Genomic DNA, 62,424 nt, shown 5'->3' on the forward strand with positions numbered 1-62,424 from the left:
AGTTGCAGTGAGCGGGGGGCTACTCTTCATTGCGGTGAGCAGTCTTCTCATTGTGGTGGCTTCTCTTGTTGCGGAGCACGGGCTCTAGGTGCGCAGGCCTCAGCAGTTGTGGCACGTGGGCTCAGTAGCTGTGGCTTGCGGGCTCTAGAGCACAGGCTCAGTAGTTGTGGCGCACAGGCTCAGCTGCTCCACAGCATGTGGGATCTTCCCGGGCCAGGGCTCAAACCCGTGTCCCCTGCATTGGCAGGCAGACTATCAACCACTGTGCCACCAGGGAAGCCCTCCTGCTCCCTTTCTAACTCAGGCATCCCATGGGAGGCAGAGATGGTCAGGCATAACTTTTGAACCCGTGTGTCTCACTGGAGAAGGGAAATCCCGAGTGCCAGCATACTGTTCTGCCCGCCGAGGGCTGACACCTCATTTCCAAAGGATGCCAAGGAGTCAGGTCACTTTCCACACCTGAAGCATAAAGCACATGACTTGGAATCAGTTCCCAGGAAAGGACAGTTCTTTGTGCCTGAGCGCAAAGCCAGTGGGGAACATATGGCAGAAAAAGGTCAGTTGTTAACATTCCCCTTCTCTCGCCAATCCCGATCAAGAACACAGTAAGGCAGTTTTCTAGTCACACAATCCGCACGTGAGAGTAGATAAATATACCTCATGTCTTCCTCCTCCTGCCAGTGCAGCAATGAGAAGTGGGGCTGCTGGGCTGGTTAGGAGGCTTCCATGTCAGGGTAGAGACAGTGGTTGGTCTGGTATCACCCAAAGGGCTTAAGTATGCTTAGGACAGGACTCCCTGCCTGTTATAAAGAAGTGATGGGGGCAGAGGACCTGTGATCTATCTTAGATCCATCTCCTTTTTATTTCTCCAGCTGATGTGAGGGTGGACTGGCTCTAAGGACAAGCTGTTTGCTTGCAAAAATGCAGGCGCTGGTGACAGAGGAAACGCAGTAAGGAGACGGATAGCTCTAAACGAGCCTTGCCACTCTTGCACAGAACTGCCACCCAGGCTGTGTCCTTTCAAGGCTGATTAAGAGGCATTGTTGTTACAAGAAAAGCACATACTGTTCTCTATATGCTTGAGAACAACTTGCCTCTTCCTTCAGCTCAGATGCTCTTCAGGCCCCTGCTAGGTTTAAACACAGGTACTGAGCTGGGTCCAATCGCAATCTGCCTACCATCCCAACCCCTGATCTCCTAATGAGCCCTGTCCCACCCCCTGCCCACCCCCAAAAATCTCCACCAAAATTTCAGATCTGCAGCGCTTGCTAAAACCAGAATCAACCTGCTGCCTTCCCTGTGGTGCTGGGGTGAGGGACAGCAGAAAATCAGAAACTGCGGCCAGTGTCCTCTCTTGGGTAGAGCTGGGTTCTGGCCTGGCCCTCCACCCTGGGAAGGGACCTTGGGGAACTGTGTTTTCTCCAGACTCTCTAGCCTTCTGGAAGTGACTGAGGCAAGGTCCCTTTGGATTTCTCTCCTAAGCTTCTTACTAATGGGCTCTGAGGCCAAAGCCCTGCTCCAGGGGTTAAGAGAGTTGAGTGGAGGAATTCACTTGCTGGTAAGGAAGGCACTGCTGTTCACTGGAGTCTATGGGCAGAGTATGCCTGCTTTGTTCTGGGCAAAACTGGCTTAGGGAAGAACACAGCAGGAACACCTGCACCAGGCACTGCCCTCTGGAGTCCCCCCCACCTCCAGGTGCTCTGGGGGCTTCTGCCAATGCCAGGAGGCCCTTGTGGCTGAAGCCCTTTTTGGGCTGTGGCCTAGATCTGCCAAGGTCAGGGGGACAAGGTCCTGCCCTGGTCCCAGTGCGGACAGCTCCGAGAGACCAGGGCTCCCTCCTGAGGATTCCCCTCTCGGAGCTCTCTGAGGGGAAAGACAAAGGAAGCTGCCGTGCCAAGTTGCAGATTTTGCCTCAGGCAACTAAATTTATTAGCAAGAAAAAATTTTTGTCAGCCCAGCGCTGACCAACAAAGTACATCGTTAATAAAGGATAACAAATCTGTCACTTAATTCATAAAACATACCTCAAGCAGTTACAACTAAAAATAAAGTTGAATTTTTGTTTAATTTAAAAGCCTCAAAAATAACAAGCAATATGTTTTTAAACATGTAGTAGACACAATTGTCTATTATACAATATACACTGTACACGAGTAGGGCTTGGGCTGGTTGGGGTGGGTGAGATGAGGGCGAGGGATGAGGTTCAGGATGGGAAGGTGTTTTACCTGAATCCAGATTCGAGTTGAAATGCTGTGTCGTTTAGAAAAGAGAATTACTAGAGTGCGAAAAAAATTCGTATGCTCATAATTGCCCCCCAAAAACCCTAAACTAAAAGCAGGCATGGGGGAGGTGAGTAACAAGAACAGGAAGAAGGGAGCAATTAAATAAAACTTCTTTAAAGCACACACAATACACAGTGTTCATCATCGGAAGTAGAGTATAAGGCAACGTTCTCCATAGAAAAAGAGGGAAATCAGGGAGTCCGTGGGTAGCTTTACTTTTTAAATAGAAAGTTGGAATGTGCTGGAGGAGAGCTGGGGCGGGGCAGGGGCATGTGGAGTGGAGGCGGCCTCTGGAGCCTCTCCGGAGGTGGAGCTGGATGCCAGTGGTGCCCTGGGTGCAGGGCCCCAGGGCACCCACAGTGGCTGAGGGGGCCAGGGAGGTGCAGGAGAGGGAGGGGCATGGCACGATGCGACTCCGGCAGTGTTTGGGGGAGGGGGGCTCACTTTGCTCCTCGATGGAGTGAAATTCATGTTTTTCCTTTGGAAATAAGGGTTCCCACGCGTCCTGGTTTAGAACGTCTCATTGGGCACGGCCACTGTCCACGGTCTGGGCAGGCCGGGAGCTTGTGGTGAGAGGGGAGGGCCAGGGCGGAGCCAAGGGGCTTCAGAAGGAGGTGAGTATGGGGCAGTAGAGTCCCTTCCTGTGGGGACAGTCGCAAAACAGGAGGGAGGGGCGAGGGCGGGCCCAGGGCAGCTGTGGGCCTTCTTTCCTCCAGGGGCCCAGGCAGGACACAGGCAGGGGTCTGCAGTCTGCGAGGCCTCCCGCCTCAGTTGGCCTTACAAGTTCTTCGTGACCAGGTGGGTCTTGTAATGCTTGGTGAGGTGGTCACTCCTCATGAAGCGTTTCTGACACTGGGCACACTCGAAGCGTTTGTCCCCTGGGAAGAGGAGATGCCCGTCACTCACAGTGCCATGCCCCGGAAAAGGAGGCACACACGTGAGGTGTGGGGGGCGCCTGTGAAGCCGTGTCACCGGCCTACCTGCTGCTTACACGGTGCTCCCCATGATCCACTGATGGGAACCTTTGTCAGTGCTCATCCCCCTCCCCCCCATCACTCTCCAGTCTGCTTTGTTTCCATTCCTTGTGCTGTGCCAAATGCTGTACTTGTGCGCCTGCACCCAGGACACTTCCCGTGTAGCCTGTCACCTACTTTCTTCTGATCTTTGTCCCTCTGACTAACCCCCGCTCAAAGTCCTCCCCCTCACAGGAAAACCCCACTCCCCTCTGACCTGCCAGACTGAGCCACACACCGGGGCTGGGTCTGCTGCTGTTCTGAGTATTTACTCTGCAGCCTGCAGAGGGTGGACGAGACCTGCCCCGCCACACTGGCCAGGGGCCAGAGCTTTGGGCCTCGTGTCCCCAGGCCCAGGACAGGCGTCTGCTCACTGGGGGCATCTGCCAGAACGGCGGTTCTCAAAGCATGTGCTGTGGACCACTGGAGACACCCAGGACAATCTTGGGTGGTAGATGCATGAACGATTTTCTACTTTATAGTTTTGTATTTGTTTGCCAGTACATTAAAACACTTAGCTATGATCCCGAGCCTGTGATGTGAAAAATAATACTGCACTGGACATAAAAGAGTAAAAATAGTGAAAAAAATAGTAAGTAAAAATAGCGAAGTGATTTAAGGAAAATCATTCAGTAAATAACAGTAGGAAAGGTGAGGCAATGTGGGATAGTGACTAAGAGCGTGAACTGGGGAGCCGGAGGGCCTGGGTTGAACCAGCTCCACCAGTCACCGGCTGTGTGACCCGGCCCCCCTCTCCATGCCTCAGTAAAATGGGCACAATCAAAGTACCGTCCCCACAGAGTCGTTATGAGGATTAAATTAGTTAATGGGTAGAATGTGTAGTATAGTGCCTGGCACAAGACGCCACTGATCGTTAAACAAATATGCAGCTTATGGCAGAAGTCATCAAGGCTGTGCAACGCAACTGACCTCACTTTGGGAAACGCTGCAATAAAGGAATGGTTTGCGAGACTTTCCGGGTAGTCCTGCACCCCGAGGAGACAGTCTGTAGCTCTCGCTCAGTGCCGCAGTTCCTTGGCCAGGCCAGGAGTCTCCATGTCGCTGAGGACAGTGGAGTGGGGATGGGGAGAGAGGCAGGGAGCGGAAGTGTGGAATGGGGGGGCGGGGAGGGGCGCAGACCTGTGTGGGTGCGGGCGTGCCTCTGGAGCTCGTCACTCCGTGTGAACCTCTTCCCACAGAAGAACCAGTTGCAGACAAAGGGCCGCTCGCCAGTGTGCAAGCGCACGTGAGCCCGCAGCAGGGACGTCTTACGGAAAGTCTTGCCGCAGTCAGGGATGTGGCACACGTGCTTCTTCTTGCCCTGCTCTCCAGACCTGGGAATTGGGTGGAGGGTGGGGCGGAGGGAATGCGAAGCAGAGAGAGCGGGGAAGTAGAGAGATGGGGGAGGGACAGGATGGAAAGAGGATGTGGGGTCAGGTCGGAGAGCACGGAGCCGCTACCTGGTCCCCTCTCTGTCTGTGTCCCAGGGAGGGCTTGGGGAACAGGACACACGCCAGGCTGGCCACCTGGCCCATCTCCTCAAATCACCTCTTGTCCCCGTCCTTGCAGTTGGGACACGTGCAGGCCATACGGCGCCGCTTCTCCCCGGGCTGGGCCTCTCCAGCCAGGGCCTGTTCCATCTGCAGCTGGATCTGGGTGGGGCTCAGCCCACTGATAGTCAGGTTATTCCCAGAAACATTCTGCACTGTCAGCTGCTGCTGCCCTGTGGGAAGGAGTGGAGCAAAGTTCAGGGTGAGGAAGCCCAAAGGGGCAGAAGAGGGAGCCTGACCCCCTTCTTCCTTCCTAAACATAGTAAGGTTGACAGTCAGAGCAGCTAATATGTTTGAGAGCCTGCTATGTGCCAGATACCATTTTAGAGATCTTAAATGTATTAATGCACTTAAGTTTCATAACCCCATGAAATAGGCACTATCATCCCCCTTTTACAGGTGAAGAAACTGAGGCTCGAGATCACACATGTCGAACTTGTAGAATCTGGATGGGAACCCAGTCAACTTCAGAGTCAATGCCCAGAACCAATATACTACACAGGCCAAATTCACTTTCAGACATTGCCCACATGGGTCTTGGAGTGTTTTTCCAGAATATCCTCCAGCCTTAGGCCCCTGTGAGACACCAACTCTGCTCCCAGGAAAGTCTCCAGGGATTTTTGTTAACAAAGGGAGAGATAGTTTTATGGGCTTTGGATCAAATCAAACCCTCTAGGACTTGCATAAAGCCATCAAAGCAGGGGGACTGCCTGTGGGTGGACTCCTCCCAGGCCACTAAACCAAATGCATAAAGTACTGAAAATTCACTTAAGGACGAAGGGAGGAAATTCAGAGAGCTCCCACTACCTTGAAAATTGCCCTTCACCCAGCTAAAGAATGCAATGAACCATTTGTGCTAGGTACCTACAATGTTCCTTTGATTATGTGCAAGGCTGCTTTCATACTGTAAATATCACCAAACATTACCACTGAACTGAGAAGTGCAGCACAAGCCAGTCCAAAGGCTCCCTCCTTTCCTTCCAACCTTAACTCAAGGCTGCCCATGCCTGGGGCCGGGGGCCTTCCCTCACCGCCAGTATTGGTGATGGTGACGGGCACACCCTGGACCTGGACACCATTGATGTTGATGGTCTGCATGGCCTGGGCTGCCGCTGCCAGCTGGGCTGCATTCAGGCTGATGATGCTCCCGGCAGGGGCAATCTTTGGCAGGGGACGCTCTTTCCGGAGAATTGCAGCCGAGTGCTTTTTGCTGGTCCCGCTCAGATGGGCAGCACGAGACGGAGGGCTGCTACAAGTGGTGGTGGAGGTGGTCGCAGCTGTTGCTGGGGGGCCATCTTGGACAAGGACCGTCTGTACCTCACCAGAAGGTGTACGGATGTAGACCTGGGAGGGGCCAGAGAGAAAAAGTCGATGCCCCCTGAGAGCCCTGGCTCCTGCCCCCCTCCCCTTTTTTTTGCATTAAAGAATGTTTATATCGGGCTTCCCTGGTGGTGCAGTGGTTGGGAGTCTGCCTGGCAATGCAGGGGACGCGGGTTCGCGCCCTGGTCTGGGAAGATCCCACATGCCGCGGAGAACTGGGCCCGTGAGCCACAATTACTGAGCCTGTGCGTCTGGAGCCTGTGCTCCGCAACAAGAGAGGCCGCGATAGTGAGAGGCCCGCGCACCACAATGAAGAGTGGCCCCAGCTTGCCACAACTAGAGAAAGCCCTCGCACAGAAACGAAGACCCAACACAGCCATAAATAAATTAGTTAATTAAAAAAAATTAAAGTACATTTTAAAAAAAAGAATGTTTATATCATCCATTCCCTGGTATAACACTCTTGTCATGTCCCCTGCATTGGCAGGTGGACTCCCAACTACTGCACCACCAGGGAAGCCCTCCTGCCCCCTTTCAATGCAGCATCATCTCCCTGCCCAAGGGAGAAGAGGGTGCCTTTTTGTCCACCCAAGTCCTCTCCAACTAGCCCAGGCCTACATTTGCCCACTGTTGATGTTCAACAAAAAGGGCTGATGGCATCCCTGTACTAAGCTGACAAGTGCTGACTGTTTATTTGAAACAAAACATTTAATTTACTTAGCATGGAAAAACATAATGCCAAATCTCAGAATTGAAGAATTAGAAGGCAGCTAAATGATGACCTCACAAAAGATGCGCTATGAATGCTCATCAAAGAAATGAAAACAGCCTTTAGGAGGCACAATTAGTGGAGAGACTACTGTCTTTCTCCAATTTATACCAACAAAGATGGTACAATAAAACATAATGCTCACTGTTGCTGAGACAGTAGGGAAATAGGCACGTGTTCTTATGTCAGGGGGTGTGAAGTGGTCTAGGCTTGCTGGAGGAAAATCTGGGAATATGTGTCCAAAGCCTTTAAAAATATACATGTTAGAGCCTGAGAATGAGAATGAACCGTGTGGTACTGGATGGGGATTAGAGGTATTGATGGAAACTCTTAGGTTTCAATATAACTAGAGAAATATAGATATAAGTGTATGTATGTATGTGTGTGCATGTCTGTATCTATCTTGGTATTACATATATATATATAGGTATATTTATATATACTTCTTAACTGTGTCCACTGAGAAAGGCTGAAAGCAGCAAAACTCCAGGAGCAGTGAGCTCACCTAGCACCCAGCTCTTAGCTTCTAAATCCCATGCTCCACTAAAAGAAACCAGGGCTCCTTGGAGAAATAGCTGATTCGAGGACTGCGGTCAGGGGAAGTACAAGACCTTGGAACACCTCTTATACCAGAAAGTAAGGAAATGCTCAAAGAATGGTGGTGACATGTGAAAAGAACACAAGAGCCAGCTTGGAGGGGTTCCCACTGGCTAAACATAGGATAATTTGAACATCAAAATAACAATACTAATGGATTATAACTCAGTGAATAAAACAGGAACCTATGAATCCATACTGACTTAAATAAACAAATGGGCAAGAAAATGATATAATTTAAAAAACTGTTATCACATCCTCCAATAAAAGGAACTAGGATTCCTAGGACAAATGGTTGATCCCAGGACTGGGGCTGGGAAAATAAAAGGAATTAAGTACTGACACTTGCTACAGCATGGATGAACTCAGAAAATGGTGTACTAAGTGAAAGAAGCTAGCTGCAAAAGATCACCTATGGTAAGATTCCATTTACATGAAATGTCCAGAATAGGCAAATCTATACAGATAGAAAATGGATTAGGGCTTCCCTGGTGGCGCAATGGTTAAGAATCCGCCTGCCAATGCAGGGGACACGGGTTCGAGCCCTGGTCCAGGAAGATCCCACATGCTGCGGAGCAACTAAGCCCGTGTGCCACCACTGCTGAGCCTGCGCTTTAGAACCTGTGAGCCACAACTACAGAGCCCATGTGCCTAGGGCCCATGCTCCGCAACAAGAGAAGCCATTGCAATGAGAAGCCTGTGCACCACAACAAAGAGTAGCCCCCTCTTGCTGCAACTAGAGAAAGCCCATGTGCAGCAATGAAGACCCAACGCAGCCAAAAATAAAAATAAATAAATAAATTTATTTTTTAAAAAAGGGGCTTCCCTGGTGGCGCAGTGGTTGGGAGTCCGCCTGCCAATGCAGGGGACGCGGGTTCGTGCCCCGGTCCGGGAGGATCCCACAACCTGTGGAGCAACTAAGCCCGTGCGCCACAACTACTGAGCCCACATGCCACAACAACTGAAGCCTGCACACCTAGAGCCTATGCTCCAAAACAAGAGAAGCCACCGCAATGAGAAGCACGTGCACTGCAACGAAGAATAGCCCCTGCTCTCATCAACTAGAGAAAGCCCGTGCGCGGCAACGAAGACCCAATGCAGCCAAAAATAAATAAATACAATTTAATTTTTTTTTTTTTTTTTTTTTTTTTTGTGGTACGCGGACCTCTCACTGTTGTGGCCTCTCCTGTTGCAGAGCACAGGCTCCGGACGCGCAGGCTCAGCGGCCATGGCTCACAGGCCCAGCCGCTCTGCGGCACGTGGGATCTTCCCGCACCGGGGCACGAACCCATGTCCCCTGCATTAGCAGGTGGACTCTCAACCACTGTGCCACCAGGGAAGCCTAAATAAATTTATTTTTTTTTAAGCTGATAAGAAAAAAAAAAGAGACTGGGAGTATGTCAACACAGATGCAAGAGCCAACCAGAAAGAGCTCCAAATGGCCAGACTTGAAACAATGTGAGCAACAAAATAAATAACGCAGTACTGGATTGTAACCCAAAGTATAAAATAAATATACATGAGTCTCTACTGACATAAATACATGATCGAATAAAAAAATAAATGGTGGGACCTCCCTGGTGGCGCAGTGGTTAAGAATCTGCCTGCCAAGGCAGGAGACACGGGTTCGAGCCCTGGTCCGGGAAGATCCCACGTGCCACGGAGCAATTAAGCCTGTGCGCCACAACTTCTGAGCCTGTGCTCTAGAGCCCATGAGCCACAACTACTGAGCCCACGTGCTGCAACTACTAAAGCCCACATGCCTAGAGCCCGTGCTCTGCAACGAGAAGCCACTGCAATGAGAAGCCCTCATACCGCAATAAAGAGTAGCCCTCGCTCGCCGCAACCAGAGAAAGCCTGCGCACAGCAATGAAGACCCAACACAGCCAAAAATAAATAAATAAATAAATAAATTTATATAAATATATGAATAAATGGAAAAGAGACAAATCTTCCTTATAGAAGAATTCCAAATAATATTATATAGATACTTTCCCTTCCGGGATGTATAGCTTAATTCTCACCCCCACTCCCACCCCTGACGATGGGAGACTTAGCAACTTACTTCCAAATAACTGAAAAAGGGAAAAGTAGCAGCTTTGATGAATGAAGAAACGTGGCAGACACCACCTTAACCAAGTGATAACGGTTAACATCAGGGATGCTACATCATCAGAGATGTTGTGTGGACATCATGTACCCCTCATATAATGTGATGAAAAGAGGCGTTTCGCCTCCGTGGTATTCTTTCCAAAAACCCACAATCCAGCCTGGGGGATATTCTATAGGATACATGACCAATGTGCTTCTAGTCTGTCAAGATCATGGAAAACAAAGACTAAGAAGCTATCCAACCGGAGGGGCCTGGGAAAACATGCCCACAAGTGCAATGTGGTATTTGGACGGGATCCTGGAGCAGAAAGAGGACATAACTGATTAACTGATTGGATGGTGACATCCAGTCAAGTCTGGAGTTTAGTGAACAGTAACATGCCTATGTCAGTTTCTTAGTTTTGACACGTGTACCCTGTTATGTAAGACGTTTAACAAGGTGGTGGTGGGGGACCAGGTGAGAGGTATAAGACACTCTGTACTACCTTTGCAACCTTCCTGTAAATGTAACATTTTTTGGCCACACAGCAAGGCATGTTGGATCTTAGTTTGCTAAGCAGGGATCGAAACCAGGCCCCCTATGGTGGAAGCGCAGCGTCTTAACCATTGGACCGCCAGGGAAGTCCCATGATAAGAGATTTTTTTTAATTAACTTTTTATTTTAGAATAAGTTACAGGAATTCCCTGGCGGTCCAGTGGTTAGGACTCTATGCTTCCACTGCAAGGGGCCGGGGTTAGATCCCTGGTCGGGGAACTAAGATCCAACATGCCTTGCAGTCTGGCCAAAAAAAAAAAATCTCTATCACAGTAAAAGCTACTAAAATAAGTAGACAAAAGTCTGATAAGGAATGAGATATTTACACAGAAAGGTATCTCCTTACAAAATACTAATCCATTACAAAGAGAAAAAAAGTAACTTTAAGGTGCAGAAACCTGCTAAATATCACTTTAATCATCACCAGTACTGAGACAAGTCGAAATCATGCACCTCCTTTTGGGATGCAGTGAGAACACAGCATCACTTCTTTGATATTTCTGCAAAAAAAAAGTGTACAACTTGCATTTATCCATGAGGGAACATCACACAAACCTAAATTGAGGAACGTTCTACAAAGTAACTGGCCTTTTAAAGTGTCACGGTCATGAACATCAAGTAAAGACTGAGGAACTATTCCAGGTCAAAACAGACTAAGGAGACATGACAATTAAATGGAATGTGTGATGAGATCCTTTTTGCCACAAAGGAATCACTGCAACAAGTGATGAGCAACCTGAATGGGGTCTCTGAATTAGACATCAGTGTGTTTCCTTGCTAATTGCCTATGTTTGAAGGTTATCTTGTTGTTCTCCTTGCGTGTAAGAATTACACACTTTCTATAAAACATTTGGAAGTAACAGAGGCATGGTGGCAACTTACACTCAAATGATACAGGGGGAAAAGTCACCTGTTTAAAAAAAATTCTGCTGTGATTTTGATTGGGGTTATTTTTGATCCTTGGATTATTGAGGACTGTGGTTCTCAGTTAAAAGCAAACAAACCTCATGTTATCTCTTAATAAATACACATCTCATCCTCAATTTTCTGGTATGTGCCCCTTTTGCAAATCATTGCTATTTTCTGCATATCTGAAGTTTCTGTTACTAGAACATTTTCTTTCTCACAATGTAGAGCAGAGGTCAACACACTTTATCTGTAAAGGGCAGAGAGTAAATATTTTAGGCTATGCAGGTCATGAGGTCCCTGCCTTGTGGTGCAAAAGCCACACAAATGGGCATGCCTGTGTTCCAATTACACTTTATTTACAAAAACAGATAGATGGGCCAGATTTGACCTCAGGGCTGAGGACTGCCAATTTCTCTGATACAGAGTATGATACATTTTTTAAAACGTGCATATCCTTTGACCCACTTTTAGGAATTTATTTAGCGGTAAGATTAGAAACAGCCTAAATCTACAGTTGGGTAACAGACAGCACCTCCTGGATACTGGAAAACTATGTCATCATTACAAAGTAATGCAGTAGCTAAATCTTTCTGCATACGTATGCTTATTTCCTTACGAAGACCTGGTTTTAAGCCCTGCCTCCATCAGTCTCAGAGACACGGGACCTCAGGGAAGGGAGGGGAGGCACTGCGGAGGGAGTGGGAGCAGGAGCGGGTATAGCCTCAGTTCTTCACCTTTAAGGTAGGTCTGATAAGGGAGCCTCACACGTGTTGTAACAAAGTACACGATTCATAGAAAACCACGATTCATAGAAAACCCTTGGCAGTATGCAATATGCCAGAAAGGAGGAGGCACTTGAGGGCAGGCCTCAGATTTCCTGTGCATCCATTATGTCCGCAGCTCAAACTCAAGCGTACTTCTCCACCTGGAAGACTACACAACTCCCTACTGCCGTCACTCACTCTGACGCCATGGTTCTCTCTACAGACAGCTAGATTATAAATTCCTCCATAGCAGGAGCTGGTTTTTATATTTTAAAAAATCCTTGGGCTTCCCTGGTGGCGCAGCGGTTGAGAGTCTGCCTGCCAATGCAGGGAACGTGGGTTCATGCCCTGGTCTGGGAGGATCCCGCATGCTGTGGAGCGGCTGGGCCCGTGAGCCATGGCCGCTGAGCCTGCGCGTCCGGAGCCTGTTCTCCGCAATGGGAGAGGCCACAGCAGTGAGAGGCCCGCATACCGCAAAAAAAAAAAAAAAAAAAAAAAAAAAAAAAGAAAAAAGAAAAATCCTTGTATAATTTTAAGTGTAGCCCCTGCCACACACAATAGCCAGGGTGGGCCAGGGTGGAATAAGGACAAAAATGTAAGTCAGAAATCTGAGTCAAATCCTGGCTCTTCTGTCATTTGTGCAACGTGAGAGCTGGATACTGGGTAACTTCTCTGAGTTCCAGGTTCTCCATCTTCAACATGGGCCTAATCTCTGGCATTTACTAGGTTTACACAAAGCATAAAACCTGCCCTGCAAAGCCAAATAAATTTTAGTATTACAGCACCTTAATGAATGCCAAAAATAAGTTCCTGCTGAAGTCAGCATCCCAGAGGAATCTATCCTAAATGTTCCTGCTATGAAGCTAGGGTGCTTCTTCCTAATTTTTTTTTTTTTTTTGTCATTCACAATGATCAGCATTTTTCTCATTGGTTTTCTTACTTTACATCAAATTCTATGATTCTGACTAGAATTTTTTCATTCTTGCTATCATTCGGAGTATGGAATTCTAGAATAAAAAAATAAACTTTATTATTAAAAAGTATGTATCTGCCTGCTACTCATCCCCTTGCCAAAAGACTCCCATAAAGAAAGTTTCCAAAATATAGGTTCATAGGCATGTCGCATCTGATTTCTAAAGATAAGCAGTGCGTGGCCCCATGAACTGGCAGAAATGGCCACTTATTACCCACCCCAAACAGTACTGACTCCCAATACTCAGGTCAGATCGGGAGATGCATCAGCATCATCTAGGAAAACAAGCCAATGGGGATGGAGCATCAGCCGTTTAGAGCTGAGGAGGAGAGGGAGGCGCGTGCAGAGGGTGTACGTGGTACCTGAGTAGGCGACGGCTCAGCAGCCTGGATCTGAAAGTTCTGGGAGGGCTTCTGGGGGACGGTGGGGAGTGTGGCGGATGCCGCCTGCACCACCCGCAGGGCCTGCTGGGGGATCTGCACTACCTGCTGCTGCTCGGCCTTGGGGGGCACCACCTGGACCTGCTGGACCACAGCTGGCTGGCCCCCACCAGGGCTCTGAACGATGAGCAGGTTGTTTCCTGCCTGGATGATGTTGTCCGCTGTGGTCTCGATCAGCACCGTCTCCACCTGTTCGGTCACGGCCACGGGGGGCTGGGAGGCAGGAAGACTCTTCTTCCTGGCTTTCTTGTTAGTCTTAGAAAGCGGGGCCGGGGGGCTCTCCGTGAGGAGCTGAGTGGGGGCCCCGGTGTCGCTGGTGTTCACAAGGTTGTTGACAGGCAGAGTAAGTGTCACATTGCCCCCTCCACCTGTCAGCTTCACCACATTGGCCGCGCTCTGCACCGGCGTGGTGGTCGTACTCGACTTCTGGACAGGGGCCGGCTTGATGGGGACAGGCTTGTGACTGGATGGTGAGGGGGTGATGATGGCTTGGCTGGTGCCAGGGATGATCTGGATCTGGTTGGTGAGATTGGGCTGTACCTGGATGGTCTGAGAATTGCTCGCCTGAATCTGAGGGACCGCCTGGTACTGGATACTGGCATTCGATCGGGTCCCTTTGTTGATCATGGTTGGGTTCTGGATAGCGAACACCAGCTGCCCACCAGGATAGGACGCGCTCAGCTGTGACCCCTGAATCTGCAGTATGTTTCCTTTGGAGGATAAGATTCCAAAGCTATTCTTGCCGGGACTGAGAGGGAGAGGGGCAGGTTTGATAGGGACGAGTTTCCGTGGTGTGGGCTGCGGGGGAGCAGGAGGCGTCACTGCAGCTTCAACAGCTGGAGGGCCAATTTTGCTACATGTTGCAGCAAGCAGGGCTAAGGGAGATGGCTGGGAGTCCTGCAAAACACCACGTGGAGAAAAGGAGTGAGACATGAGGCCTGCTGCCCAGCCGCCCCACCCTTTAAGATCCTCTCCTCTTCGCAGGCTCCTCCCCACCAGCGAGCAGGGAGCCAGCATCCTCTTCTGGCAGTGGCCCCTGTCTCCCCTTCCCCGCTGGTTTCTCCATTGAGAAATTAAGGGAGAAAGGGTGAGAAATGTCTTTCTCAGGAAGGAACTCCCCAGAAGCACCCCTTGACAGGGCGAACTAACAGCATGGGCTGACCACTTACTCCCCACTGGCCTAATGGTGTCTAATGGGGACACGGAATCACCCTCAGCTTATAGATGGAGCTCCGTTAGCCCACCTTACTGAGTCATCAAGTGAGGAAGGACTGAGGAAGGGAGGGAGGGAAAAAGAAAGGGAGGGGGACAGGAGGAATAAACCCTTTGGAAGAGTGTTTTCCAGTGCTTGGGACATGACTTTTTGCCTCGGAGTTATAGTTAGCGAGGGCAGAGCTCAGCTGCGGTCTCATGTCAGCTTCAGTGAGTCCTTCCAGGCTGATGCAGCCCCCAACCCTCAGAGCCCACTGCCCACTCGCCTGGGTGGTGGAGGCGGCAGGCTGCAGGTAGTCACTGGGACTGACAGCGGCAGTGGCAGCCATGCTGGTCTGTGGATCTGTTGGAAGAAAAGAGATGGAGTAATACCCGTGATGCCCGAAAAGAACCCAAGTCCCCTTGCCTCAGATTTTCTTTTTGCCTCTATTTGGGCTGCTTCCCCATGAGAGGTTAATGACCTTTCCCCATACTTCCCCACTCAAGGTTAGCAGCCCTACAACTCTTTCAGTAGATGACCTTCTCCCTTTCTCAGACTCAGCCACCTGAGGCTGTGAGGATAGCTGGTCCTGCCTCTATCGGACCGTCTCCTCCAACCATCATAAAGTCTAGGATAACGTGAAGATACCGAGATTATAATAACACTGACTTCAGTAACTACGCTGTGCCACCTAATGGAGCCCTCTCTGCCGGGTACTGCTGACTCTCCCCAGCTAGACTGGAACCCCTGTACGGTGGGCAGGGGAAGCCCCCAGCTAATCCTGTGGCTCTGACCCAGGCTTCCTGCTCACTCCTGCTGTAGCCAGATGCCAAGCCAGCCTGGGAAGGAAGCATCTTGGGGCCAGAATCCCTGTCAAGGAGGACATACCCACTCCATGCAAAAGTCTTGAGCGCTTTATGCTCAGCCTTCACCACATAAGCACAATGTCCCAGGTACAGATTATATATAGCACACAGGTAATTACTTTAAATGAATTTACAGTTTTACACGGGACAATAGGCATGGCCCCATAGGTATCACCGAGATTAGGAGAGCTAATAACTGAATATAATGAGAATGAAAATAATAAATCCTATTTTTCCTTAAATGTGTATATATTTCTACATATGAATATAGCAGGAAAAAGTCTAAAAAAGAGGGGGGCTAAAATATTAAAAGCCATTATCTCCTGGTGGTAGATTTTTTCTTCACTTAAAGAATTTTTCCCTCTGTTTTTCTGTATTTTCTCATTTTCCCCACAACGAATTCACTCTACTATACTTGTTTTAAATAAAGGAAAATAAAGAACGTTGAGGAAGTAATGAAAGGAATCTCTACTCTGAACTTAAGTCTGACCTAAGAGAAATACGAGTAATGGAAATCAGGAGAATTTGGGGGGAAAGGATCTAAGCCATCTTATATAGTTTATAAATCACTAAGGATGGGGGGAAAGGATCTAAGCCATCTTATAGTTTATAAATCACTAAGGAAAAGACCACCAGGCAGAGAGTCAGACTTGTACCTTAGACCAGTGGAAAGAAGGTTTCAGGAGGTACCGAAACAAGAAGGGTATTACTCAGAGACTGAAAGAGGCAGAATGACTCAGGCACGGAGCCCCCGCTGGGCATCTGGCAGGAAGAAGACAGGCAGAGGTCAGGAAGAAGGCGGAACCACTCACATTTCAGCTGCCTCTGGCTTCTCTCTTTGGGGGAATGATTCTTAAATGGGAAACGTAAAGAAAAGGTAAAGCAGGAACTGCAGCCCAGGACAGGTAAGTACAGTAGGCTCATCAAAGCCTTAAATGGTTTCCAGGCCCTAAGGCCACATGAACTGCACTCCAGAGTAGGGAGACACTTTGCAGGCACACTTGCAAACTGTGTGAGGAGCTAGAGGGGAGCTCTGGGCAAAATCATATATGTGGATCCTGAAATATTACAGACACTGATCCTTAGCAAAATCCCAGAACAAATGACTGAACAGCAACTACAATTACTGAGGCGAGGAAGCAGTGATCCCAAATAATAAGCATGGGGTTGCCAAAAACAAGTCACGCTGAACAAACCTGTTTCTTTTTTGGGGGTTTTGGTTGGCTACATCAAGACAATGGTATATATACACTGTGTACTTTATAACAACAAAGCATCTGACTGAAATGTTCATAGTATTCTTAGGAACGAGAAGGAAAAGAACTGCAGGCAGGATGACAGTCTGGTTTGGAGGCTAAGCTGAACGTGCCTCCACCTAAGTGCTGAGACCCAGGCCATCCTGAGCAGTTTGCTGCTACAATGTCAACCAGGGTCTCAAACTACGGGTGCATGCCAGGACCAGGATATGCAGGCTTCTCCTCGGAGGTTCGTGTTTTCTCTACCAGAATGTTTTATTCTTGTGTTTTCACTGTGATGATCATCTTTTAAAAATGAACATATACTATAGATCGCTGGGTGACTGCTGCTTAACCAAGATTTGCACATTTCTGGGCCTGTGTGTGTGTTTACAACTGTACTGGTACCAAGTGGCACCACTATAACTACATGGGCTAATTAAGACAACTCAATTCTGCACATGTAATTCATGATACATCTGTGCACAGTGAGGAATGATGGCTCTTCAGAAGCCTGGGAAGACCATGCTGCTGGGCACTAGACACTGCAGGGTGGGCGTGCGGAACTCAAGGAGCCCGGATGTCAAGTCTGTGCTGCGCTTACACGGACAGCAGCAATTTGGGTTCAGTCAACTGTCTTCCTCCCAAAATGATGTTGTTGGTTTGAGTTTTATCGGCTTTTCTGTAGTTATTTAATTAAATTTTACAGGAACTAGATCTATGAGCTGATAAACAGATTTATGTGCATACATAATTAAGGCTGCAGCCTTATAATGAGAACAATCTAAGTTGACTGAAAAACATTTTCCCTTTAGAGCAGTGTTCAAACTATTTAGACCGTGAACCACAGTCATAAAGACAATTTACATCAAGACCCAGTGTACGCATATACATCCCGACACATGCTTCCCTGCCCTGTGCTGATGTAATAAGAATTTCCTGAAACAAAATTTACCCTTGCTACATGTCACGGGCTTTGGTATTTTTCTACTCTATTTCATTTTTTAAAATGCCGGTTATGACTCACTAAATTGGTTTTGTGCCCTAGAGGCTGGAAAACACGGCTTCAAAGCAGTCTCTCCATCACCCAAGTTTGAGAAACCATGCAAAAGACCTAGAAGGCAAATTAACTCCATGGATGTCACAAAACTGAGGACTGTAAACACAATGGGTGTCTGTATTAGGGTTCAAAGAGATCTTAAAAAACTGGTATGTGCAGTGCCTAAGAGCATGAGGCTCCAGACCAAAATGACAATTCAGACTGTGCGATGGCTGGGGCATTCCTCTCCCAGCCTCAGTGCACCGTCTGTAAAACCGAGGTAATGTCACCCTTACAGGATTCTAGGAGGCGTCAGTAATATGAAAAACACTGAGCACACAGGGGGTTATCAATAAATGGTGGTTTAAACTTTGAAGCTGAGTAAACACTGCACTTGGGTTAAGCAAAAAAAAAAAAAAAAAAAAAAATCACATGTGTATAGGACAGGAAGACAGCTTAATAGCAGTTCTCATGAGAAAAAGCCCCAGTGGTTTTGACTCAAAGTTAAATGGGTAGCAGTTAGAATCTAGATGTGGTGGCCGAAAAAGCTCCTGCAATCCTGGACTGAATTTCCAAAAGTTCAATCATAGAAGAAAATAATAGTCCTCATCTGCTCTGCACTCAGGCCCCATCTGGAGTGTCAGGTTCTGTCCTGAGGGACATTTTGAAAGGGGGATTTTCAAATGGAGCTCGTTCAGAGGAGGGCAGCCATGGTGGTGACCAGGACACCAGAGGAGCGATAACCACCAGGGTGTTTATTCCATACATCTGTTCAATGGGTAGACTTTGGGGTGGAAATTTCAGTTTATTAGAGGGGACAACTTTCAAAAGGTGGAATCAGTTGCCTCCTGAGGTAATGTTCTCCCTTCTCTGGAATCATTTAGCCAGAGGCAGGACGTGTGTCTCTGTCAGAAATGGGATATCTAGATGGGGTGGGAAGTTGGACTAAATGATCTAGTTTGAGAATTTAAACTTGTTTATAATCCTCAAACCATGTTGCCGATAAAAACACAGGATGAGTTAGCTGCTGGCAGGGCTGGGAAGGGAAGGCAGGGGCTCTCCCAGGAGGCTCCCCTGGGCTCAGGTTCACTTAGCTAAAAATGGTGAATGACTCTCCCTCAGACATCCCCCCGTTATGAAACTGAAGGACACTAGAACAGGACAGAGTGCAAACAAAATGAAAACTGGCCCAGTGCTTATTCACCTCCCTTTCCCATCTCCCTCTCTCCCCCTGCAGTCATTATCACCCTGGACTCAAAACTGTCTGGAGACTGGGCTGGGCTAAGAGGCTCTTCAGTTTAATAAGTTACAGCAGAGTCTTGACGCCCTTGCAGACTGCGGGCGCCCACAGCGTCTTGGTTGGTTTCATTTGCCTTCCCCGCTGGCCCCTGAAATACTCCTCCAGATCTCAAACCAGTGGTTTTAATTATCTCTCCTGGAGTCACTCAGAGTTTTGTGGGCCCTGGGCTGTAGACCTGGGCAACCAAAACAGAGACTAATCTCCCTGCCACTGCAGAATTATATCCTGGGATTACCCATGAAAGGGAAAAGCAGCATTTCCAGTTGGTGTTTGGAAATGAACAGTGGTTAAGAAGTAGCATGGATGCCTAACTGCAGGACTATATTCAAAGGTACTTTAGAACCTCGTTAATTTGGAGCCTTATATTTAAAATGTATAATCTGGACATATATTGTACTTAGCGTTTCCTTCATACTATTAAAAGCAAGGCTAAATAGTATATGAAGCCTGCAAAGGGACTCTAAGGCATAGTTAGGGAACTGTTTTATATACCACTGCCACTGTTTCAATCTTTCCATTTGCTTTTAACAGCAGTTTATATCTGCTCACTGAAACCTACATTTAGCAATGCTGGTGAGTGGGGTTATTGCATATTCTTGGAAGAAAAGGCTGCATTTCCTTCAGAGTGCTATCATTCAGACTTTCATTAATTTGGGTTGGCTAAAACTTCCTCAACAGTTCCCTGGCTCATGAAGTTTTACAGTGATTTACTACATAAGCAATAGTAGCTCTCTTAGGCTGCAAGGAAAATTTCCAAGGCTATCAAACAAAGCTTCCAGACAGGGGTTGGGGGGCATCCAGTGCCTGATAGGACCACACCTGACTTTCCTTTTCCCCATGCTGGAAGCCAATTTAATTCCAAAACCAGGGGAAAAGCATCCCCTGAGTGTCCCGGCTCTTGATGTACATACAGATCGTTCATTTCCACCTCCGTCCCTCCAGCTACAGCTTCCTCCCTTCTCGGCCAAACTTAGTGGAAAAGCTGCCAGCACTTTGCTACCCCCTCCTCTCTCACTTGGACTCTCACCCCAGCTCTCTACTGACACTGCACTTGCCCAGGTCACGAGGGACCTCCTCATTGTTAAATCCAACGGACCCCCTTCAGCAGTTTCTGACCTGTTGACGATTCCCTCCTCTTTGAAATCCTCATGGATTTTCTCCTACCTCTCTGGCCAACTCTTCCATTTGTGGGCTCCTCTTCCTTTTGCCACCCCTGCAATATGGATGTTCCTCAACATCGTCTTTCTCACCCAACACCCATTCCGTGAGTGACTGTGCCCACTCACATGGCTTCAGGTACCTTCCACAGGCTGATGACTCCCAGGTCTATGAATGGCCTACATCTGCCCTCTGAGTGGCGGACCAGTACATCCAGCCCTCTGTGGGCCTTCCACTTGGGCTGGCCACAGAACTTCCAAAACTGAGCTGTCACCTTTGCCCATTCTCTCCCCAGCTTTCTCACCCCCAGCCACCACGGGCCTCCTTCCAGAGCCTTGAAGAGCCTCCATCTCTGCCGCTGCCCTTTCCTTGCTTAGAGCTCTCTTCTGCTCTCTTCACTAGCTAACACCTACTCACCCTTCAGGTCTCAGGCAGGTTTTTTTTTCCCCCCGGAGAGCCCACTAGGCAATGTAACAGGTATACCATTTCCTCAGAGAGGCCTTCCAGGACCCCTGAGATGAGGTTAACTCCTCTGGTAACTCACCACCATTAAATAATCATGGGCTTAATGTCTCTCTTCCACACTCATGGAAGGGTGGCCCAGGTCTGTCTTCACCGCTGAACTGCTACATCAAGTCTAACCCAGCACAGCAACACTTCAGTGCCTGCACGCTGAACGAATGATGAATATTTTTGGTTAAACGAGCCTCTCAATCACAACGAAACCTGAACGCCATCCTCATCACCATTCAGTCATCCATCCTCATCACCATTCAGTCATCAAGTCCTCCTGGGTCTGCCTCCTAAATACAAACCTCTCTCCATCTGCATTATGCTGGCGTTAACCACCTTCGGCCCAAAGCCTTCAAAATGGCTTCCCAGCCTCTGGCCTAGCCACCTCTAATCCAGCCTCCACCATCAGGTCCGAAAGAAGACTCTTTTAAAATGTAAATCCCACACAGTTACTCCCCAGATTAAATCCTTCAATAGCTTCCAAAGGATTTTAAGATAACCTTATAAAGGCCAAAACAAGCCGCCCCCTCCCGCCCTGCACCTCCCCCTCTCCTACTTTATCTCTTGCCCTTCCAACTCTCCGGACAGGACAAACACTTCAGTTTTTTCCATTTCTGTAACTACAACATGTCCTCTCTCACTCGGAGCCTAAGCACACTCGATCCCATTTGTCTGGCCAACTCTGGTCCCTCTTCAGAGCTCATTTATAACTCTCCTGACATCTTCCCTCCTGCTCCCCAAGTCTGGGGCAAGTGCCCCTGCTCTGTGCCAGTGTATATGCCCCACGGCACCCCTCACAGAACTCCCCCCACCCCCCATGACGGAGCAGGGAGTGCAGCTCTGTTCTAGGGCTCTTTCCATAGGCTGACTCAGGGAGCAAGCACCACGTAATAGGAAGAGGCCTCAGGTGGGACCCCAGAGCCCTGGCCATCAGACTAGGGGCTGTTCCACTGGTCTTTCACTTGAGAATACTACTCTTGAGACAGGGGCTGAGAGAGAAGGGATCCAAAGAAATACCACAACAGCAGGCTCTGGGAAAGAACTTGGCTCAAACTCCACAGCCAGGCCTGGGGGTACTAGGTTTTTATTGCCTCATGGGGTCCTACCACCCTGGCTATGGCCATCTTGGCTGTCTGCTGCGGTATTTCCCCTGGAGGAATTTCACTCTGTATAGACAGTTCTCCTGCTGGCTATTTTGGTCAGCTCAGCTGGGCCTGAAGCCAACAAAACCGTTCCTAAGCCCAGTCTTTTCCAGTTGCCTAGCCTGGAAGAATTCAGAGCTGGAGAGGGAAAAGCAAGCCACAGCTGGTTTTAGAGAACAAAGTTGGACCTCAAAGGGAGCTGACAAATGGGCTCAGAGAATCAGCTTAGCTGGAGAAAGGATCAAGAAAGATTCCAAATTGCTCTGAGCATTTCTGAGAAGCAAATCTCCAACAACTATAATAACCATATAAAGAGCTCTGTTAACAGTAAAAGGAATTTCATTGACTTTTCAAGAAATGAGAACAGTTCTGGGCGTGGCTAATGCCACAGGCTAAGAATGGAGATCTTGTCTCCACCCAGTTATTGAGACACCCTGTCTTCCCTGTTCCCAACTTTGACCCCAGCCTCAGCCCGTGACCCTGATGTGAGTCCACAATTTCATCAAGAGGTTAAAATTCCCTTTATAAGCCAAGATCCATTATTTCTCTCCTTTTCAAGCAAAACTCCTTGCAAGGGTCACCCATACTTGCTGTCCCTCATTTCTTTCCTGCTAGTCTTTCTTGAACCTGTTCCAGCCAGCTTGCCCCCTCCCATCCACACCACAAAAACTGCTCCCATGACCAGTGACCTCCACGTTGCCAAGTCCAATGGTTAATTCTTAGACCTCAGCTGGTGCTGATCTGACAGCTGGCCCCTCTTATCTTGAAACACTTTCTTCACTTGGCTTGTAGGGTGGCCTCCTACCTCTCCAGCTGCTTCTTCTAAGACTCCTTTGCTGGGTCCTTGTCTCAAACTCTAAATGGTTGGGCTGCTCCAGGGCTCAGTCTTGGGACCTATTTTTCTTCTGTCTACACCTATTTGCTGGGGGATTTCATCTAGTCTCAGAGATTTAGAAACCAATAATATATATAGGTTCTATATAATGATGACTCCCAAACTTGTATCTTCAGACTTGTATATCTGACTGCCTACTGACATCTCCACTTGGATGTACTAATAAGCAACTCAAATCTACCTAGCCCCAAACAGAGCTCCTGTTATCTCCCTAATTCTGTGCCTTCTCCTGACTTCCCCACGGCAGTGAATAGAACTCCATCCTTTCAGCTGTTCAGCCCTAAAACCTTGGGAGTCATCCTCGACCCTTTTTTCCACTCTACACTTGTCAGTAAACACTTTCGGCTCTACCTTCAAAATATGTTCAGAATCTGATTGCTTTCACAACCACTTCTTGTTAACACCCAGGTTCACGTCCCCATCATCTCTCACTTGGATAACTGCAAAAGCCTCCTAGCTGGGCTTCTGACCTTGTCCCTGCTGGTTTATTGTCAACACGCATCCAGAGATCCATCAAACTTAAATGAAATCATGTTACTCCTCTGCTCAGAGACCCCAGTATTCCGTCTCCCAGTCAAAGTAAGAGTCCAAGTCCACACCATGACACATAAGGGGCCATGTGACCTCTCTGACTTCTCCCCGTCACTCTCCCTCATTCACTGCTTCAGCCACGCTGGCCTCCCTGCTGTCTGTTCCTGAACATGCCAGGTATGGCCCCTCTTCAGGGACTCCGTACTTGCTGTTCTCTCTGCTTGAGTTCTCACCACCCACTCCCCAGATTGAGCCTGGCTCAATCCCTCCCTTCAGGGTTTTACTCAGACTCCCCTCCTGGACCACCCTATGTAAACCGCTCCTCTCACTTCTCCCTTCCTCTATTTGGTTTTTCCCCTTAGCACTTCTCATTGTCTAGTATCTACTAGTTAGCCTTATTTATTGTCTCCCACTAAGATGTAAGCTTCCTAAAGGTAGGGACTTCTCTCTGCCTTACTTAGTGATGCACCCCCCCACCCGCCCGCCCCACAACCTGGCACACAGCAAGTGCCTGATATATGCTTGTTGAGTGCATAAGTGAATGAATCCTGGAGGCTGCAGAGCGGGAGAGCCTGAGTAGAATTTAAGAACCAAAGGAGAAAACCTGCAGACTTGCATATCCTGGCACTAGGCTGGGATCCACTCACCAGGTCAGTTCTGCTGATCCAGTCCCAGAAGGAACTCAACCTTGCTAGTCACCTCACACAGGGACAAGAGCCCGTGTGTGGACCAGCACGGTCCAGTCTTTCTTCTGGACAGAACTCTCAAAGCACATACCTCATCACCACACACCGGGCACCACATCTCAATGCTTCTTTCAATTAACAAGTACTGGGAAGTTCTTTTCCGAGTGAGTTAAGACAACGTGCGTACCTGCTGTCTGAATACCTCTTACGTGCCTCCACCCTGAATCTCTCTCCTGAAAACATGACCGTGTTGTTTGCTAGTTTGCATCCTATCAGACTCGAAGGGACCCTGGAGAAGTGAGTGGGGACATGGGGCAGCCAGCAAGGGATGGTGAGAACGCTTCACTCTGACAGAAGCAGTCCCAGGAAATGGTACAAAAATACTGGGCCTCAGAACTCTGTCGAAAACAGGAGAAAAAAAAACCCAAGACATACTTTTCCCCCCTAAAGTATATCATTAGGTACAAACATGTGCTCTCTGCTTTATTTGTGAGTCACTTCACACATTCATCTGGGGCTATGATCGGTTCTGAAATGAGTAGTGACTTCATTTCCCCTGGGACGAGAGGGCTGGCTCACCATTTACTTTTTTGATGGCTGGGAAATGTTTTGGTCTGTTCTGAGGCTAGTCTGAGAAGACTCCCAGTTAGACACTGGCCAGGGGCAGAAATATTCCACATCCAATCACGTGGCCCTGCCTGCTGTCTCTTACTGCCTATTTACACCCTCTGAAAGGCAGCTTTGTGATTCCACCAAGTCCCCTAGGAGAGGTAACAAACACCCCAAAGAGGAAGCTCTGGAGAGAGGACATTTGGGAGTGTGGAGGCCAGTGCCTGCTGGTTCCTGAGTCATTTTCACTGCATGGCTGAGATGAAGAGACCACCTAACAGCCTAAATCACAGCATGGGGACAAACACTTCTCAGTGTGGTGGTGCTTCTGGCTAGGGACAGCATGCAGTTCCAATGTTGAAACAAACTATAGCTCGGGGAAATGGCCAAAGGAAGGATTCAAACAGCTGGGTCTGCAAGCACATTCTTCCTGTGACACAAACAGCCCTGACATCTCAACATTGCTCGGAGCTGCTCACAGAGGGTAAACTGAGAAGCAGCAAAACAGGGCACTTAGCTCTTTATACTCCTCTGCTCCTGAGTGGAGCTCATCTCCCAAGAGCGTGGCAGCTCGAAGCCCATCCTCATGAGAAGCAATCCCCTATGCTAGTGGCGGCCTCAGAGCATCCGCAAAGAGTGCGACCTAGACGTACAGTGGAAGTGGTAGCTGGTAGCGTCCTTCAAGCTGCCAGTGCTGACTCAGCTTGCTCCTGGGCTCTCTTCTCAGCCTCGAGTGAGGCAGTAGAAAAATCAGTTTTCCATTCTGGAATCCTGTCAACTGGAACAAATCAACCAGTACTACCTGGGAACATCTCCACAAGAGCAATCTCTAATCTCCTTCCTACTCAAGCTAACAGTGCCCTTGAGTTAGTAATGCCCCATGTTTTTACCCACTTAATTCATCTTTCCACCCAGCTCCAACAGATAACTGACAGCAAAGTGAGACCTCCCCACCCTGAGGTCTCCTAAGAAAATACTGCTAGCCAAAAAAAGATCTGATAACCGAGGAAGTAGTTCTTCAGAGAGAGAGACTTTCAACTATGTTCAGAAATATAAAGATCTAAGTGCTGGCGCTATGAAGGAAGACATAAAGAGAAAGCTTTTTTCCCTTCCTTCAACAGAAGGAAGTCACAAGAGGAGTTGCACGTGGATCCAAACAAAAGCAAAGCAGAAACAAAAAAGCAAAAACATCAACAAATGTACTCCATGATGGTGTCCATTTCTCAGACCATCTTGGCTTCCAGCCCACCATGGAAGCCAAGTGTCCTGGCTTAGAACTTGCTGGGAAGACGGTCACAAATCCAGTTAAGCTGCTCAAAGGGACACTCCAGATGTATCACCCAATACACTAATAAGAAAATATTGGAGCTTCTCCAAATAGATTTTGCTCTAAGTCTGCAGCCCACGAGGTTTCAGATTGGACGATGTAATCATTTAGACTCAGAAGTGTTCTCATCTCTACATTTTCTGATACTCTACACACCCAGTGTTTCTCTGCATCTTTCATTCTGTGGCTATTGTTCCATCTCCTCTAAAATAATTCCTAAGTTTTTCAATCTTTGGAAGTAAGGCTTCCAATTTGTGTGTCTACAGAGAAAGGGTAAAGGTAAGTCTTAGAAGAACATGCTACATTTCCATCCAGCTGCTAAACCCAAGCCAATACCAGGGTCTACTGGTTAGCTGCAACAAGCTTAAATGTTTTCAGAAAGGCCCTGGTTGGGCAATACTTGGCGTAAAGCAAGCTTGGGAATGATCACATACCTATAGCAAATAACTGTTTAGGGTACAAGAAACTATGCAACTTCTCTGAAAGGCTGCTATTCATCAACAGAAGAACTAGAAATTTCAAGGCCAAAGATATCAAAATGAACTGTCCTCTCTGCTGTTATGCCATGAGGCTCCTTCCCCCCCAGGCATTTGCCAGAATCTTCTTAAAGCTTCTTCTTTCCTCTGACAAGCCTCCAGGGGCCCAAACTTAATAGAATCTGAAAGAAAAGAGCCTGCCAGTCTATGTGCTGTCAACAGTGAGGCCAAACTCTTCCTCCTGGAGTCAGTTCTCCCTGCTGAGCAGTCACATGATGCTCCAATTATGAACTAACTCTACTTGGGTCTCCTTGGCAAAGAGACTGTGTCTTTAGCAGCCTAGCTCAGGGGGCTCATAATGTCAGACCAACTTATTTTTTTTCTTCTCTTTTTGTTGTTGTTGTTGTTGCTGCTTTTAAACAAAGAGGTTAAGCCTCTGTACTACCAAGTGGAAGAACCAGAATTAGAAAACTTACCAATCGCCCCAGCCAATGAGAATCCATTTCCAACAGGTATTAATGCCTGTTAGAAGCCACTGGAACACTGACATCATCAGCCCAATTGATAGGTTGTCTGACAGATTCGCCCCCTTCATCGCACACAAGAATTTAAAACAAAACAAGACACTGCAGTTATATTCATTATTGCAGACACCAGGTTTGTGTTATCAAATCAAAATTACTCCTGTGGTGTGGACTCCAGCATCATTCCCTTCAAAGCCTAACTGAGCTGGCCAACACCCTAAACTTTCTAGCCCAAAAACTCTTATCCAAAATACCAACTCAACACTTAGCCCTCCACTGTGATAGTTAATGCCTTCTGGGGTACAGCATGCAAGTTTTAGACAGTGCATGCCAGTGTACCTTGCAACAATCATCACCCTTCTATCTGCAACGAAACCCAAATAATGGGGGACCATGGGCCAATTGTTTAAAGCAGAACTACCGGCTCCTCCCTCCCTTTCTCTAAGGAAACAAATAAGTGAGCAAGAAGTAGCCTCAGAAGAAACAAACTTCGGGAGAATGTGCACTGAGAAAAGCCAGACTGAGTCCCTCTGGATCAAGTTAATTAAGAAACAATTAGACATGACAGTATATTGGAATCAAAACCAAGGAATGAAGACAAGTTTCTCAATTGCCCTGAGGAGAAGACGCAGTTCCTTTTCATCTAAAATTAGAAAGCCACCAGGAACATAAGCCAAGAAGCATGGGTAGGAGGCTGAGAACCATAATGGGGACGAAGGTGGGGTGGAGGAAGAAAGTAAGTATCCATTGTGTTTTATTTCTTCTGTCATTCCTCAGGTTTGCTCCTGGCCTTTGGGATTCAGCAGTCCCCTCCCTCCCCCGCCCGGGATGTCAGGTAACAGGCTGGGAACTCTGTCAACAAGTTCTTAAACGTTTCACAATTCTGCAAAGAGCTGGCAGACAATCTAGTTGGAGGTTCAAGGATGCAAGTGAAAATATTAAAAGGAGGTTTCTGCCCACTCCGCAGTCTAAGGCGATAGGTCATCTGCCTAGGGAGTGCCCTCGTGTCCTGACACCATCTCTCGACTGGGATACATCACTAACTAGGTTGGCTTCCACACCCAGCAGTGCCCATGTGGTTGGCGCCGTCGGAATTTCAAGCTTTCCCCCGCCCCTCTCTGCACACGGAGAACCTTGAATTGCGGATGGGCACCTAGAGTTAAGAGTGCAAGAGGGTCCCCGAACACAGAACAAGCGCACAGGACGTCGACCGCCTCCTCAGAGCAGACCCAGGCAATGTCCCCGGGCCTGCTAGCGCTCACGCGAGTCGGCCACCGGGCGGAGGGGGTGCCAGGCCCGCCCCGGGTGCCCGCTGCTCTCGCCAGCCCCCGGAAGCGCCGCCCTCCAGCCCAGCGGGCTCGGAGGGGGCGGGGAGTCGAACGCCCCCTTCCGGGTGCCTCCGCCTGGCTGGCCAGCCCCGCTCCTCCTCCGGGCGGGAATCCTCCCTCCCCGCCCCTCCCGGAGCCGGGCCCCGGCGCCAGGCCCGGCCCCAGGGGGGAACCCCCAGCCCCGGCTCCTCCTCCCTGCGGCTTCTGCCCGTCTTCCCGACCCTTGAGAGCCGGGAAGACCCCGCCGGCAGCGGCCAGGACCCACCGCTCATTACGACATCTTCCTCCCTGGCCTCCGCCGCCTCCGCCGCCACCGAGAGCCTGACACCGCCCGCTTAGCACCCGCCAATCCCGGAGCCCGCCACCGCCCGAGCGACGGCAGCGTTTACCAATAAGAGTTCGGTACATTGGGGACCGACAGCATCACCAACCAGTCAAAGAGAGGCACCTAGAGCGACGTTGGTTTGGCCAATAGAACTGTGAAATGTCACTGATGGACGGTTGAGGGCACCAGCCGGAAGCCTACTGAAGAGTGAACGACATGTTCGCCAGCCAACTGGCGGGAGGCAAAGTCCCGCCTACAAGGTAGTTGATGGACAGCAACAGGAAGCTGGATGGGGAGGGGCTTAGTTGAGGAGTGGTTTTGTATTGGTCGTGGTTGACCTTCCACCCACCTCTAACCCAGAAGATGAGTGATAGATCTACCCTAAAGCCAATCAGAAGTCATCAGGGTGAGGCTGAAAAATGCCCCATAAATAGCATCTACTTTGCACTTTAACCCAGTGTCGCCCTGGTGTGGCAGGGACCTTTTGATCTTTGGCCACTGAACCCCGTACCTGTTAAGTGGAAAACCACCCGTCTTTAATTTAGTCTCTCGCCCTTCATCGCTTCTGGAGAAGGAAGTGGACCTCCGGGCGACTTTGTACAGCGAGGCATTGGAGTCAGACACAATAGCGGGAGTTGGGGCTAAGTGACACCTCTCAGAGAGGAGTATTTTCACCGTCTCAGTTCAAACCCCTTTTAATCCTCACCTGGTTATTGCATCGACCCGCTAACGTGGGCATCAAAATTACCTGAAGCTCTCTAAAAGTAGATTCCCGGGGCTGCCTCCCGTGTGGGGGGCACGCCTGGAATATGCATTCTAACCAGCGCCTCGGATGGACAGAATTGGCCTCTGTCCCACTTACCTCCTTGAACGAGGTGCTGTGAGTTCAGCACTTGGCCAAGGCGCTACCCGGGTAGGTTTATCTTCCCTATGGCTGTGTAACTTTGGAAGGTGTTAGTGAGAAGGAATCCATTCTGGTTTCAGACCAGCCTGGGCTCGAAACTCGCACAGCCTACTTACAGAGAGGCAGGGTACCGAAACTCCGTGCGCCTTATGTCCTCTTCTGTAAAATGAGGCTAATCACACCTACATTTTAGAGCAGTGGCTTTCCTTTTTTTAAAAAAATCATAACCCCACAGTGAGAAATATATTTGCATCCTGACCCAGTACACTTATACTCCTGTGAATGTGTGATAAAACTTTCCAAAAACAATACTTACCCTTCCTACCCGTGATGGACTGATGTTTTCTATCCTGTCCTATCTTATTCTTTCTTCCCTCCCGCCCTCTTTCCTCCTTTCCTTCCTTCCTTCCTTTTTTTTTCAATTGAAGTCTAGCTGATTTACAATATCGAGTTAGTTTCAGGTGTACAGCACAGTGATCCAGATAGATAGATAGATAGATATTCCTTTTCAGATTTTTTCCCTTATAGGTTATTACAAAATATTGAGTATAGTTCCCCGTGTTATACAATAGGTCCGTGTTGGTTATCTATTTTATATATAGTAGTGTGTATATGTTAATCCCAACCTCCTAATTTATCCCTCCCACCACTTCCTTTTCTTGATCATGACTGGCAGTTGAAGAACACTATCATAAAGGGTTAGTGTGATAAAATACAGAGCAGAATGCCCAGTATATTGTAATTGTTGAATAAATGTTACTAGTCTCTTCCAGTCTACCCCTCTCAGATTTAGCCTTTGAAAAAACAAGACTTCAAAAGATATCACTCCTCTAGTTAAATCCTTCATTGGTTCCCTGCACCCTTCTGGATAAAAAGTCCATAATCCTTTCTAGGCAAACAATGTCTTTCACACTCTTTGTGTACCTTTCATGCTTTACCTCTGCCACCCTATTCTTCCACAAATCCTACCTTTTGGCCTCAGGAAAAGATTCCACAGTTCCTAAACACTTAACGCATCTCTCTATTTTCCTTCCTACTTTTTCCTTCCTTTTTCCTGGTAAACTCCTGTGCATCCTTCACGAACCTGCTCAAAGTCTGAACTCCTGCTGAGCCAGAGCTTTTTACTTCTCTGGGCTGCTCTTGGCCCATGCAAAGGGCTTCACTCACTCACACTGCATTGCATACTTTTATTCTTACTTCTTACTTCCCTACTAGACTGTGAGCTGCATTGGAAGGTTTAAGGCCCATACTAGAGGACCAGCAGGAAATGTATGCCGAGTTAAAGAATGAATATTTGCATACAATTACATCTACATAGGACTTGTTTATGTAGACCGTGCATTCTGTTCCCAGGCCATTTTTCAAGTTAAGATTGCTTCACTGTCAAGCCAAGGACTACACCCGGGTTCAGTGACTCAGCTATTTTAGGGTGCAGGGATTTGGGGGCCGGGGAAGTGAGGTTGAATATCCTGCGGGGCGGCTGCCAAACCTCTTATGGGATGAAAGCTGGGGCAGCAGTGCTTCTCCTACCCCAGGGGCCCCATCAGGAAGACAGCAGAAGTCAGGGGGTGGGGGATGTTTGCATGTGTGTGGGTGGGGACGTAGGGTGCAAAAATGTAGAAGAATTTGCCAGCAGTTCTGAGTAATTTAAATTGCTCTTCCCTTTTCAAGGCTGCCATCTTTCTTGTTCTTACCAGAAGCACAGCTGAGGAAGGGAGCAGCTTCTAAGGAGAGGACCCTGTTATACTTTTGTCAGGACCTTTGGTGTCTTTGAGCCTCAGTTACAACACCCTAAAACCACCACACAGTTTGGCTTCCCACAGATGCCCCCATACTCCACAGAGAGGAAAGAGGCCGGGCAGCCAGCCCCTAATGCCTGCTTTGTCTTGGCTGTGCTTTAGACTCACTCGAGAGCGGTTAATAAATTTTAAAGCCTGGGTCCCATCCCAGGCCAAGGAAATCAGGATCTCTGGGGGTGCAACCCTGGTAACGGTATTAAGAAGTTCCTCAGGTGATTCCAAAAGGCAGCCAAATTAGAGTACCACTTGTCAGCCCAAAGATATCTTCCGACGGCAGTGCTCAAGTAAACCACTGTGAACAGTCTGTACCCTCCACCTCTACCCACTCCTGTCCCTCCCCATCCTGAATTTCTCCCCTGCCCATCCTACCTGCTTCAATCTCCGTGGCCCCAGGGCCAACAGGCGGTTCCAGCTGTGGGTCTCAGCACCAACCAGGAGGAACATCTCTTTCCTGGGTGCACCTGGAGACAGTTTCTCCCTGGGTGATATTTCCCTTGTTTCCAATGCTTTCAGCCTCTTCCTGTTCTAAGTTGTCACTTTCTCCCCATTTCTAATTTATAAAGCTACCCATTCTCCACCCCTAAAATGCCCGTATTTGTCTTGTCCACCACAGCACCTTCCACTCCCAGCACATTGCTTGATATATAGTAGGTGCACAGTAAATGTTTGTTGACTGACCGAATGACTGCATCTTTTTAACCTTTTTCCTGTACTTATCCCCTTCTCTTCCAAGCCCAGCTTCCTCCACCTCCACTTCACTTCTCCTTCCCTGTCTGCCTCTTAACCCCCTTCCCTCTTCATTTTCCCATGCTTTTCCTGCTTCCTGACATTTTCCTTGTCCTTCTTTTCTGCATGTGGCTGTCCCCATCTGATTCATCAGTACCAGAGAGTGAGCATCTATCCCTGAGGATGCCGAGGGCACCAGAAGGAGGGAGGGACGGCTGCAGAACCACAGTCTGCCCTTAAGAAGCTCCACATTCCTTCTGGGGCCTCCTATGAAAGGAACCACATGGTACAGCTGGTGTTGGATGCCCAGAAACTAGAAGAATATCAATGTCCCAGCCCTTGACTATCTGTTAATCCTCACTCATCCCTACAGCCCAAGCTTTATTGTTATTTTTGAAGAAGCCAACTCAATCTTCTAAAGGCTGCACGTTCTGCCTTAAGGATTTTCCCAGTAGCCTCTGCTTCTCCCCTTTTCTTCCTTTGGTTTTCTATATTCTCATCTCTCCTCTTTCCACTTGCAGAAAAATCAAAGTTACAAACTTTTCAAACCATCCCTGACACTCTTACATGCCCAGAGAAAGATTTGATGGGACATACACCTAGTTTAAATGAACCATTTTTTTTTTTTCTCTCCCAGGTCCATCTTTGATTTCAATTATCCAGGTTTCCGTAGTCTTTTTCTGAGCATGAAAAATTAACAGAGGCTGTAAAATGTATCTCCCTATTTTACTTTGGCAGCTACCCCACTCCACACCGCAGGTGCACACACACAGCCACCCCTCCTTCTCCACTGCTCGGGGGTGCCAGTCCTACACTGACTCATCAGCTCCCTCTGCACCCTGGTTCCCCTACCCAGACCAATGGCTGTCCTCTACTAACTGCCATGGAATCTTCCAGCAAGGACATTCCACTCATCCTTCCCCTACAGGGTTCTTCCTTTTTCCCTGGTTCTTCCTACTCCCAGTCCCCTTGGGATGAGGTCTATGGAGACTCAGGAGGCAAGGGCAGCCCCCCCAGGAACCTTTTAGGATGGAAGGCACTGGTACCCCCTCAGCCTTTGTGTGTCGCCACCAGGGGACGCCCAAGGCATTTCCAAAAGCGAATGCCGGGTTTTTAATCTTACTGGAGTAGAAAGGCAGGCACGGAAATTCAGTTTAACAAGCATTCATTGAGTGCCCACTGTTTGCCAGGCTTGTGCCCTGATTCACCTGGAAACAGAGTATGTTCTAGCCTTTACAAAGACTCCTTGAAAAGAACCATTTGCCTCTCCAAGGAATCATTTCCTACCAACCAGCTCCTCTTACTGCCTGGGTAACAGCATCCTCTCTCCACCTCGGCCTCTCCCCTGCACTCAGCCCCTCTCCACCCTTCCTGACCTTGGGACCACAGCTCCATGTCTGCTTCTCTGAGCCCAGGCTTCCCACAGCAGACTGGAAACATCCCTAGGGACACAGAGGGGTTGGTGAATTCCCCCGGGGCGGGCACTTTCTCTTCTGGGTCCCCGACCCCCTTCTGTCAAAGCCTCATCTCAGTCACCATTACTAGCTTCCTGAGAGTCCCCCAGGCACCCCGAGTGTGGAGGGTGGAGATTCAGTGAGGTCATTATCTGGGATGCTGGGCTCAGGAGCATGACCTTCACCTGGAAGCTCCAACCCAGCTAGCAGAGACTCGGGAAGTGGTGACGATAACAATAATAATATTAATAAAACTTTGGGGCCCACAAAAATGGCTGTGAAATACTCTAATGATTGCTTTTTTTTTTTTTGTGGTACGCGGGCCTCTCACCACTGTGGCCTCTCCCGTTGCGGAGCACAGGCTCCAAACGCGCAGGCTCAGCAGCCACGGCTCACGGGCCCAGCCGCTCCACGGCATGTGGGATCTTCCCAGACCCGGGCACGAACCTGTGTCCCCTGCATCGGCAGGCGGACTCTCAAGCACTGCGCCACCAGGGAAGCCCCTGATTGCTTATATTTATAGCTCTCCTTCTCCTCCTAGACACTTCAGAGCCATTGCCCAGTGAATCCTCCTAGCTTCCCTAAGAGGGACAGTTAACCCCATATTTTATGGCCAGAGAAACCGAAGCCCTGAAAAGGTAAGGAAGTTGGCCACAGTTACACAGTGTGTAACTGTGGTACACACTGTGTACCACAGGTACACACACACACACACACACATTCTCACTGTCCATCCCAATCAACCTTGCCAGGGACCTCCACATCTGGGAGAAGCTGGACCCGGGGCAACAAGGAGTGCCATCCCAGTCATGATTGAGGAGGGCTTCTCAGGGCCAGCCAGGGCTCTGGAGAAAACTTTCACTGTTCTGTCGGAGGAGCCTCGCGTCTGGCAGCGTGCCAGTCAGGACCAAGCCTCTCCAGGCTTCAGGACTCATGAGGAAAGAAGTGTGGGGTGTCTGGGGGCCCCACACAACATGTCCCCTGATGATAGTGCCAGGGGCGTGTTCACCCTGAAAACCAGTATGGATGAAGAATCCCATTAACCCCATCCAGCCACAATATTAGGGATGGCGATGTGATTCCAGTAAGGAGAAGAGATGTGGTAGTCCTAGGGAGGAAGGAGAAGGTCTCCCGAACAAGAATGGCAATTATTTGGCCTACACAGGAAGACAGTGTGGACAGGAGCGAGGGGAGGAGGGGAAAGATGCTGCTGGCACACGTGACTGAATTTCAGCTTCACCAGGAAACTATAAAGAAATAAGGAGACGCTTTTTTCTAGTCTGAACTCGGAATGGAAAGGGGGAATGTGCTTTTTTTTTTTTTTTTTTTTTTTTTTGCAGGAGGGAGTAAGTTTATCTAATCTAAGAGCTTCCTGGTTTACAAAGTAATGCCCTGGAGCAGGTGATGAGGATGAGGGCAGTGAGGTCAAAGCGGGATGACCTGTGGCCAATGTGAACACAGGTTCCAGTTGGCTTGGATGCTGGGACTGGAAGAGTTATACGTGGGTGGGTCCCTACTTGGAGAGAAGAGCAGTGGAAACCAGGGTGACCCGCAGCCTGGCCTGGATCCTTCAGGTCACCGACCCTTCTTGACTGATCCCCACCCACCAGCTCCACTCCGGACTCTTGTCTCACCCCTGAGCCCGCAGGCAGGGCCTGGGACGGTGCCCCTCCCCCCAGCTCCTGGTTTCCCGACTGAAACTCCAAGGCTCCACATTGCTGAGATTTTACTAGAGCTCCCAGCTGGGTCCCACCTTTGATCTGGCTTCAAAAAATAAAGAGCAGTACCAGGAGAGTAATTTTGCCGACCTCCTGGGAAGGAAGGCAGGCTAGAGGCAGGTCCTGACCAGCCTGGCCCCACTCCTCCTTGAGCCTGCAGTCTGAAGGGGGTTGGGGGCCAAGGGAGCAGAGCCAGCTTTCCTGTTTGACTCCCCCTCTCCCTGCTGGACCGCTGACCCAGAGTTAGTCTTCCTTCCCTGCCCTGCTGCCAGCCAGCAAGAGAAAGGACAAGAGGGCAGTACAGCTGCAACCCCACCTTCTGCCCAGTACGGGGCTCCCCACTCCAACCTCTTCCCTGTGGGTTGGGCTCAAGCAGTGCCCTGCTTGGACGGGCAGTGCCTCTGTCTCCTCCCCACCAAGCCCCTGGCCTGCGGAGTGCTGACCGACCACTCAGGGTGGGGCCTGGCAGCGGGCGAGTCTCTGTCCACCTGGCGGGGCACCCGAGACATTACTCAGTTGGCTGTCTCCGTGCCAGCTCTGGTCCTGGGAGGCTGGCCTAAGGGGTGGGGAGCAGAAGCCTAGGCTGTACAGAGGGTGGGGTCGGCCTTTTATGGCGCTTCCTCCCCTTCCCTCTCCCTCTGGCGCTGCAAGCCTGGCCCAGGATTTCCATCTCCTGGCAGCAGCCCCGCCCCCTCCCAGTTCAAAGGCTCTGGCTCCTCACCCGTCCCGGGATGCCTACCTGGCCCTTTCAAGTGGTTAGCGGTGTACCCCTCCCCCACCCAGCTGAGGTTTAGGGCTTCTCCGTGCAGGTGAAGGGGACGTGGGGGACCAGGGTGATGGGGGCCAGAGTCCAGAGTCAGGGAGGAGGCAGAAACGCACCCTCGAACCAACTGAGCTGCCCCCAGTGAGGTAGAGCCTGGACACACATAATCCTTCCATGGGTGAGGTAGAAGCCAGAGGTCTGGCCCAAGGGAAAACTGGCAACTGAGTTTGGTGGGCAAGAACTGAGGGTGCAGGGCTGGGGTCAGGTACCTTCCACTCCGGAGCATCCCAGCTCAGCCTTTTGGCTCAGTGGCTGAAATGAGAGACGGCCCCTGAGCACAAGGGGTTTCTGTGTTTCTGTGTCCTTATCGGGCCACCCTTGTTCCCTTCAGCTAAAACTCCTACCCCATATACACGCTCTGAAAGTACCCCCTAAATGTTGAGACTCTTCCAGAACTGGCGAGAACCCACCCAGACTCCTGCTCCCTCTTCCAGGCCACTGTTGCCCTTTCCTCGTCTGGGAAAAGGGACCTAGGAGCACGAGCCCCCCTGTCCTCCGGAGGGAGGCCCTCCTGGATGTTGTCTCCCTGCCCTCTCCCACATTGCTCCAGGCACCTCTCCCCGACCTGGGGGCAGAGGAGAGTCCAGGGTTGGGGAGGAAGCTGGGAGTCACCTAGACTCAGGTGGGGCGGGTTCCCCGAAGTGCTAACCATCTTTCTGGCAGCTCCAACCTGTTCTCTTGGTGAGTAATTTTTTTTCCTAGAGGAGAAAGGTGAAGGCCTTGGTGGGGAGTTATTCTGGCTCTGAAGTGTCCTTGCAACTTCCCCAGGCTTCCTCCAGGCCTTGTGCAAGAGCTGTAAATCTCTCACCACCCACAGGCCTGGGGGGAGGGGGGGCTGCTGCTGAGACTTTCATGTTGGGAGGTTTTATGCATGTGCTTCTAAGTTGGGCTCCATAGCTCCCGCCTGGGGCCTCTCTCCAGCCCGTAAAAGTCCAGTCCCATAAATCTCAGCTGCCCCCCTAGGGGCCGAGCAGCGTTCCTCCCACTCCACCCCCTACCCATAAGCATCCCCCCAACCAAGAGACAGCAGACACAGAGCAGTGGCAGGGAAAGGGTGGGGGTTTTCTGGGGCCTCCCTCTCTCTTGCTGCTCTGGTATCAGCTGCTGCCTAGCTGGGTTCTGACCCTGCCACTGGATGATCTCTTGTGGCAGCTTCCAGCACTGGAGGGGCTTCTGAGGGAGTCCTTGATGGGGAGGTCCTTGGCCTCCACTGCCTGCCGGCATCCACCTGAGCCTCCTGAGACAGGTGGCTGTCTGTCTGCCAAGCCCCCAGGGGCAGTCAGAGGTGGCAGGCAGCCCAGTGACTATGCCACTCTCCTGGATCAAAAATGGGGAGCCTGGGACTTCCCTGGTGGTCCAGTCATTAAGAATCCACTTGCCAATGCAGGGGACACGGGTTCGAGCCCTGGTCCGGGAAGATCCCACAGGCCATGAAGCAACTAAGCCCGTGCTCCACAACTACTGAGCCTGCGCTCTAGAGCCCACAAGTCCCAAGTACCGAAGCCTGCACGCCTAGAGCCTGTGCTCCGCAACCAGAGAAGCCCCTGCAATGAGTAGCCCCCGCTCTCTGCAACTAGAGAAAGCCCCGCACAGCAGCGAAGACCCAACGCAGACAAAAATAAATAGATAATTTTATTTATTTTAAAAAAAGAAATTGGAAAAAAAAATGGGGAGCCTGAAGAATGGGAAAAGGGGTCATCATGGCTGAGACCTGGAGGGGTCATGGGTGACCTGCATGGTCCAGTGGGTTCAGTAGTAAAACACAATTCGCACCTTCCCAGTCCGATGGGGGAGGCTGGACACTCATCCAGGACTGAGGCAGAGAGAAGGAGGGTCACGTTGCTGGCCTTGGGGTGAGTCTCAGGGCAGGGGCATGCAGAGCAGGGATGGGCACAGGAGGGGCTCAGGAAGAACAAGGTGAGAGCTGCAGAGGGAATAGGGTGCTTCCCAGTGGAGGAAACAGTCTGTTCGAATACTCGCAGGGGGAGAGGATGCAGCCTGGGAGGGGGACTCGAGCAGGTCTGCCAGAAATGTAAGGAGCCTGTGCTTGGCTCTGGGCTTCCTGGATTCAGAGGCAGGAAGAGAAGAGCAGCCTTCCTGCTGGAGGCCGGGAGAGGCAAGGTGGGTGGGGGGAGAGAGGGCACTGGGAGAGTCGGATGCAGCCTCTAGGGCAGAGGATTTCCCACTCTGGGGTCTCACTCACCCTCCTGGCTTTGGGGGCTCTCCAGCAGCCCAGGCTTAGAAGGGTTGCCCCCAAAATGGGAGGGGAAGAAGCCTGCTGGCCTGGTGCCTCTGTGCCATCTCTGGCTGAGACCCAGGTAGACAGGTCTAGTCCATTATCTCCAGGAGGAAACAAGGAGAGCTGTGTTCAGCATGGCAACCTCAGAGAAGACCTTGGGAAACCCAGGTTCTCTGCGCCAGAGGGCATCTCTCCCACCCCTCCCCCGTCCCACCATGTCCAACTTCAGTCTGACTTACATCCCATCTCCTCACTCCCACTGTCAAAGCTATGACAGTGCTAATGGCTACAATTATTCAACACTTACTACAGGCCAGGCACTGCTCCAAGCACTTTACATACCCTTAGCCCCACTTTACAGATGAGAAAGATGAGGCATAGTGAGCTTAAATAATCACCCAGGGTGCCCAGGATCACCCAGCTGGATAACGGCACGGTCAGGCGCAACCTGGCTCCGGAGCCCATGTTCTCCTCCTCTGCTCTCTACCGCAGAAGTAAGGGGTGCTATCACCGAGGCCAAAGCAGAGGGTATCCCCTGCATTCCTCCCGACTCCCACAGAGGCCAGCAGGGGTGGTGTCCTCTTTCCTCAGATTAGGAACAGAATGGCCGAATGTTCTGGTCCTCTCTGGGGGCCCTCTGCCTCCCGGGGGATGCCCACCTCAGAAGCGGCATCAGGCACCAGCTGCTGACTCCCACTGGGTGCCCTGCGTCCACTAGTGCCCAGCAACCATGGGAAAGCTGTAATAACAGAAGTGAAACTGACTCAGCTGGTTTCCTACCCCCACGAGGGGAACGAGGAGCAGCCTTGGCTGGAAAACAACCAATTAGGCACTTTTTATTGTCCTCACTGAGGATTGTCACAATCCTCAGAGTTTGGCCAGGACGAAGAAGAAGAAATGGGATTGGATGGAAGTCCAAGATGCCCTCAGAGTTCATTGCAGCCATCCCTCTGCTTCCGGGTGGGAAAAGTTTCCTTCAAGGGAGGCCTGCCCCATGGAAGTCAGAAGGTCTTTGTGTCTCACAAGAGTCCTTCAGCATCAGAAAGGGGTTTTCACTTGTCCTCAGGGAAGAGGACTCCCAGGTCTGTTTATTCCTAGGACAAGGTCGGCAGGGAGCTAGGTTCATACCTGGGACCCAGACACAGTAGTGGAAGCCTCCGACTGGTGCCACCCTGGATGTTGGCATCAAGGGTCAGGAAATCATTGGTTTTTCAAGTACAGTCTGACTGCTCTCTCAGACCATCCATCCCCTCCACTAGACTGAACACTGCTCAAGAAGGTGTCTTCCCAAGAGAGGGCCAGGCCTCGTTTGTTCTCTGCCCCTTCCCTCAAGTGGGCCTCTGCTGCTGTCCATCAAACAATGGTTCAGTCTTTGGCCCAAAGCGGGGGCTGCATGCTGGCTAGGAAGGGCAACCATAACCTGTCAGAGCCTTCACTTCCTCATCTGTAAAATGGGGTAACAGTAAGACCCACCTCAGGGGTTGTTGTGAAGAGTCAACAAGAAACACTGTGTGATTGGCCCACGATAAAGGCTCAGTAAATGCAAGCTCTTATTAGCTCTTTGGGCAGCTGGCAAAAGGGAAGAGACTCCTTCCTGGGCAGCAGCAGAAACCAGATGGGAGGGACTTCCTTGGTGGTCCAGTGGTTAAGAATCTGCCTTCCAATGCAGGGGATGCGGATTCGATAGGGGGAACTAAGATCCCACTTGCCGCAGGGCAACTAAGCCCACGCTCTGCAGCGAAGATCCCTCGTGCCTCAACTAAGATGTGACACAGCCAAAGATAAATAAATGTTAAAAAAATAAGATAGAAACCAGATGGGACCCCAGCCTCCTAGGTTTAGAGGGGTAGCCCTCAAAATGGGAGTGGCTCTGTGTGGGTCTCTGCATTTCATTGCTTCAGAAGACTGGGGAGGGGTATGGTGGTTTCTTTCTTTTTAAATTATTATTATTATTATTATTTTTTGGCCGAGCCCCGTAGCTTGCAGGATCTTAGTTCCCTAAGCAGGGACTGAACCTGGGCCACGGCAGTGAAAACATCAAGTCCTAACCACTGGACTGCCGGGGAATTCCCAGGCGTATGGTGGTTTCTTTGCTAAGGTGGTAGTAGTCTCAAACCCAACAGAGATGCTCATTCAGCATGGTAGAGGGTTGGGCGTGGGCAGGGGAATGGACACAGTGACCTCTCCCAGACCATGGATTCTAAACTCACCTGAAGGAGGGAGGAGGGGAGAGAAGGAGGTGGAAATGCACCCAAGCTGAGCACACACACATCCACCTACTCTGTCATGGATAGAGAAACGCCCTTGAGTTCAGAGCAGTCCACAAGCTGCTTCACACATTGATACTGCCTCTTATCACGCGGAAGGGGGCCTTTGCGTTGACAGATGCTGGGAGGAAAAGGAGGCACTGCCTCCGAAGCTGGTTCTGCCCTGAATAAGGGCCCCGGGTGAGCCTGAGCTGGTTGACACTTGGCTTGGAGCCAGGGCCCTCAGGTGGGCAGGGCAGGCCAGTGGGAGGAGGAGGGAGCACCACGACCTTACAAAAGAGATGGGACAGACCCTCTGCCCTCTGTCTTGGGCTTCCAAGGAAGAAGCAAGTGGGAAAGGGAAGGCAGGGTGGGAGGAGGTGCTCTGAAGCTCTTGGGGGAATATGCCCTCTCTTCTTTCTTCTTTTTAGTTTCAAATTAAAAGTCACCCCCACGGGGCTTCCCTGGTGGCGCAGTGGTTGAGAGTCCACCTGCCGATGCAGGGGACACGGGTTCGTGCCCCGGTCCGGGCGGATCCCACATGCCGCGGAGTCATGGCCGCTGAGCCTGCGCGTCCGAGCCTGTGCTCCCCAACGGGAGAGGCTACAACAGTGAGAGGCCCGCGTACCGCAAAAAAAAAAAAAAGTCACCCCCCACCCCCCACTGGGAAAGAAGCCTTTCTTATAAGTTCCCATTGCTCCCTGGGCTTACCTTTGGGGTGATCTGTTTACAGGAGTAGAGAAATGAATGTGCCTGTCTTCCTCTACCCTCCTCCCTGCCCAGGGCTGTTGGTTACGCCTGCCAGTGGGCAAGGTTCTGTGCTCGGTGCTGGGAGTAGGTCCAGAAGGAGATCGTTTCAGAGAGCTCTTGGTTAGACAGGGGAGACGTGGTTCTCGACTACAAAGATTTCCCCGTCTGAGGGGAAAGACAGAACACATCCCTGATTCATCATCAGAGTCCAGAAACAAGGGCAGACAGCAAATGAATGGAATTCTTGAGGTGGTGCTGGAAGAATAGGAAGGAAATCTAGAGAGCGAGCTTCCCGGAGGAGAATGTGAAGTAGATTTAGGGGGAGAGGCCAGTGAATGCCATTTATCCTTAAGCTATGCCCATTTATCCGAAGAAGAAACTGCCTGAGACTTCATGGTAAATCTAGGCTAGGACTCCAAATCACCCCTTTTTCCCAGGCTAGGGGGAGGGAACAAAGATAGGTGTGGAGGAAGGGAAGAGGCAGGCGGGCAGGGCAGGGCACTCCCAGGGAGAGGGAGGGGGAGCATGTCATTTGGTGAAGTTCCTCCCTGGCCCACGGATGAGCCAAAGTCACTGAAATGAAAAAGAGAGGGACTTCCCTGGTGGCACAGTGGTTAAGAATCCGCCTGCCAACGCAGGAGACATGGGTTCAAGCCCTGGTCCGGGAAGATCCCACATGCTGTGTAGCAGCTGAGCCTGTGCGCCACACCTACTGAGCCTGCGCTCTAGAGCCCACGAGCCACAACTACTGAGCCCGTGTGCCACAACTACTGAAGCCCGAGCACCTAGAGCCCATCCTCTGCAACAAGAGATACCACCGCAATGAGAAGCCCCCGCACCACAGTGAAGAGTAGCCCCAGCTCGCTGCAACTAGGGAGAAAACCCGCGCGCAGCAAGGAAGACCCAACATAGCCAAAAATAAATAAATTAAAAAAAAAAAAAAAGAGAGAGAGAGAGAGAGAGAGAGGCAAGTTGAACAGGTCCCCGTCTGGTGAGTCAGGGAGCTGGCTGGCCGTCTGATCCTCTGAGCCAAATCCTCAAATCTCTGGAGCTTTAGAGGCTCCCTGTGTCCAGCTCTGACCACCAGGTAGGGATCTGCCTCCTCCCTGACTTCCTCCTCTTCCTGCCCTTTTGCTGCACTCTGACCTCCAGAATGGGCCTGGGGGACCCATTCTGGAAGGCTGAGTTACTCCTCCCCCTACCCAGATTTGGGGTAGACCTGGATAAAAATGGCAGGATGAAGAGGCTGTGCAGATGGGCACAGGGCAGGGGTGCCAGAGAAATCCATGTTGTTCAGTTTGGCCACTGCTGGATCCCACTCCAGCACCACAGTGGAATTTAACCCTATGTAAGAAGGTGCCAGGAGCAGGAATACGTTGTGTGGGAGAGAAGGAAGAATTCACATGGGTCCCCAGACCCCCTTTATGTGGGTGCTAACTGCCATTAGAGGGAGTTCATTAGAAGGAAACGCTGCAGGGAATTCCCTGGTGGTCGAGTGGTGGTTAGGACTCCACGCTTCCACTGCAGGGGACCTGGGTTCCATCTTATCTCTGGTTGGGAAACTAAGATCCCACAAGCCGCGCGGTGTGGCACAAAAAAAAAAAAAAAAAAAAAAAAAGAAGGAAACCCTTCAGGGAACTGGACCCTGTGGCTCTGGGTCTGACCCTTTAGGGACATCAGAGAATCCCTTATCAGCCCCTGCTTTAGGGAGGCCCAAGCAGGGCCAGCCCAGTGAGTCTCCTGAGACACTTCCTAATCAAGACACTTGAACTGTCTGGCCTCTCAGCGGGAAGGACCCCCTGAGGTGGCACCTGGGTCATCGTCCTGTCCCCAGGCACATTCACAGGAGTGGGTCTCCTTGGCAGAGCCAAAGTCTCTCTGTGTCCCACTCACAACAGGGTGGGACATGGGGGAGAGGGGCAAGAAGTGGGATGTGTGCTCCCCACTTCGTTGGAGGAGAGGAAGGGAGAGGGTACCTCCTGAGCCCCTGGACCCTCTCCCCCAGCCCACAGGAGCTAGCGCCACAGGCCTGTGCCTGACTGGCGGGGGGGCAGGCTCGGAGCCTGGCTGAGCCCCAATCTTAGGAAGGAGGGAAGACGGTGCAAGGGGGTGGGATGTCTCTTCCGCCTGGTAGATTAGTGACTCTGAGACAGGAGAGGGCCTGTCACCGGGCCCATAAATAAAGCAGCTGAGTCTCTCCCTCCATCTGTGTTTATCTGTCTGGCCTCGGAGTTTCCGGGAGAGGAGATGTCTCAGCACCCCCAGCATCAAATGCCAGGCGCAGAGGGGAGGGGGGCAGCCTCTTGGCTCTGCTCTCTACCTCTGTTTCTGCTTCCTCCATCCCTTCCTCTCAGCCCCTCTCTCTTTAGCCTGGTCACTGACTCTAGGAGGCCCTCTGAGACCAGGGGGAAGGAGCAGGTAGGGTGGGGAGAATGGTCTGGGTCTCTGCCAGACAGCTCTGCCATCCATCCCCACGAGTGCTGACCCTTCATGGACTCCAGAGAAGGTGCCCTGAGGCCCTGAGGGAGGCGAAGGGCAAGACTCAACAGGCTGCTGAGAGACCTGAACGTGCAAGGCCCTCCCCAGGAGAGCGAGGCAGGCCTGCACCTTAGGATGGCGAGGGACCAGGAGGGGACCAGCAAGCAGAGAGCGTCCCTGAGGAGAAGACCCTGCGTCTCCCCTCCAGCTCCAGCTGACTCTTCCTTCCTCTCAACACCCTCCTCCCCTCTTTCTGCCTCCCCGGGGCCTCGAAACTCCAGGCTGTTCTTAGAATCCAAAACATACCACCAGGGCTTTTTAAATTGTAGTCCCCAGACCACTTGCATGAACATCTCTGGGAAAGGGAAGGAGAGATGCCTGTCTAAACGCACAGTCCTAGGACCTCATGGACTTACTAAATCCAGAGGGACGTGGGACCTTTTGTTTTAATGAGCATCCCAGGTGATGCTGGTGTAATTCAAGCTTGAGAACACCTGCTTGTGCTATATGAGGGCAGGTTCTCTTCTCCACCACACCCTCAGGGCCCAGCTCAGTGCCTAGGACATAGTAAGTGTTCAATAAACACCCGTTGAGTGAATGCATTTCTAAACAGCGACTACTCTTTCTTTCACGCCAGTTTTCTTGCCTGGCCTCTCCAACAATCCCAAATCCACAGGGAGGGGGAGTTCCAAGTTCCTGCTTTCTGCTGAGGTGGCAACACATCAGCCAGACCCTCCCCCCACCCAACCCCAGTGTCACAGGTCTTTAAATAGAATACCTCTGCGTTCACGTCCACAGAAACACTCTAATGGCAGGGATTTTAGGCTCACGGGCAGGTTGGTGGGGAGCACCCACTGGGGCAGGTGAGGCCCCTCAGAGTCAACGCGGGGAACCACCTCTGTCACCCAATGACAGGGAGTGATGGTGGGGTTTGGGGCTCCTGTGCCGAGGGCGAGGAGTGGCAGGAGCCAGAGGAGGGGAAACTCACAGAGATGGAGAAGGTACAGAAACTGTGTGAAAGAAGAACCACAGCTGGATGAGGTCTAAGGAAGAAGAGAGCACACATGTTGCACAACTCAGGTCAGTGGCCCCTGGAATTTTCCAAAGGCCCAGGCATCCCAGCTAGGAACACATGAGTAACTCACTTCTCTCTAAGGCTCAGTTTCTCCGAATTGCAGATTACCGGCTCTGGAAAGAAAGGAGAGGCTCTTTCAGATGTGGAGTCCTCTCCTTGGCCATCCAGTGTTGCTGCCTCTTTGTATTTTGTTTGCATCGTGTTTGCATTAATTTCATTGGTCTGGACCAATATATGCAGTATACAAATTCATAGCACGTGGCGGGGTTCCAAGGTAAGGAGTCTCTCTGACGTGAAGACAGAGAAGATGTGGTTGAGAGACGCTCAGAAAGATGCCTGCAGCTCCAGTGGCACCCCCAGGCTTACTCTGACAGCCTTTGCAGTTCTGGAGTAGAGAGAGCAGTCTAGGACTTTAGGAGCCCTGGCACTGCAGGCCCCGGGAAGCCTAGGAGGGGAGTGAGCAAGGGGTCCAAGCATTCTGGGGGTAGTGAGGGCAGCTCTGATGAGCAGGGTTCTCAGGCGCCCCCAGGGCAGCAGAGAGCCTGGGAGCCAGCCCCAGGAATGTACTAACATGGCAGATGGCAAATACTTGCCCTGAGGCCCTAGAGAGGGATGAGGGAGACAGGAGGCTGGAAGAGGGGGAGGAGGCAGGTGCCAGGCCAGAGTTTCTTGAGGAAGGAAGAGGCAGAATGACTCCCGGGCAGGAGAGGCAGATGGCAAAATCAGCCACCCTGGCCATGGCAGAGGGTTGAAGGAGAAGTTGAGAAAGCAGCCAGTGAAGACCTGGGAGAGGCAGGCTGTCTGGATCCCTCCTCCCCTGAGAATGACTCCTCCTGAAACAGGCTTGGGGCAAGTCGGGGAGGGGAGGCAGAGTCCTTAACCCCAGGGAAAAGTCCTAATCTGATGGTAGAGACACATTTCCACCCTGATGGGGGCCTCTGTCCCCAGGACACCACCCAGGTCCTTGGGAAGGCCCTAGTCCAGTGGAAGAGACACAGTCCTTGCCTGCAGCCTGCGGTGGAGGGTGGAGGCGCAAGGGGATATTACACACATCCTCAAAATTACTTAAGAGTTCTTTCAGCAACAATAACAACAAAGCCAAATTTAGGGGACAAGCAGAGCCTTTCACAGATGGTGGGAACCCCAACATAAGGGAGCAGTCAGCTCAGCAGGGTTAATCAGAGCAGGCTTCCTGAAGGGGATTTTGAGTGAGGTTTTGAAGACAGAGAAAGACAGGGGTTAGGGGTTCACTCTCTGTTGACCTGGAGCAGGGAAGGGTGAGAGCTGGTGGGGGTGAAGAGGGGGACAGTGGTCTCAAAGGCCCCTGAGCAGCAACACTGGATGGCCCTGGTACAAGATGAGGACTCCACATCTGGAAGAGCATTTTGCCAGAGCTGGTCATTTGACATTCAGGGGAACCGAGCCTTAAAGAGGAGAAGTGACTTGAATGAGATGACCCAGCAAGTTAGGGGCAGAGCTGAGACCAGAGACCAGGTCTTAGGGATCCTAGTCCGCACTCTTTCCCCTCCCCCAATAAGCACACTGATAACCTAGGGCTATTGTCAGAAGGTTCCAGGAGACCTGCCATCCTCTAGGTGGGCTGTTAATACAGGGGAGAGGACCCAAATCTCTTAAGGCCTCTTTTTCCCCATCTGTACTTTGGGCCCTTTCATCTAGAGAGGGGAAAGTCCTTTGCAGGAAGGCCTTAAATGAATCCAAGGTAGTAACAGGATTTCTAACAGTTTTCCTGTAGCTAACATGGGTGGATGGAAAGAGAGAGGGAGGCCACGGCAGCACCCCACCCCCAAGATTTTTTTGAGGGGAAAAAAAAGAAGACACATTTGCATTTGCTTTGCATATCGATCGTGTAAATTCCAGGCCTGGCCACGTGTTCTGGAATCTCCCTGACTCCTGCTCCTTCCTGTGGTTTCCCCACCTGCCTGAGAGCCTCCCGGTTACCAGTTGTGTGGCCACAGCTGGAAAACAGGGGTGGAGGGTGGGGTTCAGGTGGTGGTCACTGGCTTCCTCAGGACCGACAAAGAGCCTCCCGTGCCCCAGCCCTGCCCCGGGTCCTCCTGCCTCGCTCCCTGAGGGCCCAGGAGGCCTCCTGGAGGCCTTGTGGGAGGCTCTGGGCTGGCTGATCGATAGCTGTAATCATGCAGAGGGCCTCCTACAGCTCTGCCTTTCCGAACGGGGACCCCCACTGAGGGTAACCCAGCGGGAGTCCCTCGGGCCCCCCTGCCCGAGGGGCCGGTGAGAGCAGAGTCTGCACCCTTAGCCTCCGCGCCCTCGGCGAGGCCGGGTGCTCAGCAGCAGTGGGCCGGCGAAGGGCTGTCCCCTCCCACTGGAGCCAAATAATTGCCTCCTGCTTTGTTGTGTGGTGTCTGGGGCCCGGGGCCTCTCATTTGTGGGGACGTGCTGTGGCGAGAGCCTCCCAGAGTAATTACCCTCCTCCCCATCATCGCCGCCGCCGCCACTGAGCCTCCTGCGTCCGCTGGGCCTTACTCACTCCCGCTGGCCTGCAGCTCCCCCCGCGGCCCAGACACAGGGAACTCCCCTCCCCAGTCCCCAACTGTCCTTTCCCAGCAAACAACCTCTCGGCCACCCCCCTTCCTCACCCCCCGCCGCCCCCAAGCCGGGTGGGGAGGAGAAGTCATGGCCGGCTGGGGTCTGTCTCCAGGACAGGGACCTGAAAGGATATTTCTGGTCTGAACAAATCCTCCACCACTGTCCCTGCCCGGAAACCTGACCCAGACCCGGGCTCTGGGCACGCGCTTCCCCTTGTGCAATATCTGGACAGGAGTTGCACCTGTCCGGACTCGCTCCCAATTAGGGTTGGAGCTACCTGCGACCCTGATACCTGGGAGAAAACACTCCACTCTAGCTACTTCTTTCCCCCACCCCACCCTTTTCCCATTTCTCAACCACCTGTTTACCTACTTGCTGTAAGGAAAAGGAAGAAAACAGAGAGAGAGATGGAGGGAGAGAGGGCCTGAGACACACCCACAGACAAGGAAAGAAACAGATTCCAGCAAAGAAACAGAGACACGGAGGGGCCACAGAGAAGGATACACGGAGAGCCAGAGGCACACAGAGGCAAAAGGATGGAGAAATGGAAAGGCCTTCACTTAAATGGTGACAAAAGGAGAAATAGAAAGAACAAATATAATTAGAAAAAGCAAGCCTCTTGTTTCTTGTTGTATTTTATTAAATCTTGGGTAACTCTTGGAGAATAGACCATTGAAGTTGAATGAAGGCTGGCCGTGGAGGATGGAGGGAGGCAGTGAGAGAGACACGGGGATGCGCCAAGACTCTTTTTTTTTTTTTTTTTTAAATTGAAGTATTTTGACTTACAACATCATATAAGTTTCAGGTGTACAACTCAACATTTTTATAGATTATACTCCAATGAAAGTCATCAGAAAATAATGTCTATACTTCCCCATGCTGTACAAAGACTCTTAAATTATGAAGAGACAGTCGCATATCACAAAGGTTTGCACACAGGAGGTGTGCCATCAGTCGTAACTGATGGCAGATGACCCCTCTCTTCTGAGGTCCAGACAACTGAAAATTTCAATGGCAGCAACAGGGATGTAGGATGGACTTCTGGAGGAGGGACTTTCCAAGCATAAGAACCATTCGTCATTCAACAAGTATTTATAGAGCTCCTACTATGTGCCAGACACTGTTCTGGGTGTTTCTGATACAATTAGTGAATAGAATGAAGATCCTTGGGAAGACTTGAGAAGGTCATGGACTCTGCCTGCTGGAAGGAAGTTCAGAAAGTACAAATCCCTCTTCTCAGTGTGTTTTAGGGGAGCTACTTAGAGAGGATGAGTTCAGGGAGTGCTGGGATTTGCCAGAAAACTAGGGAAGGTGAGCTTGAGGCTACAAGTTGTGGAGACCATCGAACCAGTGTAGGCCAGGTCTCCCCACTGAGTTTGGAGCAGGAAAGAGTGGGTCCCTCCTGAGGTCACACACAGTGCAGGCAGAGTTTCAGTATCTGGTATGGCTGTGGGTTCTGGGGTACCAGCTGAGAAACCAGAAACATTTATTCCAACCAGATAGGCAGTATCAGGAGGAAGAACCGTCATTGTGTTCATGCATTTCCCTCCTGGTCCCTCCAAGCACTTTCTACCACCTCAGTTACCAGGAAGTTGTCTGGAAGGTCCAACTCAAAACCCTCTCCCTCACTGGCAGTGGAAGAAAGCAATGCCTCTTACCCTTTTCCACGGAGGGGAGGAAGGACAAAGAAGCAAGTATGTCATTTGATGAGGTAGAGACCAAAGGCTCCTTCACAAACACCCCTCCACCTCTCCCCAGCTACCTCTTTTAGGCCCTGAAGCAGAGGAGGAAGATGAAAGGGACAGAGCTGACTTGGGGTGGTAGCCAGAAGGTGGGAGCTGACTGGGAATGGATTTCAGGAGCAGATACAGGGGGTGGGGCAGAGGAGAGTAGAGATTCTGGCAATCTCATTGGTTCCTTGGGCATCAAAGCATCCATTGACTTTCAGCAAAGTAGAACTGGTTAGTGTGTTAGTGTGAGTATTGGCGGTGGCGGTGGCAGGAAAGGGGTGCGGGATCCTCCACCAACATGCTCAGTCTGTAGAGCTCCATATCCAACCCCCTTCTTATCCACACACACAAATACAGTCAAGAACTTCTCCAGGAATCTGGCCCCACTAGGTCTTCATTCTGGAGTGACCCCTGTGATCTTCCAGCTGAGGAAAGAGACAGATATGAGAGCCCCTTCAAGGAATCATAAAGCAGAGTTTTGGCTTGACATGTAAAAATATTTTAATGTAAACATTTATTGAACTATGAGATGCATATAGAAAGGTGCCATAAGTATACGACATAAGTAAATCACAAGTTAAAAAATGAAGTGAAAGTTCGCAAAGTGAACACACTTGGGTAACCAGCACGCAGCTCAAGGAACAGAACGTGACCACCACCCCAAAGCACTCGCTGTGTCCCCTCCAGTTACTACCCCACCCAAGAGTAACAGAATATTCTGACCTCAAAGAGCATATACCGTTTCTTTGCCGATTTTCCACCTTCATATAAATGCAGTTGTGTACTGTGTACTCTTTTGTATCTGGCCTGTTTCACCCCACATGTCTGTGATACTCATCATTTGCTTGAGTTTGAACCTGTCTGTGAGGCCTGGGATGGGATGTATCAGGGATTATCCCCTTTAGGTCTCAAACTCAGGCTCCCCTGAAATCCCTTTCAGCACCTCCAGGGCCCAAACAGGATGAACACTCTGGGAGACCTTGTCCTCTCGGGGCTTCTATCCAGGATGGGATCTGGGAACTGCTGGTCCCCCACCACACCCCTCCAAAGGGACTTTGAGATCTCAGGATGAAAGGACTGCCTAGAGCCATTGTCCTTGGCCTGCTGTCCAGCTTGGTAGGGGAGGGGAACAAGTACTCTATCCCCTCAGGCCGCAGGGATGGGACATCAGCCTATTGGGATTGGCATTGCCAGGTTCTGGAGGATTCTTGGTTCTGAGAAGCTCCTGCCCAAAGAGGCAGGGAGCCCAGGGCCGAGAGACTAGGGAGTGGGGAGTCAAGGGCCCACGCCCCTGGGGTCTGCCTCCCTGCCTCCTGGGTAGCGCCCAGACAGCCCGACTCTGGTGCCGTGTGTGGTTTCAGGATAAGCTGCCGATGCCACCCAGAGCGCCCTGCTGACAGACAAGGATCTCACCCGCTTTCAAAGACGCCTTTTCATCTGCCAGGGCTAATTACACCTGCGGAGCGGAGAGGGCAGTGGAGCCAGCCCCCTCCCTCCTCCCCCGTGCCAGCGCCCAAGCCCCCTGCCTCAGGAAACCACCTGCTCCCTCCCTTCTGCCTGCTCTAAAGCTCCAGCACCAGCAGCAGCACCTGCCTATTATGGCTCCTCTAGTGACAAGCGGCCCTGTCTCCTGGGAGGGAAGACCCGTGAGAGCAGCGGGCTGGAGGGAGGGCCTGTGTGTGTACACGAAGGTTGGGGCTTGAGGGGTCTGGGTGGCATTAGGAGGGTTGCTGAATGGCTCTAGAGAGTAGGTGAGGGCCTGAGAGCATGAAAGTTCAAGTTCCCGATGGAGTTTAATGGTGACCATGAGCACCTAGGCTCTGATTCAGGCAGCTCTGGGGTAGAGTCTGTGTTCCATTACTATACCAGCTGCATGACTGTGCTCTGACTTATCTGAGTCTCAGTTTTCTCTCCTGTAAAATGGGGATATTAATACCTACCTCATGATGGTTGTGAAGCCCTGAGCCTTTAGCAGGGGCGCACCTGAGCATGGGAAAGATGTCACTTTATGTGGGAAGGCTCTTTGGACTCCCAAGACTGGGTAAAAGTCCCCATAGTACTTGGTGCTTACTCCCCTGCCGCCCTTAACACACTGCTTTGCAACAGTCTGTTTATTGGTCCGAGTCTCCTATCACCTTGAGAACAAATTCCTCAGGGCGCCATATTGGATCTGCCTCTAGCCCAGCGTCCAGAACAGAGTAGGCGCTCACTATAGGATCTGCCAGTGTGGGATGGAGAATCACGAGTGCAGGGCTCCTCTGGAGTGAGGGTTGACGTGTCAGCAAGAGAGTGTATCTGACTGCTGCAGGTAACGGTCACATAGTGAGGGGGGTCCGTGTGTGGGCTCGTGCACGAGTGGTCGCTGTGGGCAGATGGGGAGTGGGGCGACTCCACAGCATCTTTCTGTGTTCGAGTCCGAATGAGCCTCTCGGTGGTCAGGACCTATAAGGGTGCGTGGATGAGTGAAGGGGTGTGTGCATGTGTGTGTATGTGTGTCATGGCAGAGGATCTATGTGATTGCATGTGAAAATGTGCAGGAGGAGATGTATCCATCTATGTCTGGGTGTGTGGGGATGGCAGGGGTCACGTGCAAGGCTGGCTGCACCTGAGGGTCTGTGAGGGCTTCCAGGGGTGGTGAGGTCTTTAGAGAAGCAGATAAGGTCCCCAACTAGGTGGGGGCTTCTGGGTAAGAGCCCACTCCTTCCCCAGAGTGGGGTAAATGGGAGGCTGCCGCTACCCTAACACCACAGTCCTCCTCCCCATCCTGGGCCATGGGAACTGGTGAGGTGCTAGAGGTGGGTTTCGCTGGGAGGCCCAGGGAGCTAAGTAGGTCCAGGGGAGCTGGGGGCAGGAGGGTCAGAGTCCCCTCCTGACTGTCTGTGGAGCCAAGCAGCAATCTGCCCTTGCACGGGAGACCTGATTCCACACTTTCAATATTGGCTGTGGGGTTCTACATTCAGACCCTTAATGGTCCTACTAACCAAAAGCAAGGACGTTTTTGGTGTCTAACCCAAATCTCCTGTAACCCAGGCCAACCTGGGCCCTGCCCTGTCCTTGTCAGAGTGCTTACATAAACATGAATCATTGATCGTGGGTACGTTGGATCCTCAATCAGAGGGCGCCGATATCACAGTTTCCCCACTTTCCTTCTAAGCCTCAGCACTTCTCTTCACCTGCCCACGTCCCCTCCTCTGATTCTATCCATCGCTGGAAAGTCAATTCCCCAAGCTCATCCTGACAGCAGGTCCTTCCAGGAGTCTAACTGACTTCATGTTCTCAGGCCCTGTTTGGGGGCTGGGTGCAGGGGGACCCCACTGGAGCAGCGTGATGAGACGGGGTCTGACGGCCGGCTGAGGTCACCGGCCGCTGAAGTACGTCAGCAGAGGGTGTGTATGTCCCAGCCGGCCACACAACCTCCCTTTCATCCTTTGTTCTGCCTGCCCGGCCCATTCCCACCGTGGATTCTCAGATCCCCAGCGTGGCATGTCCGATGAGCCAGAGTCTTTGCCCAGACACGATCCTTTCCCAGCCCTGGCCTCTGCTCACCTCCTCCCTGTCTCCCTCCCAGCCACGGGGAAGCCACTTTTGGGGTGTGGGAGTGTAGGGGGTGGGGTGAGGTGGGGGCAGCGGCTTACAGTCTCCCTCCTGCCCCTCTCCTTGCCAAGCCCCCACTGGCCACCAGGGGAATTGCGGTCAGACACAAGGAAGAACTTTTAGGGGTACCATCGAGTGGGGAACTTGGGCAGGTGGGAGGCCCCACTTCTCCTGGGAGCAGAGGGGTACCGGTCAGGGGCATGTGCCTGGGCAGAGAGTGGACAGGGGGACTTCTCCTGTCTCCCTTCTGTCCTTAATGCTGTCCCCAACCCTTTGTTCCCCACAGACGTCTGCCTGCTCCGCTCTGGCAGCCAATCCCCAGATTTCTCCATTCACCCTGGCGTAAAACTGGGTTTCCGGCCTGGAAATGGCTGCTCATATTGGACCCTCCCAGCTGCCTGGTGACCCCGTGTCCTGCCTCCTAGCCGCTTCCCAGGCATCATGATACCCCCCCAGCCTGGGGCCATCTTCCTCCTCGTCTCCCAAGAATTCTGTGGCTTGGATTTTCTACTCCAGACACCTCCTCACATATTCCTTCCCCTCCTTCTCCAGGGAGTCGGTCTTCACCTGGCCATGCATCCCCCTTCCTGCCTTGCCCTGTCTCCCTAGTCCTGGTGTCCCCTGTTTTTTCAGCCAGAGCCTGCCAGTGTCTTTCCTGGTGTGTGCGTTGGGTCTTACATAAGTAAGCCAGGAGTTCCCTGAGGACAGGGCCTGGATCTCCCCCCACCCCTATTAGAAACACCCCAGAGATAGGAACCTTGATATTTTCCCAATTCCCAGAAAAGTCCATGAGAGCAGGGCTGGAAGATGTGAGGGAGGGCAATTATCAGGGAGGTGATGGGGAAAAACTGGCAGGAGCTAAAGCATAGATAAGGATGGTGTGTCCCTGAGCTCTGGCCCAGGGAGCAGGGCACAGAAGAGGAAGGAAGAGTTATGAAAGTTTAGTGGGGAGCGGTGGGGTGGAAAGAAAGTCTTGATGGCTTCTCTGGTGAGTCTGACAGGAGGTTCCCTGGAAGAGTTTATCAAAGCAAAGGCTGAGAGGTGAGGTTTCCTTCCTACCCAGGCATGGGGGAGGCCAGCTTTGGGGGTCAGTTGTTGAGATGGAGGGAATCTGCTCCACTGGTCCCTCTTTCTTGAGCTCTACTTCCCTGGCAGTAGTATTGGGGTGCCATGGGCTCACTGGAGCCATTCCAAGTCATAAAGTGCTAACAAAAGTCCCCAGGCATCCTCCAATCTTGGCCTGGAAGAGAACCCACTGGGTTCTAATCCTGGATCTGCCATTAATTAATTTGCTGAGTGATCTCTGGCAAGTTCCTCAACTTCTCTGGGCCTCCCTTTCCTGTCCCCACCCCTCCACCCCATGAACAGGTGCCTGAGGGAGGAAGTGGAGCTTCTCCAGCCTGGCTCTGAGGCAGGAGGATGTGTGAGATGACCTCCCCAGAGTCCCTTTCTTTTTTTTTTTTTTTTTTTTTTTTGGTGGTACGCGGGCCTCTCACTGCTGTGGCCTCTCCCGTTGCGGAGCACAGGCTCCGGACGCACAGGCCCAGCGGCCACGGCTCACGGGCCCAGCCACTCCACGGCATGCGGGATCCTCCCGGACCGGGGCACGAACCCGTGTCCCCTGCATCTGCAGGCGGATTCTCAACCACTGCGCCACCAGGGAAGCCCCCAGAGTCCCTTTCGATGCCGGTGCTCAGAGCCTTTCCCTGGTCAGCGGAGGAGGTTGACAAGGAGGACATAGTGCTGTTTCAGTCCTCATGGGGACATTAATCTCTCCATACGTCCTTCCCTTCCCCTCCTCAGGTGCCTCCTGTTCCCTGGGCCCCCTCCCCTGACACTCCCATCTTCCTGCCCACCTGGGGTCCTGCACGGGAGCAGGAGAAAACCCTCAGGAGAGAGACTAGCCCAGCACTTCTGATGAGCAATAATTTGTTTTATGACAGAAAAGGAAATTGTCTTCAGTTTCACAAGAGCGAAACGAATTCGTTTGAAGCAGTTTGCCCTGCGGCTGACAGGAGAAGGTTTCTCCTGAGCTTGCCTTCTCACTCCTTCTCTCACCCTCTCTTCCTCTTCCCTTCTAATTACTGTAGCTTCCAAGCCGTTGGCATGAGTCAATGCCAGGCTGTCAGATACGAACTGCCCCAGGATCTCACCTCTTGGGTGTGGATGGGGGATGGAGCCACGGGAACAAGTTGGGGTGGCTCTCAGCTCAGCTTCTGCCATGCCCCAAGTCTTACCTGGTACCACCACGGAGGGAGGAGGGGAGCTGGGGCAGAGGGCGGCTCTCCAGGGCCTTGGAGGGCCAACAGCTCCGGGCTTGGGAGACCACTAGCACCTTGATGCCCAGGGAGGGGACTGTCGTGGCCTGGTGGGCTTTACCCCGTGGACCACCCATGTTTCCTGATCAGCCCTCCTTCCTCATCCTCTCTGATTGCAGCCTAGAAGTTGACCTCCCAGGTGGCATCTGGGCAAGAGAATGGACAATGGCCACCTACTGGCGTCAAGACTCAAAGATTCATTTGGGGCAGCCAGGATGGGGAGGAGAACACCTGTGGACCACCTGTGCTCCCACTAAGAAGTCCAGTAGACTGAAAAATCACGGGACCCTCCTAGACTCATTCTAAGGGGCCCCTCCTTCCTTCCTTCCACTTATCCATCCTTCCGTTAGTCCATTCAGCAAACTCATAAAGCCTTCATAGAGTGCTAGGCACCTTTCCAAGCACTGGGAGTGTGGAGCGATGAGCGAAACCCCCTGCATCCAGCAAGGAGTATGTTAGCTACAGGGGGAAGGGGCTGTGCTCAGCACGTTCCTAGGACAAAGCAGGCACTTACAAACATTTGCCGAATGAGTGATGTAGATGCCCAATAAGAATCAGAGGTAACACTGCAAAAAGTCAGCTGGTGAAGGAAAAAAAGAATCCCTTGTTTAACCCCTTCCCTGCCATGACACATCTCCCCACTCCCTTCCTCTCCAGGGAGTCCTCCTGCTGAGGTCCTGAGCGAGGGTGGGAAGGGGTAGCTGCTGCCTGGAGAGCAGGCAGACGCCAGGGTCCCGGCTGCCAACCTGGCACCGCTGCTTGGCGCTGGGCGCCCTCTGAAACAACAAACTTCATGTCTCTAATTCAGCACTTCCTGTTTGTCTTGATATTATCACCTGTCCTTGAAGCTCACAGGCCCAATCAGGGATGGGGCAAAGGGCCAGAGCTTTGGGGACTCAGATCGAGGGAGAGGCCAGGGTGCCCTCCCCTGTAGGTTTCTAGGCTGTGTTCAGGGACACTGGGCAGAGGTCAGACGTGTCATATTCCAGGGTGCTCAGTGAGGAGCCTGAGGCCCCCGCGCCCACACTATAGGGAGTTTCTAGATTCTGGGTTCTGGTCGTCACAGGTTCTTGGATCAATGATACTCCTTCCCCTCTATGACTCTTGGTTTTCTGAACGCTGCGCAACAGGGGGAATTCAGGGTGGGAATCACCGAGCTTCACTGCCCTCTGTTTCTCATTCCCAACATGGCTGGGAAGTTCTTCTTGATGTCTAACTTCAGTACCTTTCACTAACCTTTGGGGAATGACTCCGACTTTGGGTGCTTTAGCATCCACGTCTTATGTGCCTCAGGTTCCCGAATCAATATTGTAGGGACTTTACAGATGAAGCTTATTCTAGACTTTAAAGTCCCCCTGGGACCAGCTGTCTCCCATAAAAGCAGTCCATCCCCCCTCTGTGGGAGCATGTCCACTAGGATAGGCGTCAAGATGGCTGCCCTGTGGGTGGTAGGATCAGGGCAAATTCCAGACAGGCCCCCACCTTGGCCAGAGGGGCAGCCCTCTGCCAGCCCCAGAGCTCCAGGTAATAACCTAGGGGCCACGCCAGGCTCGCCAGCACCTGAGCCACCGGCAGCAGATAATGACTGGGGAGCTGGGCAGGCAGAGCCAACCCCTCAATCAGGAAGCAAATTAAAAAGGGGAGGAATCTCTCAGACAGACCACAACAATGAGACTGGCCCGCTTTCCAGGGCACTGCCTGCCTTCCCCCTTCCCTGTCACATTTCGCCTGCCAGCTCCTGAATCCCAGCCCTCCCCTCGAATTCCCCTCTCGTGGGATCCAGCTTGAGGTTGTCTGGGTGACCCTGGCTGCAGGTTGGTGGCAGTGCCCGGCTGGCCATGACATAGGATGCTGGGCCTCTCAGTGAGCCTCGTCCACCAGCCTGATCTTGGATTCCTGACAGGGCCCTGGGCACAGTGAGGGGTGAAAGACAGAGGGTCAAGGCATGCTTTTGGTGCCACATCTTGATGCCCATGAGGCAAACTCTGGATGGCTGCATCAATGGGATTTATAGAGAACCCACCAACCCCCGGCCTGGCAGCCCATTCTCTGCAAAGGGCTCAATTCAATTCAACGCAACACGTATTTATTGCACACTCAGCACTAGTCATTGTACGAGATGCTGGGGGAATACAAAGATGAACAGAGAAAACTCCAGTCTCTCAAGGGGTTCATGAGCTGACACACACACACACAACGAATGGTATCACCCATCAGGCAGTGTTAAGGCCTCTATATCTTAGGACTCTAGGAACACAGAAAAAGGTAACTTGGAGAACTGGGAAGTCTTCATAGATGAGGGGGACATATGAGTTGGGCTTTGAAGGATCAATAGGAGCTCACAGGCAGAGAAATGGGGAGGAACATTTCAGACAAAGAAGACTATAAGGTGTAAAAATGTATGAACAATAGGATGGAGTAGAAGCCCCCTGCGGCTGGAGCCTGGGGAGTGAAAGGTAGGCTGAGACCAGATGGGGAAATGGGGCTTAAATTCCAGGCCAAAGGGTATAGACTTTCTCCTGCAAGGAATGGGGAGCTATTGAATGATTTTGAGCTGAGGCATGACATGATCAGGATCCTGCCACCCTGGTAAGAAGAATTTTAACTGCCCACAGAGGGACAAAGAGGATTCTGCTTTTTCTGCCTCTTCTTTTCTCCATGGCTGCTGTCTAGCCAGCCCTTTCTCCCAGCTCCCACTCATTATCCTTGCTCCTTTTGTCCCAAACCTCCAACTCTTTGTTCCAAGCAGGCTGAGAGGGCAGAACGCTTCACTCTCCCCCAGCTCTTACCCCAACCCTTCATGTCTCAGACATCTTGCTAGGTCCTTCAACCTCCATCACACAAGTGGGGGAGGGGCTGGGTGAAGTGACAGCTGGTGGGGAAGCCGAGCTCGCTTCCTTCATGGATCTTTGGGTGCCAAGGCTTCTGTTGAGTCTTCCCTCCCTACCCGGGTTTCTGCCTTCACCATTACCTTCCCCGACTGAGGAGCTTCTGGAAGCTTTGATTCCAGGGAAGCACTTTTCCAATTCACTCATCTGTGGCCTATCTGCCCCTTCTCAAAGAAAGGTGCTGAGCTAAGGACTGTGTGGTATGAAAAGGACATGGTTCCTGCCCTTCAGGAGCCTACCGACCAGTAGGGAAGATAAGACAACTCCGTGGAAACAGGGCATGTGGCAATCAGTGCTAGGGAAGTTCACAGGAGCAAGCCAGTGACGTGCTGGTAAGAGAAGACTTCATAGAGAAAGCATGAGGCTGGAGCTTGGAGGATGAGAAGCTTTCTTGAGGGCAGATGGGGTGACAGGGGTGGAAATAGTTGGAGCAAACTAGGAAGGCTAGACATGTTTAGTGAAGATTAAGTCCAGTGGGCTGGGCTGGAGGGTCTGTACAAAAACCATTGCAAGTGAAGACTGGGAAGGTGATGGAGGGTCTTAAATGTCATGGCTAGCATTGGGGAGCCATTGGACATGTTTGAGATGAAGTGTGCCAAGGTGGGGGGACATTTCAAGATGGTTAAACTGGTATTGGTCTGCGGGACACCTTGGGTAGGTGGGCAGAGAGGTGGGAGAAAACCCGTGGGAGAACCAAAAAATAATCCAAATGAGAAGCAATTCCTGGCAGCTACTCACCCAGGTGGGCCCGCTGTCCCTCTCAGAGCGTTCTACCTACCATTTAATAAATCCTTGCTGTGCTCTCTCAGAAAAAAAAAAAAAAAAAAAAAAGTAATTCCTGTCACCAAGTTGGCACCTCTCTAGAATTTTCACAGATCAGTGCCCATTTCCAACTCATTCATTCAACAAATATTTAAGCCACACTTACCAAGTACCAAAAACCATTTTAGGCTATTTCTTCGTTCCTTTCTTCTCTCTCCTCTCTCTCTCTCTCTCTCTCTCTCTCTCTCTCTCTCTCTCTCTCTCTCTCTCTCTCTCACTTTCAGATTTGAAGACTAAGGTAAACTCTCACCTGCGCACATCTGGGGACCTTAGCCCAGCCTCCTCCCCCCCCACCCCCAAGCTAATCCAGTAACTTCTGCCTTTGGAGCAGGTATATGGAAAAAAAATTAGCGAACTACACACAGTGAGGATTTGGGGGATGGCATGAGGTAGGAAAATCTGAGGGCAGGAGGGTAAGCAGCTTGGGGGAGGGAGGCTGGGGGAGGAGGAGGGAGGTGGAGAGAAGAGTGGGAGACAGGCCTCTGGGTGAGAATGGGGGCCAGGAGGGAGGGAGGGACAAATTAGAGAGCTGGAGAAGGAAGTAGAGTCTTAGCAGCTAGAGGTGGGTGAGGGAGGAGGGCAGAGGAAATGGGCCCAGGCACTGGAGACAAAAGTCTGGGCGTCTGAGCCTCTGAGGAGCCGCCTGGAAGGTTCAGGCAGCAGCAACATCAAACTTGGGATTGGAGGGTTGGCTCTGGGAGTGAGCTGGAGCTGGGTGGGGGTGGCTGCAGGGGGAGCTGAGAGCAAGAGAGAGGGGCTTGAATCTACCACGAACCCTGCTGGCTCTTCAACTTCATGCAACACCCCCTCTTTCCTCTGAACGCCTGGGCTCCAGAGTCCCACCCCCGACATGTAGGATGAGGCCCCATTGGGCAACCACCCCCCCACCCCCCCGCCCACTTGCCTACCTCATGACTGGTGGTGGGAAAGCACTTTGTTCCAAGGTGCGAATAGAGAGGAGGTAAGGGGGTCTCCTGCTAGACAGGGTCCAGGTGAACCAGGGTCCGGGTAAAGCCCCTCCCCACAAACCAGGCACGGTCTCCACTCACTCTTTACTGATCAGAGAGCTGGGGAGGGGGGTGGGCCAGCAGGTCCAGGTCAAGGACTTCATCCTTTTCCTCCGCCCAACACCCCACCCCACAAGATTCTCCCATTTTGGACTGGACCTGCTACCTAAGCATATGGAACCGATTGAAAGAATTTGTATGCTCACCTTATAATTTATGCAAATCAACTCTGTAATTAACTATAATTTGGAGGCATCCTTTGGTATCTGAGACATTTATCCATGAGGAAATGCCCTAGTGATAATGCTCCCGTATTAACATTATTTACTCCACCTGTGTGGTCTCCTCGCCTTGTTTCCCCCCTCACCCTGATTTTCTGGGCTGGAAGGTGGGGAGGGCCAGGGAAGCCCCTCCCTGGAGCCTGCCTCCGTCCTGACGCCTGGGCTCCCCCAGGGAGTTGGGAGCCCTGTCCTCTTAATTTTCCCTGGGATTAAAGGAAAGGGTGCAGCTCTGCCTCCTAAGCCCCCGACCACTCTACTCTCACCTGCCTGATGAAAGGCTTTCTGCTGAGCTTTTTCGCACTCTTAAGGGCCTCAATGTTCTCATCTCTGAAATGGGTAGAGGAAGGACCTGTTGGGGCCTTTACAGGATAATTACTGAAAAGCTAATGAGAGGACTGGGAATCTTCAGTCTAGAAATTTCTAAGGGTGTAGGGGGAGGAGCAGGACAAGAGTACAGGGTGAAGATGCCCTGACCGAATGGGATGTGGTCACGAGAAAAGTCTCCAGGCCACTCTCCTATGTGGGTCATAATTCCCAGCTTCAGAGTTCTTTGGGAAACCAGTCTTATCCTGTTTCATCTGCTTTCCCCTTCCTGGTCTTCTGTCCCTCTCTGCTCCAGGACATGCTCCTATTAGCCAGCATGCCTAAACTCACAACCACGCTAAAATTCAGTTCATGTAACTAGTTGGGGACGATGGGGGTCCACCTAAATTCACCTCCAGGCCCCTTCTTCCTTTCCAGTCCATGTTGCCAGCCTCTTCACTCTCTTGGAGTTCTGGGATTCCTGAATTGTCCATGAAAGTTTTTGGCTGGGCTCTGCCTCTGGTTCTAGGTGAATTCTTGTCCATTCCAAGCTGCCCCATGCTATCCTAAGTCAGGGAGAGGGTCTTCCCTCCCTATTTGACAATGAGAGATCCCAGATCCAAAATGTGAATTATATTGGACCCTCCTGGTGGTTCCAAGTTGAGAAGTAACTGAAAAGGAGACAAAGGAAAGGGAGGAGGAACAAGGCTCCAGCAGAGAAGGAGAGACCTGCTTCAGCTGCCAGAGTAGCCAGGAATACTGCTGGAGAGCTCTGCAGAGAGGGACCGTGTGAAGGGGAGTGAGTGTGTGTGTGTGTGTGTGTGTGTGTGTGTGTGTGTGTGTGTGTGTGTGTGTGTGTGTGTGTGAGGTCTTAAAAGTGGTACTTCTTTCTCTCCCACCATGTCCATGGAAGAAACAAAAGGAGGGGGTTGGAATTTGGAGAGTTCCAGCCATCCCAGCTCTCTCCCCTGGCGATGCTCTCATTTCCTCCATCCTGAAAGAACCACTTTTGTCCCTGTCCCACCACCTGCCCAACCTCTGGGGAGGGAAGGATGTCCTGCTGCCCCCCAACCCCACCCTCAGCTGCCTCTTCCAGCTGAAATCTTCCTTTCCTGGCAGACCTCAGAGACTCAGATCTCAGCCCCACCACTCCACCAGGAGAGCCGGGGGCCACTGTTTCCTGGATTATCCTAAAAGCTTCTGAGGCCGTGAGGACTTGGCAGCATCCCTGCCCGAGTCTCTCACCTCCCACTCTGGCTCTGACTGTTGCCTCCTTTATAAAGCCTGGCTCTTCCATCACCCCCACTTGCCCCTCACTGCCGCTGCCAACTCTGGGCTCCGTGGACTGGTAAGAGGGGTCGTTCCCTGTCCAGTTCAGGGGACAAGAGGATCAGGTCTTCACTCTAAAGTGGGGATCATTGAGAAGGGGTTAAAAGGCTTGATTCTTTCTGTACTGGGGAGGGGGACCTAAGAGGGAGATAGTGGCTGCATGGAGAACGAAAGAGGGTTCCTTGAGGTCTCTGGACTGGGCTGAGATCTGAGGGAGAAGTAGAGTGGCGATTCACCAGTTTCACCGGTTAATAAATGACTGGGGACTTCATTCTGAGGAAAAAGTTGGGCTAATATAACAGACATACAGGGCACACACTCACCACATGGAAGTTCATGCACGAGAGAATATCTGCAGAAGTCATAAGGGAGAAACCACTGTGCATGGCCTGTGGGGAACACCATTTATGATGGAGGAGAGAGGACAGACACCCCACATTCAAGCCCCAAAGGTACACACTGGTGTGGTGGTTACACACAAGCATGATGGGTACACACACATGTGTAGATACACGCACACACAGACATAAATGCACTAGCCTCAGCTGGGCTCATCTTTCAGACCAAGAGTGATTGTGACGCTAGGGACCTTTGGGTTTATAATAGTGTTAGTTCAGTGAATAAAGGATGAATGAAAGAAAACCATTTGGCTCCAGCTCTGGACGTTGTCCAGTTTCCCAGGAGCCTTGAAGAGTGTGGGGGAGAGGAGGGTATATGATGAAGGTGTTAGTGTCGTGATCACCAGCTCGCAGTTGGCTGAGTGCAGCCTGGAAGTGGGGATGGGAGAAGAGAGGAGTGAGCAACTAGGAGACCAGGAATCAGGAGATTGGGGCTCTGGTCCCTGCTCTGCTTCTAACTTGTGTGACTTTGAGCTACTTGCCTCCTTGTTCTGGGGTTTAATTTCCCCTACCAGCAAAATGAGGGTTTGCACTGGACAATTTTTATGGGCAGAACAGCTTATA

At 51.3% G+C, this 62,424-nt stretch overlaps 1 protein-coding gene across 6 annotated transcripts; it reads right to left on the bottom strand.

The window, feature by feature from the left end:
- Positions 1 to 2,046: 2,046 nt before the first annotated feature.
- Positions 2,047 to 28,448, bottom strand: SP2 (Sp2 transcription factor). 6 transcript variants are annotated; one of them, XM_059047077.2, is made up of 8 exons: positions 28,351 to 28,417; positions 26,710 to 26,822; positions 14,743 to 14,819; positions 13,187 to 14,161; positions 5,877 to 6,189; positions 4,844 to 5,018; positions 4,436 to 4,629; positions 2,047 to 3,160 (listed from the first exon to the last, which is right to left on the bottom strand). In XM_059047077.2, the coding sequence occupies exons 3-8, from the start codon at positions 14,803 to 14,805 to the stop codon at positions 3,060 to 3,062; spliced, it is 1,821 nt and encodes a 606-aa protein (XP_058903060.1). In that variant the 5' UTR covers positions 14,806 to 14,819; positions 26,710 to 26,822; positions 28,351 to 28,417; the 3' UTR covers positions 2,047 to 3,059. The 6 variants fall into 6 exon arrangements, with proteins under 6 accessions (XP_058903060.1, XP_066876740.1, XP_066876741.1 ...); XM_067020639.1 differs by lacking the exon at positions 26,710 to 26,822 and adding an exon at positions 15,979 to 16,084 and having other exon boundaries at positions 28,351 to 28,410; XM_067020640.1 differs by having other exon boundaries at positions 13,310 to 14,161; positions 28,351 to 28,408.
- Positions 28,449 to 62,424: the final 33,976 nt, after the last annotated feature.

Source organism: Kogia breviceps, chromosome 19, assembly GCF_026419965.1.
Source record: "Kogia breviceps isolate mKogBre1 chromosome 19, mKogBre1 haplotype 1, whole genome shotgun sequence".
In the NCBI taxonomy this organism is placed as follows: Eukaryota; Metazoa; Chordata; class Mammalia; order Artiodactyla; family Physeteridae; genus Kogia; species Kogia breviceps.

What these genes read in the sequence shown, in the direction of transcription:
- SP2 (XM_059047076.2), bottom strand. An exon ending in CTGAGCCGTCGCCTACTCAG is followed by an intron (nt 6,190 to 13,186) that starts GTACCACGTACA and finishes GGCCCCTCCCAG; the next exon opens with GTCTACATCCGTACACCTTC. An exon ending in TGCAAGGACGGGGACAAGAG is followed by an intron (nt 4,630 to 4,843) that starts GTGATTTGAGGA and finishes CCCAATTCCCAG; the next exon opens with GTCTGGAGAGCAGGGCAAGA.